The 60,948-nt window shown below is 30.6% G+C and overlaps 5 protein-coding genes across 5 annotated transcripts; 2 read left to right on the top strand and 3 right to left on the bottom strand.

Annotated features, from left to right (window-relative positions):
* Positions 1–2,853: 2,853 nt before the first annotated feature.
* On the bottom strand, positions 2,854–7,125 carry LOC123889141 (laccase-17-like). The gene is made up of 6 exons (XM_045938363.1): positions 6,936–7,125; positions 6,673–6,824; positions 6,030–6,274; positions 5,495–5,623; positions 4,031–4,987; positions 2,854–3,293 (listed from the first exon to the last, which is right to left on the bottom strand). Exons 1-6 carry the CDS (start codon positions 7,026–7,028, stop codon positions 3,163–3,165), a joined length of 1,707 nt encoding a protein of 568 aa, XP_045794319.1. The 5' UTR covers positions 7,029–7,125; the 3' UTR covers positions 2,854–3,162.
* Positions 7,126–13,350: 6,225 nt separating this feature from the next.
* Positions 13,351–13,812, top strand: LOC123889140 (cyclin-dependent protein kinase inhibitor SMR4). Its single transcript, XM_045938362.1, has one exon. The coding sequence runs from the start codon at positions 13,506–13,508 to the stop codon at positions 13,686–13,688; it is 183 nt and encodes a 60-aa protein (XP_045794318.1). The 5' UTR covers positions 13,351–13,505; the 3' UTR covers positions 13,689–13,812.
* Positions 13,813–22,434: 8,622 nt separating this feature from the next.
* On the top strand, positions 22,435–25,435 carry LOC123889138 (probable WRKY transcription factor 49). Its single transcript, XM_045938361.1, has 3 exons — positions 22,435–22,809; positions 23,048–23,191; positions 24,723–25,435. The coding sequence occupies exons 1-3, from the start codon at positions 22,514–22,516 to the stop codon at positions 25,081–25,083; spliced, it is 801 nt and encodes a 266-aa protein (XP_045794317.1). The 5' UTR covers positions 22,435–22,513; the 3' UTR covers positions 25,084–25,435.
* A 1,252-nt stretch (positions 25,436–26,687) lies between these two features.
* On the bottom strand, positions 26,688–31,171 carry LOC123889137 (uncharacterized protein At5g02240-like). Its single transcript, XM_045938360.1, has 7 exons — positions 30,688–31,171; positions 28,091–28,362; positions 27,771–27,807; positions 27,576–27,673; positions 27,421–27,482; positions 27,215–27,338; positions 26,688–26,924 (listed from the first exon to the last, which is right to left on the bottom strand). The coding sequence occupies exons 1-7, from the start codon at positions 30,965–30,967 to the stop codon at positions 26,805–26,807; spliced, it is 993 nt and encodes a 330-aa protein (XP_045794316.1). The 5' UTR covers positions 30,968–31,171; the 3' UTR covers positions 26,688–26,804.
* A 7,203-nt stretch (positions 31,172–38,374) lies between these two features.
* Positions 38,375–42,005, bottom strand: LOC123889136 (suppressor of disruption of TFIIS-like). The gene is made up of 9 exons (XM_045938359.1): positions 41,860–42,005; positions 40,891–40,965; positions 40,684–40,749; positions 40,488–40,585; positions 40,330–40,367; positions 40,119–40,206; positions 39,454–39,795; positions 38,736–38,801; positions 38,375–38,599 (listed from the first exon to the last, which is right to left on the bottom strand). The coding sequence occupies exons 2-9, from the start codon at positions 40,949–40,951 to the stop codon at positions 38,447–38,449; spliced, it is 912 nt and encodes a 303-aa protein (XP_045794315.1). The 5' UTR covers positions 40,952–40,965; positions 41,860–42,005; the 3' UTR covers positions 38,375–38,446.
* Positions 42,006–60,948: the final 18,943 nt, after the last annotated feature.

Raw genomic sequence — 60,948 nt, 5'->3', positions numbered from 1 at the left:
TTATTCTCTACTTTTTATATAAAAACGTGAAAAAATTGGAGCCTCCCTGATGCCACACGCGCCGAAGCTGCGACTGAGCGTAGCTGAATTGTAACGAATAAAACCATTTTATAATACAAATATTGATTTCAATAAACACATAAAACCAATTTATAATACAAATGGTTTCACTGTTTAACTCTCTGAAACCATTTAACCAGCATAATGGTTTCCAGAATAATTGTAACGAAAATTCATTCTTATGAACCACTCGCCGTCTCCGACGACATCCCCTCTGTTTTCCTCAACAAGAAAACTCAGCAGCCACCACCACCTCCTCCTCCTCCTGCTGCAACCACCGTAACAACCTCAAAACTTCCTAACATTTCGGAAACTCGTCGCCGGAAACCTCCACCTAAGCTTCCACACATTCTCTCCGATTCAAGTGTTTGTTCAACGCCGAGAAGTGAGTTTCCGAACTGGTTCTTCCCAACCGCACATCAAGCTCAATCTACAGCTTCCGAAACCTCTTCCGTTTGGAATCAAATCAAATCGGAGTTGATTTTTCGCGAAGATGAATCAAATCAAATCGAAATCGGAATAGATTTGATTTTTCGATTTCGATTTTCCAGATCGCGTTCGAAATTGAAAAAAGAAGAAGAAGAAGATCGCGTTTCACTGTTTCGTTTTTCGCGAAGAAGAAGATGAACAGTGATCAAGAAGAAGAAGAAGAAGAAGAAGAAGATGATGAACAGCGCGATGATGATGATGATGATGATGATGATGAACAGTACGATGAACAGTGCAATGAACAGTGTGATGATGAAGATGAATCTGATGGCTGGGATTAACTTATGTACCATCCATAAAATTTGGCTTATGGATAATAACTTTTGCCTATCAGAGCCTCTATGACTAAGTGGTCTAGAGTTCGATCCTCGCTCCCCTCACTTTCTAATTAAAAAGTGGAATTTAAGCATGGTAGGTGGGCCTATGCATTATTCACGCTTCAAGTTCAAGTAGGCTCTTACGTGATGGGGCGTGTTAGAAATAATATAAAACCATTGATATGATTTTATCGTAACAGCTTAAGCTTTTGGGATAATCGGTTATTTTACCCTTAATGTTTTATATTTCTATGATTTTTGACATATGATTTTCATTATCCCTAAGTGGCGGTAGCAGTGTAGCACAGTTGTCCTATTCCATAGACTATTAGTTTGTCATCATGCAATTCTTACAAAGAAATAAATCCATAATTAGTAAGAATTCTAGAAAGCAATTATCGTCCTGGTTAGGAAATTAATGAATTTTGACTATGCTTTCTTAAGTATCAATCTCATAAATCAGATTTCATTTTGAAGTTAATAGTAATGGTAGGGTAGATACGAGTCATTTTCTCTGTAATTAATTGGCAACAAAATTTAGACAAAAATAATGTGAAACTCCTCTCTAACATTGTTTTTAACATTGGCACCTATATCCTTTCAGTTATATTAGGGTTCAACCTGTAGTTGGTTGCATCATATCATTGCTATATATGTTGACACTAGTTCTGTGCAATTTATCCTCACCTCTTGAAATATGCGTTCGTTTGACCAAGGCAAACTTGTTATCCAGAATGCCATTATAAATATTTGGTTTAATTGCATTTTTGGTCCTTACGTTTATTTTAGGTTTTAATTTGGTCCCTTAAGTTTAAAAAGTTTCAAGTTAGTCATTTTAGTCAAATTTCAGTTTAAATCGTCCAAGTAGCTAACAAATTTGCATACATGACAACTTAGGAGGGTGTCATGTGGAAGTTTTAGACGAAATTAACTCAAACTTTAATAAAAAGGACGAACTTATGTTAATATCATTAACATAAGGGACCATATTGAAACTTTTAAAACATAGAGGACCAATTTAAAACCTAAAATAAAAATAAAAGACCAAATATGCAATTAAGCCTAAATATTTTTAACATTATTTGATTTGGCAGAAATAGTTGCAGATTTTAGGATAAAAATATATATATTGGAGAACTACTATCAATTTTATTATTTTAAATGTTTCTTTAAGTGGAAATTATACAATCTTTGTTTTTTTTTTTTGAAGAAAACAATCTTTGTTGATTCTCGTAGCTTTTCATGTAAAGATTTATCCTCCTAGGACTCCTAAAGTCAAGAGATATTGTGGCATCCTCCTTTAATATATTGGACTAAATGCAACTTATATGAAATTGTTGACGTTAGTCTTGGCAATGCAACATGTGGTGGTGTGTTTAGAGACTATCAAGTTAATTTTTTAGGCTGCTATGCTTTTAATATTGGTGTTTTCTTTGCTCTTCATGATGAATTGATGGGAGCTATTTTGGCCGTTGAAATTGCTTTTGATAAGGGGTGACATCATCTTTGCCCTAAAACTGATTCTTAGTTTTTTACCTTGGCTTTCAAGCAACCTCGCATTATTTTTTGAACTCTTCATAACAGATGAAGGAGTTGCATGCATCTTCTTTCTCAAATGTATTTTAAAATCACTCACGTTTTCAGAAGAAAAAAAATATTGTGCTGATAAAATAGATAACATTAATTAATTTATGTACCAATAACTTGGTGGAATAGTTTACCTAACTTTATTATCAACTATTTCATGTACATATTTTGCCTTCAATTGATGGGAGAAATAAGAGAAACAGAGAATGGACATAATCATTCCAAAAAGGGTTAACCATCTAAGGTAACCTTTACATTTTAATTAGTTCAAACTTTAAGAAATTATCATTTCATGTTACATTTTTTTGTGACTTTAATTTTTTCTTTTGGTAACTGGTCATTTCATTTTACAACTAATAATAGATGACTTAAGAAATTGAATAGAAGCAAATATAGAACATATGAAAGGAACCAATCAAATATTAATTATGAAATTAATTAAATCAAAAAGGTAAAACATCTTATGACTATATTACTCTTGAACTCCTCATCTCATCTCTCTTCAACTCAACCAAGCCAACCAAACATGAAAACAACATCAAGATTAAAGACAAAGACAAAATCATTTACAAGACCAAACCTTATTGTGACAAACATGTCACAACTTATTCAACACACATCAAAAGAATTTCAAATATTTGAGAATGATTGAGAAAAGGAAGTATAGGGTCCCAATGAATGAATGTTGAGAGAAAAGGGTGAGTCAAAGTCAACATTTTGGAAGATCAGAAGGTGGTGGTTGAAGCTTTTGGTTGGACTCAATTCCATCTAATACAAGCCATGCCATTCTCAAACCCCAACTTGTATGAATGTCTAGGTGACAATGCATGAACCATACCCCTGTTTTCACAAAAACTCCACATGTCATTGTTACATAAATATTAAACAACAATGATTGAGAGAGACATACATCTTTACAAACATGCTACCTTTTGACACAAATTTAATGGCTTTGATTTTATATATTCATGAATTCTGACTTTTTTATAAGGGTAATGTTAACTATATGTGTTAGGGATTGAAATAAAAATATATTACATTTTCAGAGAAAAAAAATTTTTTAAGACTTAAAAGAATCATTCCAGCTAAACTCTGATTGGTAAGGTCAAATTTTGAGCTTATAGCTTATAAGCTCACAGGACCAAAAAAGACCTACTTGGTAAATGTTTTTACAAAGAACTTATAACTTATTTTTCAAATGCTATTTTAAGTAGTTTATGAGCTTGTAGCTTATAATTTTTCTTCCAAAAGAGAATGGTGTATATATAATATAGTCATATTGTCAATTGTACCTTTTTCTTAAAAAACACTTGTTGACTTTCTATGATGATTACACACAGTTAAGAAAACATGATAGTTAAAAACCTTAATTACTTTCAAACACTTACTGTTTTAGAATTTTATAGGTTCAAATTTTGACTTTCCTTAATAACAACTTAACAATGGCATAGTCCCGTAAAAGTAGCTCATTTGATAACTACTAGGGATATTATTAAAAAAATCGAGGTTCGAACTCCGAATTCTCCACTTCTCTACACTTATTTCATTAACATATGCATGCATGTATAAGTACCAACCTGGATTATCAGCAAAAAATCTAATGGCAACCCAACCACCAGCAGGAACACCAATAGTATTCCTTTCAACAGGATCAACCAAATTAAATTTTGCAGGATCTTTATTAGGATCATAATTTCCAAAACCTTGTCCAACAACAAAGAAATCATAACCATGAAGATGCAAAGGATGACTCTCAGCACCAAGAATATTAGTATCTTGCAACACCAATTCAACACTAGTATTAAATTTCAACACAACCACCTTTGTATCATTGTTAACCATTGTGTTATTTGGTGGAGTTCCTGTATAATTAAATGGATTCAAAGGGGTTTCAGGAAAATCAGTTTTGTACACTCCATTTGATTTTCCGAAATAGTATGCTTGCATAATCGAAACGGATGGAAGAACAAATGAAAAATTGTTCACCGAAGCTGCGAATTTCGTGTTATTATTTGGACCTTGACATGTTGTGTTTTTTGGACAAGGATTAGTTCCTAATCCAACAGTGAAGAAAAATGATTTGTCGATCTTTTTCGGTACATTGATAGGGAATTTAGAATTGGCTAAGTTTTTGAATTTTTTTGTGAAGTTTGATACAAAATTTGTGTCATTTAATGATGGAAGTGTTGGTGTGAGAAAGGGAAGATTTTTAGTTGATGAGTTATGTTGCTTGTATTGCAAGAAACCTGCAGGGGTAGAATTGTCAAATGTGCCACGGCCTGTAATGTAAGGTCTAGCAATCATGAGGAGAGTGTTGTTAGGGGAATATGATTTTGTTTTGAGAAGAACATTTGTGGTTTGTCCTGGTGTTATGATGATTGTGTCTGTGTTGAATGGTTTGATGTATCTAGCATCAGCTTCAACAACAGTTAAGGTGTGATTTGCAATGGAGAAGAAGAGTTCTTCATTGAGTGCTGCATTGATTATTCTTAGTAGATATGTCTTGTTTGGCTTCACCTTTAGTTTGAATGTATCTACAAAAACCATGAATACAAAAAAAAATTCAAAAAATTAGTGGCTTATCATAGATGAATAGTCATTTATTTTATAGTGTCTAGTAAATTTAAAATACAAATTAGTGTCTAGTTAACTAGTGGCACTGCCACAGGGTCCTGGCTCCGCCATTGAATTAAACATTGATACGAGATCAATATGCAGTGTGACATGTCTAATTAACATGCCACATTACAATTTTGAAGATATATATCTGCCAATTTGAAAAAATGTGAAACTATTTTGACCAATGCTTATAATTTTGAGGACCAATTTACTTGCTCACATAAAAAATAATTAGTGATGTATTTAGCACTTTGCACTTATATTGTGTCCAAATACCTAGTCAGTTACTACTCTTACAAGATAAAGGTGAAAATTGGAAATGTCATAGTCCAACTGCAAATAATGCATTAAGTTTCCTACACACTTTCCATATGTTTGAAAAATTGTAGATACTCTGCCATATTACAAGCTTGTTTTTATACCTTTAGAGGAACAATTATAGAATGGTCCCGGAAGGCCATTGATGGTGTATGCATCTGATACATTTGGTCCCCCTCCTGTCTGCAATGCCTGATTTATAACAGCTTCTGGATCAACATTAAACCATTCACCTGAAATTTCACAACTATGCAAGTTACATCACTATATAAATATAAGTATTTGTCAAAATAGTTGCATTAACATAGTTCTAAATTGCGGTCTATGAAGCACGGACACGGACACAGACACGACACATACATTGTCGATACCAATAATAATTTGAGAAAATGACACAATTTAATGTAATTATAAGTGTCGGTGTCATGTCAGTGTCCAACACCAGGACACACTTAATCTCAAGGAGTGTTAGTGCTTCACATAATTGCAGACGCACTATAAATTTTTTAGTGGTCTTCACAACAACATTGCAACCGCAATTGTGGCTACATTGGCCACATTATGTTGCAATACTAAAGTTCACAATGTAACTGCAACCGCAATTTAGAACCGTGGACTTTAGCCATTAACTATATATACCAAGAAGGATGGGGATTTCTTTATATGGTTTTTGAAAAGGATAAGATTCATTGTGCTTAGGGAGAATGATGATAGGTCCATAAAGTGTTGCTCTTAGCCAAGATATGTGAGCATGCCAAAATAGGGTTCCTCTTTGTCCAGTTATGGTGAAGTTGTATGTGTAAGTTTGATTTGTTTGAATAGGACACTGTGTAATATATGCTGGTCCATCAGACCAACCAGTTGTTTTCTGCCTTATTCCATGCCTACAAAAATCCAACATCACCATAAATAAAATTTCCATGATAATATATAATATGAGGCGATCACTTTCGATTGTAATCTGCAACCACAATTGTGACCGCAATATAAACATTTTAGAGATCTTTGCAACAAAAAACTATATCGGTCACATTTGGCCGCAATATCGAAGTTCCCAGCATAATCGCAACTGCAATTTAGAACAATACTAAAAAGTATTATTTTAAAATGCGGTTACACTGCGAACCTTTATATTGCAATAAAATACAAAAAAGTTAAGACGATGCAATCGAAATTGCGGCTGCGATGCCAGTGGAGGCCACAAAATTTTTATTGCAGTCCTAATTGCATATTTAAAGTTGCATACTACAATTTAAAACTAAGTAGATGCATATATACATACCAATGAATGGTTACATTGTTTGAGATATGATTAACCACCTTGACCAAAACTGTATCATCTTCCCTTGCCACTAAACGAGGTCCTGGGAATTTCCCATTTACACTCAAAATAGTTCTTGTGTGACACAATCTTGTGACATTCAAATACTCAATCTGGTACATGAAAAATGCAATGCAAAGTAGAAATATTAGATGAAAATGCAAATATGATAGAAATAGTAAACTTAATATTGTATTATGCATGCATGAATTTAGATATTGTACATTAAATGTATAGTGCCTTGTTCTGCAAACTACAAGCTCAGGAAACAATGTTATAACACATAAACCAAACAAAAGAACTTTGAAAAAATTCATTTGTGTTCTTAGTTGTGGTTGGGAAAAGTTAGCTCTTAAATGTTTATATAAGAAAATGTGAGTGACATAGATTCATTTTGTGATGGTCTAATCACATTGTTTGGTGAACATGGTTTAGGTCTAATTTAATTTTAGAGTGGGTGTGAAGCAATATTCTATGAGGTTGGTTGCCATTATTTGAGTTATCATAATGACTTATGAGAGTATTTAGCCAAAAATACTATTTATCACTTTTTAAAGGTTACTAATTTTTCTCAAGGTTGATAAAGAGTCAATTTATTCAAGTTGAGTTTTTTTTTCTTTGTTCCATTAGTTACTACAATTTGGGAACTTAACTGTTCCAAGTAACTTACTTATATATGTGATGCACTTGTCTAATTTTCATTAAAGTTGCGCGCCAAATACTTTGTTTTTTTATTGCTAAACTTATATATATATATATATATATATATATATATATGGCACGATGGACGGTTTTTTATTATAGTTCAGATACATTAATTATGCAATGAACTTAAACGGTAAAATTTATTTAATAAATGTCACGGATGGAGTAGTAGTTATTTATATTAAACATATATGCACAATAAAACATTTTTTTAGTAATGCAACTCTTGATAATTTTTACAGTTGTGTTTTGTATCAATTTTCAGAATGTAAGAAACAATTTTATCATTTTTACAGTAAAATAGGCTTCATTCAAATTGCAACAAGAATGATCAACACAATCATATTGAACATAGATTTTCAATTCACATTTTGATATCAACACAAGCAGGGACGGATCCAGGAATTTCAATAAGTGGGGTCGATTTTTTTTGTCAAGTAATTTAATGACTAGAAATTCACCCTTAAGATTAATAGGTGCAGTGTCCGAAAGTCGAATTTCACTCTACATATATAATGTGATACTCCTACCAACTAAGTCAAACTTATGGGAATTAGAAGATACATTATTTACCATAAATAGTTATACAAAATTATATAAATGCATAAGCTGTAAAATTATAACATCATATTATAGCTTAGTAAAAAAAAAAATCATATTATAGCTAAGCAAAAAAATAGTAATTAAAAAAGGTGTACAATTATATAGCAAAAAGTTAAACCAGTACATAAAGTATAGAATAATGTTTTTGGACAAAATAGGAATAATTTATTCTAGTGTATAATTAAGTTTGCATTATAATTTTAATTTTTTTTTTAAGAAGTTTTCATTGCAGGTTTTTTTTTTTGGTCATTGCAGTTTTAGTTTGTCTTTATGTGGGGTCAATAATATTATACTAATGGGGTCAATATATATATAAATAGTTAATTTATTACTAATATATTAAAATATAGGCTTAATTAATAAAATGGTCCCTTAAAGACATTTTTGGTTTCATATTGGTCCCTTAAAGAAAAAAAGGTCTAAATAGGTCCCTTAAAGAAAAAAAGGTCCGAATAGGTCCCTTAAAGACATATCCGTTAATCAGTTTGGTCCTATTTAGACCTCTTTTTAGGGACCAAACTGATTAACGTAGATGTCTTTAAGGGACCTATTCGGACTTTTTTTTCTTTAAGGGACCTATTTGGACCTTTTTTTCTTTAAGGGACCAATCTGAAACCAAAAATGTCTTTAAGGGACCATTTTATTAATTAAGCCTAAAATATATTACTAATATTATTCTAAGCCACGACGGTTTAGAAGAAACGGTTGTATTCCTCACAAATAAAAATAGCGGCGACGGTTTATAGGAGCTGCTACAGGTTATCTGTCGCAAGTGAAACTTTTTTTGTAGTGAAAATTACTAATTTATCCTTATTACTTTTAACCACGTTGTAAGTTTTATATCCTTCATCGTAATTCACTGAAAAAATATTTAAAAAATATAGAAATATGGTATACTTAAAAATAGGAAAAAATTAATTATAGAAAGTTTAATCAATAAAAAAATAAATTATAGAAAGAATATATAAAAAAAAATAAGAAGAAACCGCATAAAAATATGAATATAGAAATTTAAAAAAAAAAAAAACAATACTCTATAAAAAAACATAAACAATATTTTTCATTTAAAAAAGGAAAGAAACATAATTATTTATTTTTTTTATAAATGAAACATAAACAATATTACTACAAAATTTACTACTAACCATTAATAATTATTAATAATATCATGGAGTTGATATTATTAAAGGTACCAATATCAAATATCATGTTTATGCTGTGTTGATTCAAGTCATCAAAGAGTTGATATCTCAAAGGAACATTACTCTTTGCCACACTCTCAGAGAGGGAAACAATTGTGCGGATTTCTTAGCCAAGCTTGGAGCCTCTTCAGATTCTGATCTCACGATTCATGCATCTCCCCCAGAAGGTTTCTTTGATATTCTTCGAAGCGACGCGACTGGAACTTTCTACCTTAGAGAATAGTTCCCTTTTCTTTTTTCTGTTTGTTTTTTGTTTTGTTTTGATTAGCCTTGTAACCAAAAAATAATAAAATAATTAGTATCAAACTTACTAAATTACCCTAAATATTCCTAATAAAATTTCTATTTTTTTTATTAAAAATATGGACGGGACCATTATTTGTGACTGAAACATAAAAAAATTGAATAAATAAGTTTACAATAAATAATTAACACAATAACTTCACTTATATTTTAACAATATTATATAACAAATTTTTAAATATTTAATTTTAAATAAATTTTCCACATTAATATAGTGACAAACTAAAACATCGAATAAAAGTCATTGATACGAATGCACGAGTCTTTAAAATAGTTATTAGTTAAAAAAACAACAATGATGTGGGGTTTCCTTCACAAAAAACAATGTTGTGGAGTCAATTGCCCCCAATTATCACAATGTGCATCCGTGCCTGAACAGAAGCTATGAAGCCCTGATACGTAACACAATACCGATACGATACGACACCGATACGACGATATTTAAAAATTTAATTTAAAATTAAATATATATATATATATATATATATATATATATATATATATATATATATATATAAATGCACAATATACAAACATAACTAAAATTGATAATGATAAAAAATTAACATTCAAATTACTCAAATTGAGCAAACAAGTAACAATTACATATGTTAAGTTAAATTAAGTACTACCCAAAAAGGGGAATGGAATGAGTAACTTAACTGGTTGTGCTAAGACTTAAGAGTTAGAGATCCAGGTTCAAGTCTTGACAAGGAAAAAAACTAACATAAGAATATAATATACTAACAATTTGCTTATTAAAAAAAAAAAAATACGTACTACCCAAAGACATAGTTGGTAACATCATACTCTAACATTCAATACGTAAGAGAAAACACGAATTGTATCAGTCTCCTTTCCTACGTTTCAATCATCAAAGAACATTAATTGTCCGATACTTTACCGATACGCGTATCGGAGAAGTATCCGACACGTATCGGTTATATTTTTTTAAAAAAATAATATTAATTTCCGATACTTTTCTGATGCGTGTATCGAAGAGTGTCGGACGAGTATCGGTATCGAGTATGTATCAGACACGATACTTCGCCATATCGAGTTCATGGCTTCTTTATATAGAGATCAACCTCGGATCATGGGTCAAAACCACTAAGATAAAGACAACCCAAAGGAATAAAGCATATTCTCCTCACATGGATTATACGAGGATAGTACAATTGCACATGAGAAATCTGTCAGTTGTCTTATCTTCGGATAATTGTATTCTTCATTCTTTGCATACGTGGAGGCTTTGGTTGCGCTTTAGACCCCACGCAATTCATGGTTGTACGGAAACCTTGGTCATAACTCTGATTTATAAAATATAAGCTTCGAAACCTTTTGTTGCTTGGTTCAGTGGTCTGTTTTGACACAAGTTATCACCAGAACTTCCTTTTTGAACGAAGAATTACATTTAAATCCTTTTTTAACTTCCTTTTTGTATGAATTACATTTATACTAGACTCAAAATACATCAAAATGACTCAATAACATTGATACATCACCATTTTGGGAGGCAATAATCAAAGTAAATAGGGACAACTAACGTCACATAAAGTGAGTTATCAAATACCGTTATTAATCGCTCAAGACATTGGGAGTTAATAGTATAAATGAAACTCTCATTGTACTCTGGACAGGTGAAAACATAATTGAAATTTGGAAAGTATAAAATCTATTACAATATTGTATTAGAAGAATAGTTAACGATATCTAATCGCAGCTGCTTTTTCTCTTTGTTATTTCTTCATGGATTTATGTGTTGTAAGTCTGAATTTAATCAAACACATTTTTTCTCTATACTTAAAATTATATTAATTGTTGAACGATTCTAATATCACACTGATCCCTATAAATACGATAACAAATTTATTTACTTTTTATACTACATCAATGCCGTTTATGGGTTTTTGTTTTTTGAACCAGGTTTATGGGTTTTTGTTACTCGACAGTCATCAATTAGAGTACAAGATCAGCTTATGGGTTACTATATTAGAGTCGTGTTTAATCTCCTTTATTATTGTTCTTCTCTGAAATTGTATTTTGATTATTTATTGGAATAAAGTTTGTGACCATGCTTATTTAAACCAAGTGTTTGAGCATGCTTCATCCGGCCTTATTTATAAGTAAAAATTACTTTTTAAATTTATTGAAAAATCAATAGACTAGATACATTGATTTTTCAATGAATCTAAAAAGCAACTTTTGCTTATAAATAAGGCCGGAGAAAGTAGATTCTTAAAAGAAGCATTGCATTTCGATCGATGATTTAGAAAAACCTCACTTATTTTAATTTAAAACTGATGGTGAAAGTTTATTTCAAAGTATTTTTTAAATTAAAAAAAAAACTATTTTTGGGCTTGAAAAATCGAGGTGTTACAATCAAAGTGATGCCCATGCCCTATTGAACATGTCACAATGGTGAATGGCCAAATCGGCAAAATCATAACATGTTAAAGTCTAATATGGTGACAAAGTTAATGAGAGACGAAAATCATCAGGTTAAAATATGTTATGGGCCAATTGAGAGGATAATATTTTGAGTGAAATTTATTTTAGTCCCTCACAATTATCTAACGGGTAAAAAAACTTAAGTTAATCATTTACATTTCCACATTTTGGACAAATTAATCCTTTTATTATAACAAAAATTAGGGAATGGATTCTCTCAAGTGTAATTTACACTTGAGAGAATAAAGTGTGATTTGTTACCATTGATCAAGAGAGAGAAACATATAAAAATTTAGAGAAAATGAATTTAGATGGTGTTAGATTACACTTTATTCTCTCAAGTGTAAATCACACTTGAGAGAATCCATTCCCCAAAAATTATGAACTAGTATATGTCTTCATATAAAAATGTTAAAAACTAATTAATATTTTTTTTTTTTTTGGGTTTCACCATCATTTTAATCTGATTCGAACTCAGTTATGTTATAAAGTTCTGTTATAAAGTGGTTTCAGCCCCTTTGTAATCGCAGTTACGAACAATCGAATCATGGTCCTCTCTATCAAATTTAATGTCAATCATCATTAAACTAATTAACGATTGTTCATTTAATTTTTATTTTGGTGAGAAACTGAATTCGACTATAAAAAAATTGTAAAAGATTAAACTATATCTTCATTCTAATTTTTTTAGGAATTAAAATAGAAACTATCAAACTAATCTACAAAGATGAAAAACAATACTACTAACCTATTTTCTTCTTGTACTAATTTATAACGTCACTACCTCAGGTAAAAATGTGACCCTATATTATTTGTCTTCAACTATGAAAGGTACAAATAAATAACTTGACAGATGTGATTAATCAACATTGGTTCGTGTAATTCTTCACTCCTTTTCATCTGTCAGAATAATTGAATCCAATGTACCCATTAAAAATTCATCAAAATCATCACTACACGACAAAAACAAAGCCCATACCCTCTGGACCCCACTAACCACAACATCCACCGTCCATTCTCAGTGGACCCCACCACTTCATCCAACAGTAGCAACTGACTCACAGTAACACTTTCAAAACTTTTCATTTTTCCCGCGCAAACACCGACGCCGCCTAATTTGAATCAAATGAAAAAAAAACGCGGCGAAACGTACCCTACGTTGTACCATTTCGTCCACTCATTAAACGCCACGTGTCATGTTGTTTTTAAATTGCTTAGCTGTCATCTAATCATAACGCATTTTAAATACCTTTTTCTTTTACGCCTCACCACACACGATCGCTCCACTTTTTTCCCACCAATTATTTAAAATTTAAAATTAAATAAATTATTTATTTTTCCTTTTATATATACCCTTCTAATGAAAAAAACACTTTCATTCAATTTCTTTGCTTGAAAGTTCAAAGTTCACACTTTTTTTGTGAAAAACTGATTTTCATTAGATTCCTTTTTTTTGTTGGATTTTGGGGAGAAGATTCAAAAGGGTCATTGAATATATAGTTAAGTTTTGATTTTGTTAAGTGGGTTGCAATGGAAGATGAATGTAGAACACCAAGGTTGTTGCAGAATCAGATTCCGGCTGTTTTCATTTGTCCACCGCCGCCGAGGAAGAAGCCGGTTCCTGGAATTAGACGACCGCCACCTAAGGAAGGGTATTTTCAACCACCTGATCTTGATTCGTTTTTTGTAATGAGAAAAGAAGCTTATGCTTAATAAAGATTCAATTTTTATTTTTGGGTTTTGTTTTGGGTACTTTCTGTTTGTGGGTTTTGTTTGTAGGAGTAAAAGGAGAGTGTTTGTTAGTTTTATAGATTTAATATATATAAATAATTTTGTATGGTGTTGTTTGGGTAGAGTTTTGGAATTTTAGATTATGATTTATGGATTTTGTTACACAGATAATGATAAGTGATTATGTTTAATTATCATCATATACAGAGTTTTGTCTTAATGTGAACTCCTTGTGAATGAAATGTTTGTGTATTTTGATTTTTGAGTGTTCCTTAGCTTCATTCTAAAAATCAATTTATTTGATTCATTTTGTGTCTTTGGAATTTTTAAGGTTGTTCTTTCACGTTTCCTTTGGTTATGGTTTGTTTCATACGCATGTTGTTGTGTCGAGGTTTTTGCTTCTGTGTTGATTTAAGCTATGATGTTTTCTTAATTATCTGGGGAAATGGATTCCGCCGCAACTCTGTAATGTAGTTAATTGTGTATTATGAATTTTCTAATCTTTAATTGTTTGTTCAAAATTCGAAATCAATTACCGTGCAAGACTGTGTGAATCTTTAACAACAATATTGAGGTGTTTTTGAGTTCAATTACCTTTGTTTTTGAAATTGATTTTAACCATAAGGGGCTACCAAATGCTAAGGTGACCCATTGACATTAATTGGTATTTTCATTCAAATAATAGTTGAAATTATGCGAACAAAGTAGAAGAATTTTTTATTAACCATCTAGTTCTTAAAAAAAAAGAGTTTGTTAATTTAGAGTTTGACAACGAAATAAGTAAAGTATAGCTAAAAAATATTTCTATCAAGAATCAAACTCGGATTCTTCAAACAATTTGTACTAAGAGAGTTCATTTTTTTTATTATGCAAAGAGGAGTTCATTAACAACATGAGTTTAATATTTTAGTTTTTTTTTTTTTCTTTTTATATTTTTCACTATCAGTATCAGTCTACTAGACCGTCTAATTTAGTTTGGGGGTAAGTTCTGGCATCAAGTGGTTTCCGGTTCCCGCCCATTTCCGATCGCAGTTGTGGAGGTCGAATCATGGTTTTCCCTACCAAATTCAACACCAATCATTACCAGACCAATTAACGATCGGTAGTCTAATATTTTAGTTTAGTAAAAGAAGATTTTTAATTTGACCAAAAAGACTCAGTTTATTTCATCATAATTCAATTTAGTCTCCGTCATACAATAATGGGATTAGTGAACCTCTATTAGGTGGTGTCTATTTTGGTATTTTCATCAGTATTTCGTTTATATACGGCGCCTTTATTTAGTAGTCCCTTTTACGGGTTTCTATCCATCTTGTGCAGAGACCCGATTATTAATAATAATATATTTATCGTTAAAAAAAAAATTCAATTCAGTCTCCATCATCATACAATAATACTTAAATTTATCTCTTTTATATTTGGACTAAATTAAACCTAAAACAAATTGTAAGAGATTAAATTGAATTTTTAGTCTATTTTCAAATAAACACCATGGGTTTGTTAAAAAATAATGCTAAATCATACTTTTTATCCTTAAGTTAATTTTAGTTTTTATTTTGGTCTCTTAAATTTATTTATTTTTTCATTTTGGTCTTTTAGGTTACAAACATACAATTTGGTTCTTTAAATTTTTTTGCTTCATTTTTGCCCCTTAAAATATGATTATTTAAGTTATAAAATATTAATATTCATAACTTAAGGAACCAAAACGAAATAAAAATAACTTAAGAGATCAAATCATCTAACGTTTGTAATTTAAGACCAAAATAAAACAAACAAAAAAAATTAACCTAAAAAAATAGTAAACACAATGGAAGATTTTTTTATTAACCATCTAGTACTTAGAAAAAGAGAGTCCGTTAATTTAGAGTTTAGTCACGAGATAAGTAAAGTATAGCTAAAAAATATTTCTATCAAGAATCAAACTCGATTTCTTCGAACGATTTGTACTAAGAGAGTCCATTTTTTTGATTATGCAAAGAGGAGTTCATTTACAACTTGAGTTTAATATTTTAGTTTTTTTTTCTTTTTATATTTTCACTATCAGTATCCAGCCCACTAGACCGCCTAATTTAGTTTGGGGGTAAGTTCTGGCATCAAGTGGTTTCCGGTTCCCGCTCATTTCCGATCGCAGTTGTGGGGGTCGAATCATGGTTTTCCCTACCAAATTCAACATCAATCATTACCAGACCAATTAACGATCGATAGTCTAATATTTTAGTTTAGTAAAAGAAGATTTTTAATTTGACCGGAAAAGACTCAATTTATTTCATCATAACTCAATTTAGTCTCCGTCATACAATAATGGGATTAGTGAATCTCTATTAGGTGGTGTCTATTTTGGTATTTTCATCGGTGTTCCGTTTATATACGGCGCCTTTATTTAGTAACCCCTTTTACGGGTTTCTATCCATCTTGTGCAGAGACCCGATTATTAATAATAATATATTTATCGTTAAAAAAAAATTCAATTTAGTCTCTATCATCATCATCATCATACAATAATACTTAAAACAAATTGTAAGATATTAAACTGAACCTAAAACAAATTGTAAGAGATTAAATTGAATTTTTAGTCTATTTTCAAATAAACACAATGGGTTTGTTAAAAAATAATGCTAAATCATACTTTTTATCCTTAAGTTAATTTTAGTTTTTATTTTGGTCTCTTAAATTTATTTATTTTTTCATTTTGGTCTTTTAGGTTGCAAACATACAAATACAATTTGGTCCTTTAAATTTTTTTCGCTTCATTTTTGCCTCGTAAAATATGATTCTTTAAGTTATAAAATATTCAATATTCATAACTTAAGGAACCAAATCGAAATAAAAATAACTTAAGAGATCAAATTATCTAACGTTTGTAATTTAAGTACCAAAATAAAACAAACAAAAAAAAGTTAACCTAAAAAAATAGTGAACACAAAGTCTACCATGTATTATGAATTAATTCCTACATGTATTATCCATGAGTTAAACTGAGCTTACTTACCCATTCCCAGGTGTTTCCTTCATAGCATTCATAAAGCATATAGGACTCTACAACTTTGTACCCTGCTCTACCTCATGAATCATATGAACTTCTCAGTTTTACATGGTATTAAATTTAAGGTCCTAGACCTCGTGAAAAAGGATCCAAAGATACACTTGTGATTTTTTCTGACTACTATAACATGTTTAGCATTTTGTTTTTAATTTTGTGATCATTATTTCAAAGGCACACAACACATTTTTGAGTTTTGAATTTCCACCCTCTTTCACTCTTGCAAGATCCTTAAGATGCAACCACAATAGACATGTTAGCTAAATATTGAAGACCCATTTTAATCCCTTATAAATTTATGATGGATCACCATTTCTGATGAAAATAAAAATAAAATTAATCTTTAATATTTTTATATTGGAAATAAATTAGTCTCTGATTCATTATAACAGAGTAACTAATTTATTTTGTATGAAAATGTTAGAGATAAATTTAAATTTTATTAAGGACTGAATTGTTTGATAAAAAAAAGTTGTGCGGGACAAAAATGAATTTTCACTCTACACTATAATTATATTACACTCTTGCTATAATTTTTTTTATTTTTTTTTTAATTTGCATCCAGTAAATGTGACCATATTCTGTTAAATTCTCTACGAGACGTTAACTAATAATGGGCTCTTTGTCAATGGACTGGATCTATACTAGAAGCCCCATTGAACTCTACCTTTTTTAATTTTTGTATGACTTCTTCTTTTCACACCCCTGAGTCTTGCACGCACCCTCAACCTTTCAATTATACCTCCTCGCAACGTAGGACGCGAGTGTCTAAAATTTGATGTAACTTAAGTAGTGAGAGAGTATTTTTGAAATTTCCAGGATGAACGAGAACTTCCAGGGAGCGCAAAAAGAAGAAGCCTTTTTGTATTAACCTCTAGAGTCCTATGAGTTTGGATGCGAGGTAACTAAAGTCTAAAAAAAAAAATCTGCCATATTTTTTATAGAAAACAAAATATGCATTTATGGAATGAATTAGAAAACAAATTGCATTTCTATACATTATCGGTATAAATTTTATTACACTACCAACAAATTACAATAAATCAAATGCGTATTATGGGTGGAATGGGGTAGCTCAATTGTGTTGAAGTAGTTGAGCTAAAAGTTAAAAGAATTGAGGTCTAGAGTTCAAGTCTTGATAAAATGTGAAAAACTAACATAACAATTAACATAATCTAACAAAAAAAATGTTAATAGAAACTTCATTTCAAATTATTCGATACTAATATGGTGCGATCGGTTTACACCAAAAAAAAATATGAATTGTGTACCTTGTGACATTAGAGAAAAATATTTTTTATAGTAGAGGTGATAGTGTATTTGGAGCATTGATGTGCAGTCGTCAGGCCCGGCCACATCACATGTAGAGGTTGTGCGACGGTATCAAGTCTCAATATAATCTAGTAGAACTTATATATATATATAGGCCAAATTACACTGAAGGTCCTTTATCTTATTTATTTGTAACACTTTAGTCCTTTATCTTTATTTTGTAACAATTCGATCCTTTATCTTTTGTAAAGCGCACATATACATCCTTTTTTTTATTTTTTATTAAAAAATGCTGAGATGGCATTCCACGTAGATAGTTTTTTTTTTCTAAAATATTATTTTATTGAAATTAAAAAAAAATCTGGAAAAATGGATGAAGATATTCAATATCACCTTCATATCTTCATCTTCCTCATGTATTCTTTCTTAAATCAAATAACATAAATCTTTATAATTAATAGGAACTGCATGAATTTGGAAATCAATTTTATGTTGCAGAGATTCCAAAGTGGTTTGAACACCAATTTTTGCATAGATCATCATTTCATATTGGTAGTTCCTGTCCTTTTACTAGTTCTTTCCAGTGAAGAACAATACCTGTGAGTATGAATATGATGACAACAACCATAAAATTGAATCTAATTCAGCCTATGATTATATGTCCCTGCAGCAACGTCCCATTCGCACCATCCTCCTCCGTACCATAACTCACCACCAACAACACGCCTCTTCTTTTTCTTCATCAATAATTGGTCACACTACTTGTACCCATTCACATTCTCATCCATTTCCAGAACCAGACGACGACCAACAATAAGTGATACTATGCAGTGGTTGACTTTGTACTTTTAATAATCCCCAATTTGGAATTTTTAGGTTATTGAAAATTTGGGGATTTTAATTTGAGTTTAGAAATTTTTGTTTGAGTTTAGAAAGAGATGGAGGAAAATTTAAAATAAAGATTTATGTTATTTGGAAGTGTATTTGAGTGAAAATTAATTTTAATTTAAAGAAAAATATGATGAGGAAGATGAAGATATGGAGGTGATATTGAATCTTCATACATTTTTTCATTTTTTTTTTAATTTCAATAAAACAATATTTTAGTAAAATATTATCTATGTGGAATGCCATCTCAGTATTTTTTTAATAAAAAATAAAAAAAAGGATGTATATGTGTGCTTTACAAAAGATAAAGGATCGAATTGTTACAAAATAAAGATAAAGGACTAAAGTGTTACAAATAAATAAGATAAAGGATATTTAGTGTAATTTGGCCATATATATATATATAGTATTTTAATTGGAATATGCTCTATTATAGTCTTGTTTGGATTCAACAAGTCAAAGCCACATAAGAACAAATACTTTCCCTAACTTCGAAGTAATCCAACAGCAGATTGAGATAAAGAAATCACGATACTTTGTACCTTCTAGAGATGAAAATGCAGCAGGAATAGCCATATCCATATGAATGGTTGATTTATATGCAGAGTTGATAGTGCTAATTAAGAGGGGTTCATCTTTGTTGTCTTGTCTCCTTGTGGATATAAAAATCAGCAACATTGTTCCTTCAAATAATATTTTTGTTTTATTTGTTCCTACAATTGTTGACTTTTATTTTTTCATGAAAAAGTATACTACTTGCGAAAATTCACCTCAAATCCCTCATATTTTATAGTGATAGAAGTTGGTAAAAATATATGGATGGTCTTGGTAGGAAATTCAAAACACCTTAAATAAAAACTCACTTGCTTTTCTCTTAAGATCCCATGTTTGATTCCTTCTAGCGTCAATTTCAGTAGGTTAATTCATACAAAATAAAAAACTTTAAATTTAAAAGGGCCTTCAAAATGGGGGATGTGATTGCGGTTTCCTCGGATTAGTCGGTCCCGACGGATATCGGATTTATTTTTTTAAAAAAAAAAACCTTAAATAAGTAGTAAGAAGTTTGAATTATGGCTTTTCTACGTACAAGAAATCTTTTTTTTGGTTACCACGTACAAGAAATCTATTTGAATTAGAATTTATTTATGTGATAATAATAGTCTTTTGATGCTGGATAAACGACGGTAAATGTTTCATAATTTTTTTTTTGGTGAATAAATGTTTCATAAAATTATTGTGTCAAAAAGTGAAATCAAGTCCAACAATATGTAATAATAGGTGAACTTTGATATTTTCTGTGGTATATAATTTAACATATATTAGTCCAATTAAAAAGAAATTAAGGGCGTACAAATACAATAAATAATAAATTAGCTTATAACTTATAGTTTATAAGCTCGTATGATTAAAAATGATCGGTTTAATAACTGTCATTCACTCATTCTTTCACAAACAATAATTCAGCTTAAGTAGTTTATCAACCAGTAGGAAATTATGGTGTAAGATCATCCAACCTTAATCAACCAGTAGGAAATTATGGTGTAAGATCATCATTCCTCTACTACTCAAGTTACTAGTTTTCTATAAACTTTGTGTCCATTTCTTCACATTTTTAGAGGAATGAATGCCAAGCACAATTCTAAGCTATACATTCTAGCTAGAGGAATATCTGAATATGCCTTCTTAAGATTTGGCTAAACATATATATGAATAAACCAAAACATAACAATTAATGCTAACTTTTTTAGGATTAATGTTCATATTTCAAAATTGATCCAATTGATTTGAGTTGCTACAAAAAATTTCATAACTCATTATCTTTACTAAAGAATTTACTACTAATGTTCATCTAATTATCCTACTTACTATAATTATTTCAATTAACAGCTAGGATGGACTGAAAAGTCTATCAAGTATTAGCTTTCACTTTCACCCTACATCTTGCTATGTATACATAGTTAATACTAAATAGAAAATGCATGTTCTCTCTATTAAATATTATGTTTCTAATTAAAAACTCTATGATATTTATTTAAATTATAGGACTATATAGTTCCAATAACTTTCTTAATATTACTTTTGATATGGAGAATCCTACTTTAGTAAGTAACCTACCGTTTCATCTATAGTTGTAAATAATGCAAACTCAACTAATCTTATAATAAATATTTCTCCTTAAAATAAGTTACAAGGGTCAAAGAGCATCTTAAAAAATATTTCAACTTATATAAATAATTTAGTAATTCTTTAAGGTTGACTCTAATTTCCTTGGTTGAAATGGCGTTGTCAAGTAAGTTTTGTCACATTGTGATGCATCAATCTCATCACATTACAAGACAATATAAAAATTTAAAAGAAAACAGATGTGTAGTACAAATGTTTTGAAAATATCAACGCCTCCCTCCATAATGCCTCATCACCTTATCTTTGTTTATTTGGATTTTAAAATTTTCAATTCCAAAAACTGATCTAAAACCATAGTCATACATAGTGTGATTTAATTAAATAATGTATAAAAAAGTTTTACACTATTGGTACATTGCAATTATTTTCTTCAACACAATTGAAATCGATTAATGTATGTTGGAACATGATGTGAAATTGAAGGAAGAAACTTGGTAGAGTATAAACACAAACTATGAACTAAGTGGAGTGTGAATTTGAAATAGCAGCCTTGTTCCATTGTTATTCGTCAGTTCATACAACGCGACTCAGCTGATAATATATTACAGTAGTAGCTTTTTCGAAATTTTTAAAATCAAAAACAACAATGTATCAATTTTTTTTATATCTTAATGACTTCAACACAACTAAAATTAGGGCATCGCATAAAAACTTTGTGTGATCATGCAATTAGGGCATCAATGATTATTGGATAAAGATAAGGTGCAGAAAACATGCATTTTTTTTATAAAAAAATTAAATATCAAACTTAAAATTTAAATCGTCCAACTTTGATCCATTAGTAATGTTCTAATTGTGTGAATGCTCAGGATTTTGATTGCATACAATCCAAATTACTATTAAGTCTATGTTTAGTATCATGGTGGTATGTCAGAATTAAGGTGATCTATTGTAATTTTTCACAAGTTACACTTTAGCTTCTATAAAATCACGATGGATCACCGTAATTTTGACATATTTACCGTAGTATTATTTTTTAGATCGCGTCACATGCTTTTCAACAAATTTTTTTTTTATGAAATTTACCCTTGTTCCACTTGCTTGTTTACAGCCAAAAAAGGGGAAAAAACAAAGAAACTTCATGCAATTGGATGCTTAGATAAGTTCGATTCAACATAGTAAGTTGTATGAATAGTAGTAAAAAGGCCCCATTTCAAATTATGAGGCAGTGAAAGATGACACAATTTGCAGTTAACCGACAATATTACAACATTGTTTGGAATAGAAATCTCCAAAAAATGTCAACCTAGAATACATCCAAAAATAAAACATAGCACATTGTTTGGTTTTCTTTTAAAAGTCAACAAGATAGAAGAAACACATACAATACAACAACCACCACCTCATCTATCTGCTCCACTCTTTTTCCATTCTCATTAGCCTTTTATCCTCACTTTCCTCTGTTTAAAGCCTAATAAATATGATTGAGTACTCATCTATGTCAAAGACAATGATGGAGAAAATAATGACTTCTAATTGGTCAGAAGGGTCAGAACTTTTAAGAGACCTTTTAGTTGATGAGTCTAATTCTCTTCTTATGTTGCCACAAGGGATAGTAAATGAAGTAACCAACACAAGTCATGATGATTTTTCAAAAGACCAAGACTTTAATAGGTTCATTTCAAATATTTATTCAGGTCCTACCATTTCAGATATTGAAAATGCTTTGTTAGTTACTAACCATAGTAACCACTTTCAACAAATTTCATCAACAAGGTAATACTAGCACTACAACATTTTTTTTTGTTAAATTTCATGGTAATTTTTTATAAGGTTGAGTTTCATGAATTGGACCAATTTGATCTTCTGAAGTCGTTGAGATCGTTAGATTTAGAGAAAGTTTTTTTATCTCTAAATTTAATGGTTCTTACGACTTCTGCACTATAAAGCATATGTAGATGATTTAGTTCGAGTTGGACACGAAATTGATGTGTGTAATTGTGTTTGATTTCAGAGTTTCAATATTGGAAAGTAGTTTGAGTAAGATTGAGAATAAGTATACTTTGAAAATCAAATGCTTTGGCAATGGGATGAGTGATGATGGATATAGGTGGAGGAAGTATGGTCAAAAATCCATTAAAAATAGCCCAAATCCTAGGTAAACTCTTGACTTTCTTCTATATGAAATGTAATGTGGCTTTTACTTTTGGATTTCTCTGTTTTGCACATTTGCTTGTGAAAAAGATTTAAAGATTTTCTTAAACCAATCCTTTTAATGCATATATATATAAAGTACTTTGGAAATAATTTTTGAATATCCTTCTCAAACAAAGCTCATTTAGTGTACACTTCGAATAGTTCTATAAAACATAGAACTTTTTTTTTGGGTCTATTGTCTAAGTGGAGTGTCCAAAGTTCAAACTCCGGCTCTGCATAATATATGCGATGTAAAATTTAGAGTAAAATTTAATAAACTTGTAGACATGTGATAAGTTATATTTATAAAAGCTCTCAAATGAAATGGAATTTGTTGTAGTAGTAACACGCCAAAAATAATGCATCGCGCCATATGATAGAAAAACTAACATTTTGAAGTCTAATTTTGAATCCTATTTCGTCATCTTATAAGTTGTTAGATCGTGATCAAACAACTTAAATTGCACAACTAATATGCTTTTGCTACTACCTACTACAAACAATCCACGTCCTTCCAAAACAAGTGGTTTTTCCTAAGTAACTTCTTTTTTTACAAGTCCACATATATTGTAATAAGTTTGTAAAAAAAAAAAATTCTAAGGCTTCTTTGCCATGACATGTATCAAGTCAGGTAATAAAGATTTTCAATATCCTCAAACCGAATATAACATTAAATTTGGTGATTTTTTCTCTCCATAACAATGAGAAATCAATGAGTAAGCCCCACACAAGTTAATAGGCTTATAGGTTTGCTAAATATACTAACATGCTTAAGCTTAGTAATACATATTAATAACTAGTGGGATTTTCACAATCAAACAAGTGGTACTCTTTGTTATTATGTCCAACAATAGCATATCCTGTTGTTTGCTTGATGTATGATAGAGATCATGATACAAAAGATGGCATTCTTCGTCAACAAGTATCCTACATTATTCATTTTATAGCCATAATAGATATCAATGTCCCCAATGGAATTCTAACCAATTGTAATCAAGCTATCAAATCGGGCCAACCGACCTAGCACTGTGGGCCAAATTGATAAAATTGACGGAGTCAATCCACCAATAGCGGAAACCTAAATACATGTGACCAAATAGATCTTAGAAGAGGCTCTGATATCATCTTAAAATTTGAGATTGTGCATAATTCAGTCCTACAAAATTGGATTTTAAGGTGAGATGGTCTCTACTTATAAATCTATATATGTTCAGACCATCTACATCTGATGTACAATTCTTAACAAATTTGGTAGCCTAGTCGAGCCTAAACTACACTTGGCCAGGTTGGATCTAGTCGAGCCTTAAACTAATGGTCAGTTTTGTATATCCTTAAAAATAAGAGTACAAAATGAATCAATGAGAAATATACAACAGGATAATGAAAATTCGTCTATCATGATATGTTTGATTGAGAACAATGAAACAATTATGCCCTTAATTAACTTGAGTAGATTTTGATTTTAACAAATTTTGATGCCATGGAACAAACAGGAGTTACTATAGGTGCACCAACCCTAGGTGTGGTGCTAAGAAGCAAGTTGAGAGATCCATTGAAGACCCTGACACTCTTATAATCACTTATGAAGGACTCCACTTACATTTTACTTATCCATATTTCTTAGTGGGCCAATCACATCAATCTACTGCTCATCCACCAATCAAGAAGTCCAAGCCCACTTCTTCACAAGAAGCCCATGAAGCCCAAACTAGTGCTTCTTTGGGACTCATATCACCAAATTTATTGGACTCTACACAAGATAAGGCCCAAGAAAATTTGGGCCGGCAAGGATTGCTCGAAGACATGGTACCATTCATGGTTAGGAACCCCACAAACAATGTTGATAGTGATTGATTACTCAAAACTTTAATTTTCCTCACCTTTTCCTCCAACTTCATGGACTTCTGGTTGTTCTACTTCCAACTCTTGTTTTGTTGCTGATTTAAATCCTAGCATTTAGATAAGAAATATGTATATGTAAAGATTTAGAAACTCAATAAATTTTAAGAGATTGTGACAATTTTTATGCTTATGTGTGTGTGTATTTTTTATTTTTTGAGGCAATATATATATCATGTAATAGTATAGTTTAAATTTCCCATGGATGAAGGAAAATATAGGTTATGTATTTTACTATTTAATTTTTAGGATTAAATATATTTGTTGTTAGTATAAAGTGAGTAAATATTGTGGTTTGATCTTTTTAAATATTGGGTTTTGATCTTTCCAAATTCATTCATTTGTTTGCGTAATTTTTTTCCTCCCACTTTCTATCCATCGTACCAAACGGAGTGTTAGGTTTTCATCACTCTAACTTATAAAAGAATGGGTCTTGTTAACATGTGCCCTTAGGGCACATGATAAGATATACCAAAATAGAAATTCATCATTTAATGATACAAGAAATTTAATGCTTCAAAAGTCAAAATGCACAAATTAGCATTTAATAATTTCTATTTTTGTTTCCTTAATATGTGCCTTAAGGGCACAAGTTAACATTCTCCTATATTATTGTTGGTGCCTGCCTTCATGTGACACACTCACATCCATCAACTGATAAGTTTTATGAAATGTCATGTGACATCAATGACGTATATGATCATGCTATTATGGAGTTTAATTTTTTGTTGACAAGTTTAGTATGGAGTTTCAAATATTAATTGGTGTTCTTTTGTGTGTGTGTCACTTACAAATTTTTGAATGTTAATTTTTTTCTGACAACTTTATGATGATTTTCAATAGTATTTCATGTTTATGGTTGATATGCTGTTATCCTGAATTTTTAATGAAAAATGTGGCGCTGAAAATGCATTTAATAAGGTGGACACATCTATTAAAGAGTATATCAACCCCCCAAGAGCGCTTAAATGGGATGTTGTGATCAACGAAAACGTTGAGGTTTTGTTCAGTAATCAAATGACATAAATTGAAGAAAAATCTCGATTAAACAAAATCAATTTAATAGTAATAGAAACATAATGAGAAAATTAATTACTATATTGAAGCATATCCAGAAATTAATTTTGAAAAAACATGAGACTGTCATTCGATGTTGCTCTGCTTAACTATTGAAGTATGCCAAGAAAATAATCTTGAAAGAAACTCCAATTAAAATCTTTGGAAAAACTAAATCAGAAAATGATCTAAAAAAACTCGAATAAAAGTGAAACTCGTATCGAAAGTTAACAAAAGGTACAAAGAGGAAACCCGTATCGAATACAATTCCCAGAGCTTGCAGTTACATTCATAAAAAAAAAATTAAAAAAAACTTTTACCAACCGGTATAGCAGATTACTAAGAAAATTCTCTACTGGTAATTCAAAAGGCACAAACCAAGTAAACATGTCACATGATGCAGACAACTTTTAGTGAACAATTAAAATGAAGATAATAGATGTGTTTCTCTCAAGGATTAGAGAACTAGGGAAGTCTATAATTTGCTTTAGACACAATCTTTTTCTAAATTACCAAGCACATTGTAAATTTGCATTAGATAGAACTAATAATAGATTTTTGGTTCCATTCCAAATGTAAATATGAAATATTTTAAGATAATGAAAACAACATTCGAAAAATCAAAAGCGAGTAGTGATCTGGGAAAATAAAGCCTTAAAGTCCTTTGTTGGTGAACCAGTCCCCTCAGGTTTTGATGCCAAGTCAAATGCCTTAAACTGAGCCTCCTCAAAATTTAGTGCCTGTAATGAAGGAACATTAAAATCACATAGCAGAGTCAATGTGGTCAAATAGCAGCTATAAAAGTGCTATAGCACTATAGCATAGCAGAATTAAAACAAATCACTATTGTTCTGCAATACACTATTCAGTACAAAGTTTTTTTTTTTAAATAACGGTTATAGCGGCGCAATAGAGTAGCATAGATGAATTTGATTTTGAACAAACTACTAATTTCTGCGATCTGCCATTGACAACACTAGAGAGAGCTTATTTGTTTCCATATACATATAGAATAAGAATGAAGGGATACCTGAATACAGACTTCTGCAACATCAGGTCTAGCTATTGTTCTAATATCAGTCTTGAGAAGCTCGTCATCCTTTCCTATGACGAGTTCCCGGATACCTCCCTCTTTGTCTTGCAAGCCACCAGCCCTGACTCAGAACAAAAAGTGAGAAAGGAGCGAAAATTTCATATGTATACAATTCAGTGTGGATAGAAACTGTTATATCGTACCTTATAATAGTATACGGAATACCAGAATCAGCCAGATATTGCTCGGCCTTTCTTTTCCAAACCTAGAACCAATACAAAAACAATGTTACCGAACTTTCATTTTTTTCACAAAAGTTAGGCCAGAATGATGTTGAAGGATACATTATATTACATACCAATATATTTCCATCACCCAAGCTGTTCAAAGGATGGTTAAGGTCTGTTCCGCCCATAGATCCTACTAACACAATCTGCTTTACTCCTGCAGCCTTAGCTGTTCATGCAGATAAAACTTAATTTCATTATAACAAACATGAATAAGTTTATATTATGATTAATTAGTAATGCATAAAAGGTATAGATTCTCTCACCAGCGTCGATTTGGTTTTTCTGTCCAATCCAGTCAACCTAGTATGAAAAAAATTACCAAAACATGAATTGACTTTTTTGAACTTATCTACTGGCATAAGCACTTGTGAGACTCTGGGAGAATTTATGAAAACAAGTTATGATATCGCTATAAGCTGTTTTCAGCTTATTCCCATAAGCTCTCTAGGATAACTTATGAAAACAATTTGACTTTATTTATTTTTTGTTATAGAACTAATATTGTACATAAGAACTTGTATGATAAGCGTTTATGCTATAAGCTCTCAAATAAACTGTTTATCCAAAGATAGTCTAATAGTACCTGTTCAGGGTATGCGCCATCATCAAAATAGAACTCGGGTCTTTTTCCTGCGGTTGGATCAAACCCGGGTTTCATCAGTGGTACTGCACTTGTGAGGATAATGAGAGCATCTATACCTTGAATTGCAGGAACAAGACTTTCAGTATCTCTTATATCACCAATAAAGACACCATCTGCAGCACCAATTTTCTGCTTGCTTTCTTCTGTTCTAACCAGCCCTCTAGCGACATATTCTTCTGACCTCTCTTTTAATTTTTGATAAACTATTTGTCCTGAAAAGTAACACCAATTAAACCATATTAAGAATTTTCAGAAAGTGACAAAAAGAATTCAATTAAGACATGTAGTCGTCAACTGAATTTACTTCAACTTTATAATGTAAATCGACTGGACGTAGAATTTTTTAGCTATGAAGTAAAAATATCATCATACTATACTATAATTGTTTTTTCTATTTATACTTTTGAATCATAATCTAACTTTCATGTAAGATAGTAAGTAAAGTTAAGTGACAATTATATGTTGCAATCCTTGAATTTACAAATCCTAGCAATGTGAATGACAAATCAAGAGAATGTTTGGAATCTTATATGCAATATGCCAAAAAATATGAATCATATATAATTGAAGAATGGTTTTATCGATAAGCCAACAACTATAGACAAGTTTAACCCCTTAAAACAAATATGACTATGAAGAATCCATGCCATAAATGTGTTCAAAATTCTTCCAACCAATGTCAATTCTACATCAAAACTAAACTCAAAATAACTGTAACCCCCTTCCTTCTATAATTTCTTTGAAAAGGAAAATAAAAATTGATTAAAATAACTTCCGAAGCTGGGAGTCAAACCCAGAAATTCAAACTCAGAATTTTACCAGGTATGCTACTTCGGAAGACATTTAATCCCCTGTAGACAATATAGAGGTTCTTAGGATAGTAACATATATTTCCAATTGTAAACAAAAAGCTAAGTCTTTGAAAAGTCTTATACAACATTGTATCATTGTGTCTTTGTCGATTTCAAAGGCGAGGAATAATAGTATTTTTAATTTGGACGGGTTTCGTTGGTAAAGAGTGATGGAGGAGTCTAAGATCCTAGCTTGGAGAACTATTAAATCAAGAGAAAAAGGTTTTAACTTCTCTTTAAACCAGTGGCTGTCGGATCCAAAATCATGTTTGGGTTGGGTTAGGACTTTATAAGTCTGATTCCCTGGCCTTTTTCGTTTCTTACATTATGCCAGAGCTGTTGGTGCTGTTTTTCACTATATAAAGGTTCAGTTTTTTGGGACTGGATTTCTGCATTCTTTTCTGCAGGTGTGGCGCTTCTGCACTACGTATCAGCATCGGGTCCTATTCCGAGAGCTGCAGGATGGCCAATACTGCTAGCAATCAGCAGGTTTTTACCAAATTTGTTTCGGGAGACATTGGTGCCATTTGCGCTTCTATTTAGTTGTGATGGTGTATCTCATAAGGCCTTATCTGATTTTCTCGGGTCGGAGCTTGCCAAAGTTCTACGTATCTTGAGTCGCGAGCGATAAGGCGAGAGATCGCATCTACTGCATTTATGAGTTTCCAGCCCATCTGGGGCGGAGCAGCTCATCGTGTTCCATTAGTTTTCTAGCTATTGAGGATTATCCTTAGTGCTGGTTTGTATCTGGTTTTCCTTTGCATTGGAGTAGTAATTTTCTGCAGAATGGTCTTGTTGAGGGGATTTGCTGCCATGCAGCTTGGATTTGATTTTTTTATCCATTTGTTTTCTAATTGTCCAATCCTATTATTGATGTTAATATTAGCTAAGTTGTGGCTTTGGTGAGGAGGTCATGTCTGTAATGCCTCAAATCTCAACTGTTTGATCTGGTGTAATTTGGCTTGTTTGTACTCCTTGAACAATGAGCTCTTGCTCTTTCAAAAAAAAACAAACAAACAAACTGTTGAGTATGGCTTATATGTATCGGGAAGAGGCTGGGGGCGGCCGAGGAATGGCTTATCTGGACCGTAATATTATTATTATTATTATTATTATTATTATTATTATTATTATTATTATTATTATTATTATTATAAATATCGCTTGTAACACTGAAACCCTAATTCATTCATTCATCATTATAAATACGGGAACTCCTTTATCAAACTTCTAGTGTTCATCGTTTGCTTTTGTTATTATTTCCTTTTGTTACTAGTTGTGCACAACAAAAACAATCATAAGATTTGGGTTGAACCTAACTATACCCTACAAAACTGGGTTGTAGAGTGAAGGGTTTTCCCACTATAAACTAATTTGCACCCCTTATTTGATGCGAGACTCTTAACATTATATTTGCAGCACCAAGTCACTAACACAGAACCCATAGTTAGTTACATTAGCATTAACCCCCAATTCAAAAACCTCAATTAAAATTCATATAACTCCCATGAAATCCACAAACCCTGCATTTAAATTACACAGCTTTCACATATTTCAACACCAAAATCAATAAAAACAAAACAAAAACAAAACATGAAATGCAGTTTTCTAATTAAACTCTCCAGAACAAGAAAACAAAAAAAATTTGATGACAACCCATCAAAACAAACAACAAAAAGAACAAACCTGTACGACCAGCAGCACCAGTAACAAGCACAGTACTCTTTGAAGATTCAGCCATAGCAACAACAACACTACTTCTGTTTCCAACTCTTTTCACACCCTTAAGATTCTTTTGTGTTGAAAGTGAAAGCAAAGAAGAAGAATAAGAAGAAGAACAACAAAGCTTTAATGAGGAAGAAGAAACTGGTAGAGTTATTGACTTTGCCACTAAGCAAAATTTATGGCATTGGTTGTGAAAAGATGTGGTAGCGGAAACAAAAGGAACACGTGTAGTTGTAGCCATATCAATCAAAGTAGTTCACACAGTTCTTCCATTAATATTACTATGGAAAAATTGGAAATTTTTTGAGGTGAGTGAAGAATGAAAAGCTTTCAATTCAACAATATCATACAGCAATGTTGTTGGTGTTATTAATATTCAATAGTGCATTGTTGTTAATATGGTTATTGTTTCTTTTTATGTTTACTTTCACATTTTAGATTTTCTTATCCCTACCTTATCTTAGTGCATCACATTATGCGACAAATGTAACTTTCTGCTATTTTGTTTTTCAAATTTTAATTAAATCATTTATATTATGGACAAATATGTTGGAAAAAAAAAAGGTAAGAAATCCAATTACTCCAATTACTCCGCTTGTCTTACGATTAGGGATGACAATTGCACTCATATTTAATGGATATGCCTCAGAATTAAAATTTGCTCACTAATAAAGAATTTTATCTAGTAGTGGGAGCTGGCTCATTGGTTAGAGAGATCTAAACGTGCGATGAAGAATTTTTTCAATTGATTTTTTTTATTTTCATTCTCATGAATTAAATATGATTATAGTCATGTATTTCAATAACAAATAACACCAACAACTATATATTCATCAATAAATCCCTTAAAGAATAATATTTCTCGCATTTTTTATGTATTGAATCATGCATGTCATATGAGAATGACTATTACATATGATTGAAATAACATAGATCGTAAATTTTAAATCCTATTATTTTATTATATTTTTATGAAACCCTTATTACACTCATGTATCTATTATTTATCAAATAACGTATTATACTTAAATAATCATATAAACTTTATATTATTTTATCAAAATATAATTTTTTTTGACAAAATATAATTAAAATATAATTATTTTTTTTTGACAAATGGCAAAATATAATTAATTACCGTTTGTTTTGTCTTTCACTTGTTTTCATTTATTTTCTTGTATTGTTTTCTTTTTCTTTTTTTCTTTTTGCACACATGCAAAGAAATAAGAGGCATTGTTGGGAACGCGAGAGTACCAAAAATTATTATCTATCTAATTATTAATGTACTCCCTTTGTTCCTTTGTCCCCTATTATAAGCCAAAAAATCATTTTTTTAGGATAATTGAATAATTTATGTACTTGATCGATAATATAGACCATATACATCAGTTATTCAACCTAAAATATGAATTCTAAATAAAAGACATTTCTAATTGTGCTATAGAAGTATTTGCCTATAAGAAGGAACAAAGGAGTATACTATTATAAAAAATAGACGTAAGTGCTAAAAATTGTTATGAAGTGTCGTCTCTCTACTCTAAATATTTAATTGCATGATATTGTATATTAATATGATATAAAATATATTATATAGTAAATTACATTCTAATCAGTCCCATAAATCATAGCTCAACCGGTAAAAATGCCGAAATTGTTAGGCCGGATATCGTGACCCGGGTTTGAACCCAGGATCTCACAATTATCTGTGAGTTTAATTTTAGTGGATTACCAAAATATAGATACTCACCGTGAAGACCAAACTTTTTTAAGAACAAAACAAGATGATATAAAAATCTTTTGTTCTTATTTCAACACATATTGCCATTTTTCATCGTTTCAATAAACAAATCATTTATTGTGTTCCAAATCTATCGTCTTAAAAAAGGTTTCATTGTTGCGTTTTTTTTTTTTTTTTTGTGAAATTGGAAGAAAGAAGGTTGTCGGGTTTTTAGTATTCCCTCAATATGAATTTCCTTGGCGAGAAGCGTCGAGAAATGAGATATCATCAATCTAATCAGCTTCCATTGAACTTTCAAAAATATTTTCGAGCTTGAGAGAAGATTCTCCATTTGAACATCACATGTGGGGGAGAGAACATTTGGCTTCATCACTTTAATTCTTCCACCAAATACATTGACAAATGACAATAGAACCAAATTTATGTAGAATTTCATAGTATTCAGAACTAGGTGCTTCAAGCAGGACAAACTATTAGATTAACTTTTGCCTCTATGTAAATACCCTCAAGATTGAGTTGTATATATCGACTAAATCAAGCATAACTGTCACAAGCACTTATTAAGCTCACAATCGGATATCATGCTATAGCCATCATCACTCATAGTTATAAATGATACTATTTCCTATTAATTGTATAGCAAGTAGCCGTTTTACATTTATAATCATATTATGTACCTTTACTTATATATACTCAATTGTTGTAAAGTCATAATCAATCACCTTGAATACAAATATACTTGTCTTATATGTATAAGAGCAAAAAGAAACATAAACATTTTTACCAAAATTGTTGATAAATTGAGATGTCATATAATTAATTAAAGAGTTAGAACTAAAACAATATAACAGATACTCCCTCTGTCCTAAAATATAAGACCTAGTTGACCACATCATGTATGACAATGCACAACTTTGATCACTAATATCTTTAATTGTCTATTTGTAAAAATTATAAAAATTTGATATTTTGAAAATACTTATCAAAACAAATCAAACAAAATCTCATATGCTAATATTTACGTTTATATGTTATTAGAAAAATATGGTCAGAACAAGATGAATGAATAGTACATTTAGTCAAAACAGCTCTTATATATCGAGACGGAGAGAGTATTTCACACACCTCAAATTAATTAAAGAGTTATGGTGCATCACTTACCAATAACTCTATAACAATTACGAATTTTACAAAATCCGCCGTGTGATTAAAAGTTTATATGATATAGATTACATACAAATTTTTAAAGAAATTGAAAATCACTTGATATGTTAATATATGCCATGTGTATGCCACTAATCAAGCCCATTCATTAAAAACGGGCATGTCAGCATGCCACATCAGCGTCTGTTAACCAAACTTAACGGCATGAACCATTTTTCGAAACAGAAAATTTTAGGGGGATTATTATTGGAAGAAGTTTTTTTTGAGTGACTAAAAACAAAACTTTGAATATTTATGAGGACAATATATATATATATATATATATATATATATATATATATATATATATATATATATATATATATATATATATATATATATATATATATATATATTGGTACATTGAGGACAAAAAATATATTTATTCCTTTACTTTATATTTTTTTTGAACAAGCCAAAATGCTATATATATAGTCTTCTCGGCACAAGACGTGTCAAGAGAGACTAAGAAAGGTTACAATATAAAGTCAAAGTACAAGAACCAAAAGAAACTAATAAACAAGTTCAAAGCTAAAGTACTACTCATTGCTTTCAACCACCTGTAGGAAAAAGTCTTGATCTTGTCCAACATATGATGCACTGAGTTTGCTGAGCCTCTAAACAAGCAAGTCAAATGAGCTGCATGAAATAACGTCGTGCTCGAAGACCACCTGCTGGTGCTGTAAACTGGACAAAATGATCGAAAGGATTTTGAGCAGTCACCAAAGGAGAGCCAATCCTGGAGCTGACAAGGGACCAAAGGGCACCAAAAGTACTACAAGAAAGGAACAAGTGCTGAACGACTAAACCTCTCCGCAACCAGAAACACAATGGTGAGACGCCGTAGATAAAATCCCTTGAGTAACCAGATTTGCTTTGGTAGGTAACCTGTCTCGCAAGAGTCGCCAAGCACATATTGAAACCTTCAAAGGAACCTGACGGTGCCAAAGAAGACCTGACGCAGCATCCAAAGTAACTGCATCCTGTGTCGTCAAAAGCTGATAAGCACCACGAACAGTATAACCATCATCCAGGTCAAACTGTCACTGCCACCTATTTGAAACATGATCCTGCAAAGTATAGCCATCATCCAGGTCCCACCACCACATACTCTTCTTTTGCACCATAGCACGTGAATATGATATTGTATCCATAGCGAAAAATGATGGATTAATTTAAGTGATGAATTTCAAACCTTAAATCTTATGTCGATGTTTGATCTGTCAACTAGATTGCCTAACACCGGGGTTCAACAACCGCTCGACATTGTCTTTGAAAGGCTCCATGGTCCTTCTTGGCACCACAAAAGTTGAATTTTGACTTGAATGTGTGTGATTTCTTCTTTTTTTTCAAGTCATATATGTTAGCGTCGCTTTCCATCTGAAAAGGTTACCCATCATCCTAGTCTAATACAGTTATGGTGATGAGATATAGTTTTTCATTATGAATTATGAAGTGAAGAAAATTGTTTTGATGAATAGGCGGGAAGAGGGGAAAGGAAAATTGAAGGATTATATGTCCATTGGATTGAAATTGCAAGTGATAAAAATTGAAGGAAACTGTTTTTTATGAAGTGAAGAATTATATAACTTATATGTTGATTAATATCTGTTTTTTCATTAATGTTAAATTTCTAACATACACTTGACAAATCCATCTTTAGGATTGATTATCGGTTATATGTTAGAAACAGTGAGAATAAATTATTTAGATGAAAAATTAGTAATAACCTTTTTAGTGAGGCATACATTACCCATTTAAAAATTATGGGTAATTTAACCAACAATTAATGAAAATTAACCATCAGGGCCGAAATTTTCTCATCTCACACACTCACTTTCTCGCCTACTCTCCTAGCGTGCAAAAAAAATCGGAAAATACGTTCCGAACTGTTTTTCTAGTGTAAAATTTACACTATAAAAAATTCGAAAAACGTTTTCCGAATTGCTAGGGGTAGGGGAGAAAGTAAGTGAGTTGGATGAGAAAATTTCATAAGGGCCACTTTAAAGGCCAAATGACTGAAACAAAAACTTTAGGCCTCAAAATTTTGGATTAAAAAAATACCCCAAAAAATTTAGTTTATATATGTACATGATATGACAATATATTAATAATTGGCTTTTATATTTGATAGCATAATCTCTACATCTATATATGCACCGTTCAGAAAATTGAAGTAATCTAGCCACACAGTGTGGCAAAATTCAATAAAAGAATATAAAAAAAAAACCGTCAAACCTACCAAAATTGCCTGCACTGTTCAAAACAAAAAAGTAACAAAAACAAAAAAACAAAAGAGAAAAAAATGGAATTCAATAGAATTCAGCCACTGTATATGGCGGCAATATATAAGGAAAAATAAGACCGGTGAAAGTGTGGTATTTGGGAAATAATTTTTAAAAGGTGACAGGTTGATAATATTGATTTTAAAAGGTAGGGCACTTGGGTTAAAAAGCCAAGATGAGAGTTTGATCTTTCTTAGACATAAATTCAAATTTCATATACTAAACAAATTTAATTTAATTATTAAGTTTAGTATTAATTTTTCGAAAACCTCATTATAAAATTTACTTTATGCTCCAAAACTTGTCAAGCAGATCCTGTTCCACATAAGTCAAATTTATTCATGAAGAAGTAACTTTTATTGTGCTTACAAATTTATTTTTGTAGTTGATTTTGATTATTTATTAGATAAATTATCCACAATTTTCATATTTTCCCTGAATTTACATTTTTTGCCCATGTCAAAATGTTTGGAACGTCTTTTTCGAACTTTTTTACCGTTAAAAATAATATTTGAACTAAGAAAAGTCTGTAAATATGTTTTGAACTTTTTTTACATGGACAAAAATGTAAATTCAGGAGTCTTGAGGGAAAGATAATTTTTTTTTTTTTTTTACATAGGGAAAGATAATTTTTCTTTAATTTCAAAGAAAAAAACTTTATCATCACCAGTGCGGAAATGTTTCACTCCCTTTGTTTAATAATATCTTATATTATAATTTATATCATCCTAGATTAACTTAGGGACAATTATTCACCTATAAGCTTCCAAATTACAATTTTAACTTCTTGGACCTCTTTAAGTAGAATATTATTTATTTATTTTAACGTTGAGATTAGCTAGTTAGACTGCTAAACTGCGTTGTTAAACTAATTAATTAGAAATTATACTACTTTGTGGAGGTTTGATGAAGACTAGTATATTAGTTTATTATCTAAGCAACTTGCGTTTCAACTAGTACTCTTCATGAATTGATGTATGTTATTATGCATATAAAACACGTTATAATTAACCTACTTATAATTAACTTAATGCTTTGTTTCAAACAAATTCAATAGCGTGGCAAGAATGTCAATGACCATTTCATCATCTTCTATGATTGCTATGAATCATTCATAAAATTAATCATTTGTGGGACAATTTATTCATCATGATTCATGTGGAAAGATTTATTGTTAATTTATTCATTCTTGATTGAATCATAACTTACTATGACAAATACAAAATCGAAAGGAGTTGCACACAACTACGATATTTTAAATTCGAACTCGGATGAAGATGTCAAGTCTAAATATCGACATTTGCCACTTAAATTAGACCTTATAAGTAACTGAGAAAAAAAAATGAATTTAGTTACACATTTTTGAATTCGAGAGATTTTAGTCCAAATGATACTCTTGGACAAGTAAATTCTCACCCTCTTGCAATATGATAACTTATTAAATCTTGCAAGTGAAACTCAAATGTTAAAAATTTGCATGAACCTTTGGTATGTTGATGCGTGAACCTGAACCAATTATACCTTTCTTAATCAATGTGTGTATATTTCACTGTTAAATTCATTGAAACAATAGAAAATTGGTGAGGCTTACTCTACTCTTTCATTATTATAGATGTTACATATGTAAGATGTAAGATTTCACCAATCTATAATCATATACAATATTGTTTATTTTTTTAATAATAAAAAAGTTAATTTGAATTCTTTTTTTTTTTATATATATAAAAGAGAGGCAAAGCCCCAATTTGAAAAATCTATTTATATTATATAATTCTTCGCAATGTGAGGCTCAAATTTTTTGGTTCCAATGCCCATTTTGTTGATATTGACATCTGTAGTACATATATATATATATATATATATATATATATATATATATATATATATATATATATATATATATGAGCAAAAAGTTATAAGATTAGTGCTACCAGATGTCTTTCTTTGATGTCTATTTGTCTCTATGATGTCTGTTACTATTCTTAATTTACCTAAAAAAAATCATATCAATCACCAATTTGTTTTAGCTTAAATTAACTCTTGTGTAAACAGCATTTGTATATATATTGAACAATGCAAATATATTTGGATTCCATTTTTTGTTTTTGTTTCAATATGATTAATTAACTATTTTACATCATAATTAACTAGTATAGTATTAGAGTATACTTTGAATTTTCATTTTCATTTACTTTTACACTGTTTGTTTCTTAAACTTAGTCCTTCCCCTCTGGAGGCATGTAAGAAATTATTGGTTCATTACATAAGCACAAGTACACAAGGCCCAAAAAGGAAATTTAATATTTAATAATATGATGAAACTTGAAAGCATATACATAAACTTTATTTACTTTATTATAACAACAACATCAAAGCATGTACATCGACTACATCTCAACAAAGGGTGACAAAAAAAAAAAAATTTCATATTTTTTTTTGCCACCCATGATTGATTAAGGAGCTTCCTTGTAATTAAATAATTAATTAGTCCTAATTAAGCAGTCACAGATGTCTCCACAGCAAGGTTGCTAGGATAAGCAACTTCTGATTTAATGTCAAATTCCCATAATTCTGGCACTGCCTCCCTAAGGTTGTGGATGCTTTCTAAGGCATAATCTGCACCTTTAATTCTTTGTGATTTACCAACCTATAAGAATATGAAGATGATGTGTAACAATCAATAATTAGAAGCTCATAGTTGTTTGGGATGTAACACAATATCAATAATTTGGCAATATTAGTTCATATACTATACAACAACAAAAATTAGCAATATGACTTACCAGCACTGTGTCAAGTCCCACACGTTTTCCAGCTTGTATGTTTCGAGCACTATCCTCAAAGAATAACTGAAAGGCACATAATAACAACAACAAAAAATTAGAATTTGTGTTTAGAAAATTAGTATCAAATTTAGAAAAATTTTGAAACTTTTTTTTTTTTTTTTGAAAAAAAAAAACATCTAGAACTTATTTTTTTCTGATAAAAACTTCGGTACTTTTTTCGAGAAATTTTTTAAACTATTTTCATTTAGCTTTTGTATATTTTGAGTCCCTTTTTATGGGCATTGAGCCTAAATGTCTTTAAACTAACGAATTGATACTTTTATCCACAACCTCAATCAAGGCTGCGACATTATATTTTTTATGTCGCTGTAAATATATCACCAACATTGGATTATTATGAGGCTGCATCAACTATTTTTAACTATAATTCTCTATAATAGTAAAGATCTTGTGATGCCGTCTCAATTATATGACTACAATTTAGAATCTATAATTCATTTTTTATTTTTTTTTAAAGTCACTTATTTAGGAATTTTCAATCGATTTTACAACCGAATTTTTTTATCAATAACTTTTGCTTCTTTTATTTATTTTTGTTAATAAAATATCTAAAGTGTGATCTCTAAATTATTGAATATTAAAATAATTTTTTCATATAATGTTAAAACCTTATTATTGAATTTTATGATTGAGTTCAATAGGATGGTTGTCTTACTGTTCTTTGTGGGTCAAGATTGGCTATTTTGAGAGCCAACTCAATGGCATATTCTGAAGGTTTGCAAATAATTGGTGTCTTTGGCAAAACTTCACTTGGATTGGGTTTTGCAAAATGACCAATAATGTCAAATATTTGGAAGTTAGTAGCACTAGTAGTACTTGTTGTATGATTGGTTTTGCTTGAACCAAAAAATTCCATGTCATTTTCATCATGATCAGAAACAGTGTTCTTGTGGATTGGATTAAGTGTCTCAAAGCATATTATTCCTTCAAAACAATCTTCTAATCCAAGCCTGCTTAGTGCCTTAATTGCATGAACTTTGTCTGCATTTGTGAAGATCTATAGGGAAAAGAAAATAAAGAGTTTCATTAGATTCCATTCAATTTTGAATAAACCATGATTTAGTCATAAAGTATTACTTTCATTTTATAATCTAGTCCTTAAATTATATAAAAATAATAAATAGTCACTAAAATATGTCAATTTAATTTTTAAAGTATATGAAAATTTGTCAATTTAGTCAATAACATCTTAATAACAGTGACTATATTGACGGATTTTATATACATTAGCGATTAAATTAGAGAGATCGAGTGGTATTCAATTTTTATGGATTGATTCAAATGCTTCAATTTGGTTATTAGAAAAAAAAAAAAACTTACTAGTTTCCTATAGGGTAGGCTTTGCAAGAGGTTCCTTAGAATTGGGTCTGGTTTCAAATTCTCATATGGTAATCTTCCATGAACAAAACTGTAACAAAAAAATCAAATATGAATTTCACAAATAAAAAAATAATAAAAAATAAGTATATTAACTAATTACAAGTGATGAAATATTAACAAAACAATTGAAGAAAAATAAAGGGTTATGTACCTGTGATATTCATCATAGTCAAAGTCATATCCAATTGCCTAAATTGACAAGAAAATAAAACAACTATAAGTTAACAATTTGGTGTCAATTCACCTAATTATAATTTCCATTTTTCACTATAGAATATAAAATTAGGAAAATAAGGGAATCATACATACCCTTAAACCAGCCATAGTTGTTCCATAGTTTTTGTAAAGATGGTTGGACAAGTCATCAATTATGTTTTTGTCTATGCCAAGCTTCTCAACCATATAGTCTACAAATCAATATCAATAGTAAATACAAAAAAACATTGGTCAACACCAACAAAATATAAACACATACTAAGAGCACTATTTGCAAAGAAATTCTTACCTTTAATATTTTGTCCACATGCTTTTGCAATACCACAACTTATTGGATATAAAGTATCATCTAAATCTGCAACATCAAATCATTAAAGTTACAATCATAACTATTTCACGTTCAAAATATAAAGAAAAATTGATCAAAAATGTCAATTTTCTTTGACCAGTTGTCAATTATGCAAATAATGCACGATTGTTTAACTAATAGACTCACCAAAAAGAAGACAATCATATTTTTGTCTCTGAGCTTGTCGAAATCGGTTTTCGTACTCCATTTCAAGCAGAAAACCTTAACAAACAACACAAAAAGAAATCAACACTATGTTACATGACATGAACCAACCAAATATTGTCTTGGATTAACAGCAAATGAAGCATAATTATTATCATCAAGGGAAAAAATCAAGATTGATGATGCTAATCCAATCCATTAGGGATAAAGTTTTTTTTTTTATGATTTTGAGTGGACAATACACAATTATTGAAAGAGAATGAATTTAAAATCTGATACAAAAGTACCCTTTTGATGAAACATGAACTAAAGAAACATAAGAGAGTTCAAAAGTTGCCTTCAATTTTTATAACTAAGTAACCAAAAGAAAAGCATATAAATATGGACCCTTTAAACCATAAAGGAAATAATGAAAAGCCAAAATCCTCATTATTATAATAATTTGAATAAAGTTCATGGGACATATAGTTTCTTGATTGAACTATGTATATATAGTACTAGGATGAGGTGGATAGTTAAACTGGTTTAAACTAAGGTTTAAAGGTATTATGGAGTTAAAAATTTAGAGTTTAAGTCCTGACAAAGCTGAAAAATATTAACACTAATAATTACTTACTAATTTTGACTTTTAAAAAAAGAAGTATATATCTAAGGCATATAATCACTAAATATTTAAAATAAAGCCTCATTGTATAAAAATTAAATAAATAAAAAAAAACTTCAAAGATATGTCTAGTATCACCAAAGTAAACTTGATTGCTCTCTTAAAAACAGAGGTACGGTTCTCAAAGATATGTCTAGAATTAAAAAAGCACATAATATATAGTGTATATTTCTCTTAGAATTCTAAACATTTATTCACTCCTTAATAGTGTATTTTTTTCTTTTAAATGAGTCATCATTAAGAATAAGAGCATATAATAATAAGAGTAGTTGAAGTAATTTGCTTACCAGAAACAAAAGAATGAAGTGATGAGAGGATTAAGGAAGAGGAGGGTATGAAGAAGCAAAAGTTAGAGAGCAATATAGTTCAATGAAAGGGTGCAAGGTGAAGGGGGAGGAAAAATGAGAAGCAAGAAAGAGTATTTATAGATGGAAGAATTATTGGTTTTGTGGTAGAGATATTGAGTTAAAATATTACATTAAATTATTATTTAATGTGACCAATGATGTTCACACAATGATTATTTTGATTTTTTATTTAGCTAAGATAGTGACAGCAAATTTACATTCGTCACAAGTTTTTTATTTTATTATTTTGTTTTCTTTTCACATTGGATACATCATACAAAGAACCAAAGTCTAGTTCACACATTAGAGAGTATTAATTGTAAAATGCAAGGTTATCAAAACCGGACCGGACCGGACCGGCCGGTCGGACCGTGAACCGGTCATGAAAACGGTTCGGTCTTGAGCAAAAAACGGATAGGAAACCGACCGGCAAAAAAACGTGTGAACCGGGGTTAGACCGGGTCGAACCGGCGAACCGGTCGGGCGGTTCAAGCGGTTTTCAGATTTTTTTTAAAAAAAAAGGCCAAAACGATGTCGTTTTAATTTTTTTTAAAAAAATAAAAAATCGACGTCGTAGGAATAGGAAATGTTTTTGTTTTTCATCTATTTTTCATTTGGTTTGAATTATAAATTTTATTTTATTTTGACTTGTGATATTTTGTCTTTTAATGTGTGAAATTATGAAATATTGAGCAATTATTCATGTATATTTATTTATATATTAATTAAAATATATATTTAATTAAAAACGGTTCGACCCCGATTGAACCCGGTCCGACCAATTGAACCTTGAACCGGTGAGCTCGCCGGTTCGATGACCGGTCCGGTTCTGACAACCTTGGTAAAATGTACTATCTCTACTGTGTAGTTGGCAAAAATAATACATAAATAAACGGATTTGAATCTCTTCAATTTTTTCTCATTTTGCCTTTTTTTATTTTAATATGAAGAGAAACATAATAACTATCTAGTTTAGTGAAAAAACAAATGTGTATAATAAATAAACGGATTTGAATCTCTTCAATTTTTTCTCATTTTATCGTCTTTTATTTTAATGTTTGGTAAATCATAAAGAACAAATAAACATGTAAAAGAAAGAAAAATAAATGACTAAGATTACTATAATATGACCAACATAAAAGAAAATAAGAGAATCCAAATTGATAGTGTTGTCCTGCATTTGGTGTTTAGCCTATTAGTCATGTAATCAGTTGATTAGCCATTATTTGTTTAATATGTTATTTGTTCAACTGATAAAATGATATCTATGTATGATTCGTCAAAAAAAAATAAAAAATTATGTATGTTAATTTACATAAGACAACCCTCTTTTGATTGAGCGATTATATTGAAAAAATCTTTATTTTTTAGTTGGGATTTTCTAGACTATTCAAAGAGTGCATTGAAGGGCGAATCACCATGTAAAAAGACATAAAAATTTAAAGAAATGGGTAGAGGAAAGATAAATATATGTGTAAAAACTTGTTTGATTGATTGAGTGTCTTGAATAGATGTTTATAATGAGATATTTACACTAACATTGCTTGTCACATTTTTTAGCCACTAACTACTATATTACACTATATAATTATGCATCTAACACCACTTCTATAGGTATAGGGGAATGGATTCTCTCCCATGACTTTTTTCTAGTGAAATCTCAACCCTTTCTTTTTTTCACCAATTACAATTTTAATTATTAAAAAATAGAATTAAAGGTGGATAGATCACACTTGAGGAAATCCAATGAAAAGTTCACGGGAGACAATCCTCACCCTCTATAAATGACTATATCTCGTAGGCTGAGATGAGAAAGGGTAAAGTGGTTTGAGTTTAGTTGCTTAGCAAAATTCATTATAAAAATTATAAAAAATTAAATATAAACCATTTGAGTCCAATAATGGCGGATGCTAAGACGTGTTAAATATTTTGGTTTTGTTTTGCTTCGCGTTAAAGTCAGCTTGAATGGATGCTATATTTAATGGATATTTTAAAATTAAAATTAGATGGAAAAAAACACTTGCGTCCATTCAACCGCCATAACTGTGACGCTAATAGCGTCAGTGTCGTGGCCGACGCTAAATTTTTGACGCTACAAACACACTTTTTTTTAGTGATCCATAACGATATTATTAAGGGAATATATTCATGCACAACCTCGAAACCCACATAAACTTGGTTGCAAAGTTTATCCGTCAACCAACAACTAATTTAGTTGTCAGCCGATTTGCATCAGATGATTGGATCATCAGTTATAATGCAACTGATAGTCAAATAACAATAAGGTTTATAGCACCCTCCAAATCTATTTAGATTTGGTGACCATGTTCCACACCAATCTATTGTGATGCAATCTTGTTCCACACCAATCTTGGGAACAATACATGATTTGACTTTCTTTTTTTTGTTTAAACTTTGAAATTAACAATAATTTTACAAAGATTAGACAAAGATTATGAGATACTGTTATCCAACATATGATTTTAACGTAAATTCTTTATAACAACAATAATTAGACAATAATTTCCTAATAATAATAATTTTAACGTAAATTCTTTATAACAACATATGACATTACATTAAAATTAGACAAAGATTATGAGATACTGTTATCCAACTAAATGCTATAGTACCGGGATGTTTATGGAATTTTAATAATTTTTTGGAAAAAAGTATCTTGGCGAGGTTTCTTAATAAAATTGCGTACAGGTATTATCAAAACTTCAATGCACAGTCTTCTGATATTTAAAATTGATTGTTATTGTTACACGTTGCATTTAGTGGAAGTGGCTGTTTTAGGTGCCACGTGTAAGAATAATATTTTTTTAAAAAATTTATAATAGAGTTGATTATGGAACTCAACTCAAGCCTATAATATACTCAAACATTAAAGTGGGTAATATCTCTTTCCTTTATTTGGGCCTTCTCATTGGGGATGATCCGAGGCGTTTGAATTTTTGGGAACCGGTGGTGGATCGTTTGAAGCATCGTCTATCTGGTTGGAGAAGTCGCTTTCTTTCTTTTGGCGGTCGACTAGTTTTGCTTAAATTCGTTTTGACCTCTCTGCCTGTCTATGCTCCTTCCTTCTTCAATGCTCCCTCAGGTACTATTTCTTCTATTTAATCTATTTTGATTAAATTTTTTTGGGGGGATGTGAGGACTTTAGGAAAACATCTTGGATCAACTGGAAAACTGTTTGTTTACGAAAGAAGTGTGAGGGTTAGGCAGTTGAGAGAGTTTAACTTGGCTTTGTTAGGCAAGTGGTGTTGGAGGATGTTGGTGGATAGAGAGGGTTTGTGGTTTCACGTTTTGGCAGCCCGTTATGGAGTGGAGAGAGGCAGATTGTGAGAGGGAGGGTCTAGAGGGTCATCGTGGTGGAGGGAGATAGTACGTATTCGAGATTGGGTAGGTGAGGTAAGGGGAGGGTGGTTTGGGGAGAACATTTCGAAACAGGTGGGGGATGGGTCTGATACTTTCTTCTGGATTGATCCCTGAGTGGATGGGAGACCTTTGTGTGAGCGGTTTAGGAGGTTGTTTGATTTGGCGGAGAACAAATCGGCTTCAGTGGCTGGAATGTTCTCGTTAGGGTGTGGGGCAGGTGTGGAAGCGTGGGCGTGGCGGCGTCAGTTGAGGGCATGGGAGGAGGAGATGTTGGGGGAGTGTCAGACTTTACTTCTTAATATCTCCTTGTAGGATCATCTTCAGGATAGGTGGCACTGGCGGCCTGATCCGGATATAGGCTATACTGTTCGTGGTGCATACCAGCTCTTGACAGCTCAAGATACAGTTTCTTTGGATGCTGCGGCAGGTCTCATTTGGCATTCTCAGGTTCCTCTGAAGGTTTTCACCTTTGCTTTGCGACTTTTTGCGAGACAGGTTACCCACCAGATCAAATTTGATCTCTTGACGTATTTTATCCTCGGCGGCTCATTTTTGCGTATCAGATTGTGGAGAGGTTGAATCGGCTCAACACTTGTTCCTTTCTTGTAGTACTTTTGGTGGTATTTGGTCTCTTATTAGCTCTTGGATTGACTCCTCACCGGTGACAGCTCAGACCCTTTTCAGATCATTTTGTTCAGTTCACTACATCAGCGGATGGTCTCCGTGCTCGACGTTCCTTCATGCAACTCATATGGCTTGCTTGTGTGTGGGTTGTGTGGAATGAACGTAATCACAAATTGTTTAGCGGCTCAACAAATTCTATATATCAGATGTTGGACAAGATCAAGACTTTTTCTTATAGGTGGTTGAAAGCGACGAGTAACACTTTAGCTTTAAACTGCCATAGTTGGTGGTCTAGTCCTATGTTTTGTTTGGGTCTTGTATGATTTTTTTGTTTTCGTATTGTGACTCATGTAACATTCTTTAGTCTCTTTTAGCACATCTTGTGCTAACGAAATTTTTATATATTTATCTCATTTTGGTTTTTTCAAAAAAAAAATTCTTATTGTTTGAATCATTTGATTATTGACAGGTAGTAATAAAAACAAGAAAATTTTATTTAAAATTTGTATATTCAATAATCTAAAAATATAAAAAAAAAATTACATTTTTAATTAATTTTATCTTTAACTTCATTTTTCGCTATGCTTATCAAATGCTCATGTGCGTGGTATTCATTAACTTCCCACAGTTGCAATAAAATCACATTCTTATTAATAATGTTGCATCATCTACCATTATAAACCACAAAATAATAATGTTGCATCATGGATCTCAACTTTTGTCCACAAATTTTCTAGCCTAAAAACCAAAATAACACTTGGTCAAAATCAAATCTCAACATTTTTTGATCATCAATGAAAAGGGCATTTACCCTTTAACGTGTAGGACTCTTTTTTACCTAAGTACATGTTGATGACAACATTTTGTACACCCTAAGTTGTATACAGCTTGATTTTAACACCGATAACAACAAAACCTTACTAATTTAGGGTGGTGAATTTGAATGAACTTTGTTAAAAGAAGCATTTGAGCTAAGATATTTTGGGGTATTTTGGTCACTATGGTATAGATAGTGCTTGTTTGTTGCATGACCATTCATCTGGACTTTTCTGGATTCTCTTGGTGTACGTAAGAGGACATAAGTTGTAACAAGTACCTTACAGCTAATAAGGCCTTCTCTTTTAAATTAAGGACAAAAGTTACGGTTTTGGCAATTATTTTACCAATGATGATTAAACTTTTGTTTTCTTTTTCTCTCTTGCATGCGAAAGATGTACTTTTTTTTTCTTTTTTTTTTATTAAAATAAAATATATTCATTCAAATTGGTAAAATATATCATATTCAAGTACAAATTCAATACTGCTAAGAACGAAAAGGATGAATCTGCGAACAAACTCACAGCATCCAAGTTAATAGAATAAAACGGCATATTCATGCCTACAAATAATGTGATAAAATTAAAGTAACCGAAATACCTATACCTCCGGATCTGCATCGTTGACGAACTTAATCACCGTGTGAATCAGTAGTTGACCGAGGTTGATCTACCAATTCAATCAAAATCAAACGAACACCGCAACAAGACGGGAATACAAACACCGCACAAAGACGGGACGACGAAATCACAAAAAAATACACACAAAAAAAAAAGTGAAAACCACTTATTTAGATTAAAGCAAATAGAAAAAAAATGCAAAAGGGTGATTTTGAGTCGAAAAAGACCCAAAATCACTCCCTTTTTGATGAAAGAAGAAGAAAACTTAGAGAGAAAGATGAGATTTTCTCTCTAGAAAATTAGGGCCGGCCTATATTTCTTCCATAAGTTACTTCATCTAGATATAATTTTATTCTAGACATGTTAAATTCTAATTGCGAACAAATCTTTAATTTATGATTTTAACTTTTATTAACTATGTATAGAGTTTTTATTTCAAAAAAAAAAAACTGCGTATAGAAGTTTAATCTATTTTTTTTTATTTTGTTTATAATGAGCTGATAATCGAACCCAGAACTTATAACATACTACCCAAACCCCCCACCATCAGAACCAAACCTAGTGACTTGAAGTTTAATCTATTTTGTTAGACACAACTCACTTATTGTTCGCTTGAACTAAACTAATTTGATATCATTGTTTGAGCCGTGAGGAGAGAGTCTTATTTTGTTGGATAGGCACATTGATCACTGAACAACCACGCAAGTGACTTTTGATACCATGCTCCAAAACCTTAAGACATTAGGTTTATCGATCCGTCTTCTTACTTATATGTTTAACATTTACTCTTCCAATCAATATAAAACTTAACTCGTACTTAATATATATCGCATGTAAATATTTCACCTCTATGTATGTTTAGGCAAAATATGTGTTCCTATGCAACATGCCTCTAAATTTTTAGGGTGAGAGGAGCGGATGTCACAATTCAATGCCAGAAATACCTTAAGACTTAAAAAAATACTTAACAAAATATTTACCTCTTCTAAAATACTAGGAAGACTCCCACTCAAACTCAGTTGAATAATTAGCGCTAGCTTGAATTAACTTATTTTTTAATTTAGGTAAACAACTTATACAGCTTTTATGTATTATTATAAATTTGTCAATGTAGTTTATGATAAAATAGCTTATAAAAATACAATTTTCACTAGTGTGAACTTATAAAATAGCATAAAACCTAATTTATATTGCATAAGCTATTTGCATAAATTCAAAAATAAGTTAATCCAAACGAGACCTTAATCTGTGTTTTTACCACCAGTTGTATTAGGGATCTGTTTGAATTTAGTTTATTTTTGAACTTATAAAAATAAAGTTTTATGTTAATTTATAAGTTTTTACTAAATTTTTTTTTATCTTTATAAATTATTTTCTTATAAACTATATATCTTAAAAAAATTTATACTAATATATAAAAACTTATTTATTTATATAAGTTAGTATTTCTTATTAACTCAAAAATAAACTTCAAACAGACGACCTCATGTAGATTTTGCATATGGCCGGTGGCCGGTGGTGGGTAAATGATTTGGGTTAAATGCTTGAAAAGTAATGATGATTCATGAGCCACACACGGGTTTATTTCCTTTACCATCACGAGAAAATCATTGTCTAGCTCTAATGGTCCCTAGCTATATACAATGTTACATGTTGTTTTCTTGCCTTGAACTAGTTTTTATTTTTTGTATAGTTAAATAATTTTCCTCCAAATGGTCTTTGTAATATATATTTTAAAATTTATTAACAATAGAATGATGCTGGAAGAGATCGAACCCAGAACCTTGATTAAGCTGGAAGAGACTCGTGTCATGTAAGTGAGTTGGACTTCTTAAATAAGTGGTCATGTGCTGATTTTTAACTGATGTATATGAAAAAATATTGGTTGGAAGGATAAAACACACCTTGTATGTCCCATATATTGTATGAAAAAAATTAGTCATCGCAAAACGGCGGTGTAAACTTTATATATATTTCTATAATATGGTAAGAAAAAATAATAATTGCACGGTTTCAATGGAGTGTGACAATATTTTGGACTAATTAAATTGGTGTTCTTAAGTTTGAGAGCTTTAGGGTCCAAAAATTTGACTGAAATTAAAGTATTCTCTTACTATTTATAGACAACTTAATTGGGACTGCTTTGTGCCTTCAAAGATCACAACACTTCTTTTTTTCTTGCGTAAATTAGATATCATTTGCGCGCAATTATAAAGATTAATTCCTCGAATTTGGTGAGATTCAAATGAGTGACGAACTCTCCCTAATAAAACACATGTTTTATGCTAGCTAAAAAATTGGATCAAATACACCTCTTTGTTTAGTAGATGAAGATAAAAAAAATAAAAATATAATCGTTTACTTGCTATGAATTGGGTATGTAAATGTAATTAGCAATTTATCAATGTGGATTTTGAGTTGGATAAAGTGTTTCAACCATCTGCATCAAGATTTCTCTAATTTTTGTGCTATTTTATGTTATTGAAGACATTTGACTCTTCTTGTTTAAAGGCTCATTATATCATTCAAAGTGAATTGGAAAAATCATTGTCGTTGGTTGAAAATCCATATTTTTCTCATCGAAGAAAATCTCAAGTGGCATTCTCTTAATAAACAAAACTTTTATTAATCTAATATTAGGGCATATGTCTCCGTCTTCTCTCTACTTTAAGTTTATGGATCTCAACTTCTACGATTGTATTTTTCCTCGAGTCTTGTGGGGTTTAAATGGATGATAAATTTTTTCCGAGAATTTTAACACTGTTGCATGCCCATTGCCCAAGTAAAAGATCAAACCCAAAACATTGATTAAGTTAGAAGAAACCCGCGTCATTTAAATACTCTTGGGTAGATGTGTTTTTTCTTTTCGAGCAAATATTCTCTATACATAAAATATAAAAATCGAACTATTAGTTACTTATTTAAGGAGTTCAAATATCTTATCACAAACCATTGCACTATGGATCATTTCATTATATTTTTTTTTTGTCAAGTCATTATATTCTAATTGACATAAAAAATATCTTAGTAATCCATCCATTAGTTATAAGTCATCAATTTCAACATCTCATATAATACACCTCATGAAATGCCGCCCCTTACTTACCGGACCTCACCTTCTGCTGTTGCATCACTATCACCTAAAAAGGTCAACTAAATTAAATTGCCAAAGAACTCATCAACCTTGCAAACGTGAAAATATCAAATTTCTAAGGAGAGTGATGGAGTACAATAATTTTTGGATCTAGACAGCTGGTTCACATTTACCTTCTAACTTTTTAAATAATTATTTAATTAATTCAGATATTATTATTTTCCTAACAAATTCAATTTTCTTTTGCCACATTGTCAAAAATGCCTTATATAAGTGTTGATCAAGGTACGACTCAAGGTCTTCTCTTCTAACCCTAGTTGTCACTACCTTTTTTTTTTCTTTGGTCTATCGGAGAGGGGTGATGTAAGGTTAATTTTGGTCTGGAATCACTCCTCTAAATCATTTTTTTTCTTTTTTATTATAATAAATAAGTGTGATTTTCGCTTAGCGAGATGTGTCCCGCGTCATTTTTCGGTTAAGCCCATATCCCGAACGGTTGGAATTGAAATCCCACGCACACAATGAGTCCACATAAAAAGAGTGGTTTGTACTATTTATTTTTCTAAGGTCTATATTTATTTTTCTCTCATCCGAATTTTATATGATCCAAATCATATAAATTTCTTTTAATCATTAATTTTTTGTGTGGTAGCTAGCTAGGAATTAAAAGTACAACTAATAATGGATTGTAATATGTAAGTTAGTTAGTGATATTATTAAAATCTGCCAAAATCTAACGTAATCTAACATGTTTGTAATATGGTGATTATAATACTGCTTGCAATTATATATGAAACATGAGTCCTACAATGAAAGGTACACATGTTATAACCTACAAAAGCCATCATTATTATTTATAAGGAAAAAAAAAATTATATAGTAACTATGCAACGAAATTTGATCAAAAGTTGTTTTTTATCAGCAATTGCTTTTTAGATTCATTGAAAAACTAATATATCTAACTTATATTTAAGCTAGATACAATGTCGTATTTGAGGGGGCGACGACCCTAGGCCCCAAATATTAGGGCCCCCAATTTTTTTTAGGGGTATATATATTATATAGGTCAATAATATAAAATAAATAAGGGTCTTGCTAACATGTCCTAAAGGCACATGTTAAAAATCCAAGAGTAAAAATATTCTCTTAAATTTTGTGTAATTAATTTGTGATCAAATTTAAAAAGTAAAGTAAATACATTAATTATGATAAAATATTTTCTTTTTTGGGCACAGTTTAGTTTTTTCCAATAAATAAATATCAAAATTCTTGTGAAAATTTAAAATAATATGTCTAAATATCTTGTGAAGATTTTAAATTTAAATATATGTTACAATTATATTTACAATAATAAATTATTAGAAAGTTATTTTTTATATTTTTGTTTTGTATGTGTCAAAAACATATTTTTGTTTAGAATCTTTTATAAGATTTGCTTCTTTTATAAATATATATGATTTAGAAATATATATATTTATTACAATTTAGCTCTATAAATAGAGCAACAGAGTCATGAATAAAAATACAAAAAATATGAGAGTATTCTTCATATAAAAAGTATGAGAACGTATAGAAACAATTATTAGTGAATTTGTATCTAAAAATGTTCGTAGGAATTGTATCACTGCTTAGCTACTTTTTTGAACGACATCAGACAACTATTAATCTTTTCTTTAATTTTTTTTGGTTACAAAATGAAAATTTTGATAATCTTTTCTTTAATTTGTAATTACATAATTAGATTGACAATAAGTGATATTAATCTTTTCTTTAATTTGTAATTACATAATTAGATTGACATAATGTAACTCTGCTTAGCTACTTTTTTTTTTGGTTGATACTCTGCCTAGCTACTTATTTTGGTCTTAACCAAACACCGTCCTTATATGCTGCAATAAAGCAACCTAAACTCTTTTACTAAGTTTGGTGTGTGAACGCTTGGATCATTTGACAGCTATACTCATGTTTTGAATTATGTCATGTGATTTGATATTTCTATTATTAACTTGTATTTAGTTTTTATTCGATAAAAATATCAAAATTATTAAATTTGAAGTTGTGATTAGGATATGAATCCAAATTCATTCACTTGTGTGTTTGTGTAAATTTTTAGCGACTCTTGTCATTTTATCTATTTGTCAAAAAATCTTGTATTTCATTTTTTTTATCAAATTAATCTCTAAATTGTACAGCTTACAAACAAGTTAGTTCAGGAATTATATCACTTACACTATTGAATTAATTTCTAAATTATATCACTTATTGTCAATCTAATTATGTAATTACAAATTAAAGAAAAAATTAATAGTTGTCTGATGTCGTTCAAAATAATATTTTTCTATTTACAAATTTTAAGAGAGTAAATTTAGGACCCCTATAATTTGAGGAGATGAATTATTTATTTACTCAATATTTAATTAATTGAAAAAAATAGTCAACAAAAATATAATTGAAAAAAATATCATCCCAATGCAAAATCTGCCATGTCTTTTTTTTTTGTCAGGTAGCCTAATAACTTGAAATTGCACATTTAAAGATTGATAAGTGGAGTGTTCGAGATTTTAACCCCGATGTCTGCATATAAAATGTTGATATCCCTATCAATTAAGCTAAGCTAACAGGGACAATCTGCCATGTCTTTTAATCCTTGTTATTTATTTTACTTTTTTGAATATTTAATATTCATTGGAAGCGAATAATCAGAAAGCCGAGTTTATATAACTAAATATAGTTACAGTAAAAGAAAAACTATAGTCCATAGGTGAAAAAAGCTATCTATATGAAATGATAAAAATTAAGATCTAAAAAGGAAAACAAGAAATATATATAAGTACTATATGTTAGCAATTTTTATATTGATTATTATTATTTATATTAATTACTACATTTGTTCCTCATACTCTTTTTCACCTAATACTCCCTCCGGTCCTATATATAAGATAAAATTTACTTCTTAGATTCATTATAAAATTGATATATTTAGACTAAAATGTTGTCTAGATACATTATCAACTTTACAATGAATCAAAAAAATAATCTTTTCTTATATATATTACCTCAATGTTTGCTAAGAACTCTCTTCACTTGCCAAATTAATAACTTTAAATATTGATACAACTTGTGCCTACTATTTAAAACTACAATTGATCTCTAATATAACAATTGAAAAAATTGGCCCATGCATGGACCAATACATCAATTGATATTCCAAACTATACACGGACCCTCCTATCTATGATTTGAATGAATTATGCATTCGAATACAATGTTTGCACGCGATATCAAATAGTCATTTTGGTGACATGATGTTGTTGGATTATTTCAACTAGAAAATTTTGGTTGGACATAATCTCACACATAATTCATAAAAAGTAGAAAAAAAATATAATTAAGTAGTTTATATTTTTTGAATAATTAAAGTATGTGTATTTTTACGTGATGGTGACCAAATATAGTAGTAATTAAACACTTATGAGCATATAAATATTTTTCTCTTTTAATGGGGGTGTGTGTTATGTGGTTCTCAAAGACCATTAGGCACAAAATCGGATTGAGAGCGAATATAAGTTTTTGGCATCATAGTTGTATTGCAAATAATGATGTATTGAAATATTTCTATCCACATATATAGTTAGGGGTATATACGTTCGACTAAAAACAAAACCTAGTTAGACCAATAATTTGTGATGCTTTTTTGTCATTGATAAATCCATAAAATGTTTAGAGAAGATACTTTTGTTTTTTATATATCTGTGAGCATAATTTACTTGGTATAAACATTATAATATATAGGGATCAAAATTCAAACCCTGAACTTACAAACTTGTTCATTTTCTGGCGAAAGATTACTCGACAGAAAAGAAGAAGATAGTTTTGTTTTTATCAATATATATACTGTGGTGGGATGTGTGCTTGCTCATTTTGAGGCTGTTTGAAAGCTTCATTGCCATATTTCGTTCCTTTAATTATTCTATCCACTTGGGTTGGCTCTCATCATGGCAATTACTTAATCTAAGCTTTTTATATAATACATTAATTTCTCTACCATATTATCATCAAGAGGGGTATGAGAAAGAACGGACGAGAAAGAGATAGATCGGGAATCATAGGATTATTGTTACTACTCAACTTTTTGTCATCATGGATGAAGGTATGTCATTTAAAGTCTTTATCATGTGAGAATCATATATTCCAAGATCCTTATGAACAGATAGTTTTCTAGTAAGTAAACATGAATGTGAAAACTATAACTTACAGTATGGACATTTTACAATTGGAGTTGAGTGTACTGGAAGGAAATAAACTCATACATTATGACGAATTAAAGTTTGAATTCTAAATATTAAAAATAATCATATTTAAATCTGACATATCTCGATTTTAATTATCATAAATTGAGAGAATCTATAAAAACAAAAAGAAAAAAACTACAAAACTATTGTAGGAAAAAAAGTTACCATGTCTAATATACAAGTGATTCGTGTACATAGTATATGAGTGTTGTAAACTTTAAAATACCGAATTTGATTCTTGGTCATGAAAAATACCAAAAAAAACAAGAACTACTAAAAGTTAAAACTCATTGGGTTGTAGACTAGATCACCATTGATCAAGACAATGGAACGTTTACTTTGTTTCATTATGAAGACTTTTAATTTTTATGTAGTCTCTTCATTTTGTATATTTGATTTTATAAAACTTGATTTGACAAAACATTATAAATATCATTTGGTATTATCTTTGCATATGTACAAAATAGTTGATATGTCACCTTCAATTCATTTGATTCTATTTTTGGTTTCATTTGAAGGATTTTTTTTTATTAAAAAAACATTAACATATAAAAATGCCATTAATATATAGCTCTATATGCTTCTTTTTGGAAAAATTTACCCCTTATTGCTTGGGAAAAAGGAAAAGTTGATTAACTCAGAAAGCTACAACAAAGAAGGATACAAAGTGTGATGTAGAAAGCAATTAAATATAATCACAAAAAATGCCATGACAAAACAACTAATATTTTACTTTCACATTGACCTTGAGCATCTAGTAAGCTCCTAGATTTCCAAGTTTACACATCATGTAATTGATATAGCTTTTGTTTTTTATTTTCTTGTGCAAAGTTCAGAAACTAATTTTGACTAAAAAATGTTGATTAATGTACAATTTGGGCAAGGAGATGAAATTTTTAATGTGAAAATGTAAAGTCTTCAATGTGAGAGCGAAACGTGGCAAATGATGGCAGGGTATATGTCCCTATTTGCACTGAAAAAACCAATAATAGAGAACCCAAGACACAAAGTAAAACAAAACACTAATCATGATCCATGAGAGCATATAGTGCATGTCTTTGTATGTAAATAATTTTTGTTTCTAACAAAGATCCAAGAATTCCCTTGAAGGCCGGGGGTTTAGTACACTTGTATTTTTTTTTATTATAATAAGTAGTGATATTTTATTTTAAAAGTTTGTTCCTGCTTGATTTGGATCCTTGGGTCACGCGGTTTTTTGGGTTCTTGGTGGTTCTGCTCGTGACAGCGTATGTGGTTGTTGCTCGCCAGTCACATCATCGTCGGTGAAGTCATCATCGTTGGTGCTCTTTACATTTATGGGTTTTTGGTTCGTGGTTGTGTTGTTGGCTCCAAAGAGTCGTATGTTTGCTGCGATTCGTTGTAGGGGGTGGGTAAGTGAATTGGTCCTTGTTGGTAGTCAGTTCATTCCCGGCCTTAAGAGGTCAAAGTTTTTGTGGCTTGCTGTTTTGCAGGGAGTTTATGCCTTTTGGTTCGCTTCTGTGTTGGCATATGTTTCCGTAGACTGTAGGTTTGGTGGGCATTCTCATCCTCTGAGTTTTCAAATCTGTTGAGATTTGCAGGTTTCGAGGTTTGAGATTGCCTCCAACACGTAGATGGTGCCACTGAATATCCATATCAATACTCTACATTGATTTTGGACTACTCATGGTATCCCCGTCATCGCTCTCTTTAAAAATAGTAAAAGACCCGTGCATTCACATGGGTCGGGTAACATTATTATATAATCATTAATTCCAAATCAAAATTAAAGATATCAATTTGAACAATATTAATAACAAAATTTAGAAATTTCATCCGAAATGACACACAAATTACTAGTCGTTAATTGATAAAATAACTTGAAATGATATCGTAAATGTTATACAAAGATTAAAAACTTTGTGGCGGCTTTGGCCGCCGGTAATGAAAAAGCTGCACTCGTACATCTTTGTAGCATGCCGTCAGTAAGTTGGAGAATCCTTTTTTCGCGTTGTGGTGGTTCAGGCCGCCAGTAAATGGTCTACTTTTTGTTTCAGGGAGTTTTGGGCCGCCACTAAATTTATCAACGAGAGCTATTATTTTGTGCACTTTGGCTGAGGGTTTTTGTCCCATCACAAAGTCTTGTTTTCTTGTAGTGAGCCTGTTAGAAACATTATTATGGATGATAATGAAGTTGCATGGTATAAATTGGGATTGATGTTGTAATAGACTTTACTAGGCAAGCTCTTTCTATTTTATTCAATAGATTACCTTTCCATGAAGCTATCTTCTTTAACACTTTGTCAACAATATCATTATAGATATTTTGAGAAACCTCGACCTTTAGGGGAGGAAAACCCCAGGATAATGTCCTAGGTCCGCCAAAAATCTAACAGCTAAAATGTCTTGTATTTGACGCTTTCTCTTCCCATGAACCATCCTAGAGCACATAGCTTTAAACTTCAAGGTATTCATCATTAAGCCTGAAGAATTACAAAACTCCTCCAAAGTATCCATAACAACTTTGACCTATTCAACACTAGCTTCGCAAAATAAAAGAACTTCATAAGCAAATAAAATATGAGAGAGGTGTGGGCCACCCTTCTGGAAAGGTTTCCATATCTCATTTAAGACTTTCTATTGAATATCAAGTGAGAGTTTCTCCATATACAAAGAACAAATATGTAAGGGGATATCAAATCTCCTTGGCGTAAATCTCTAGAAGGAGTAAATAGTCAGTTCTAGTCCAATTGCAAAGCACAACCAAATTGATAGATTAGATACAACTCATGATGAGAGATATAGATATCTGAGGGAAACAAAAATCATGAAGCGTGAGCTCCAAGAAGTCTCAATTAAACCTATCATACGCCTTTTTCAGGTCAATTTTAAACGTAATATAAATAGAACCCTACTTGGCTTGAGAGTGATGTATGAAACAAACAATCTCGTGGGCTAGGATGTCATTACCATTGATACCTCAACCTGGGACAAAACTGCTCCGAAGAGGGCTAACCAAGTCATCAAGAAAAGTCTTAATCAGTTAACCAAAACATTTGTGATCATCTTGAAATGATATTATAGAGGATAATTGGTCTGAAATTATTTAATCTATGGGGATTGCTCTCTTTGGTAATGAGGACGATTAATGTCTCCACAATCGAAGCTAAGAAGGTTTGCCTTAAAATCAAGATTCAACATCGATAATGCACTAGTGAATGATAATGTTAGAAGAGGTCAGAGGAAAAGATGCATCAGTGTAGCTTGTAGTTGATCCGATGCAAGATCGCAAAATCTGGAACTCGAGGAAAAGATCAACTCGTGCATGTGCATATTTTTGGCCAAAATATGTGCAATATTCTGTTTTGTTTTAAACCAAATTTGTTCCTATTTGTAAGGCTTGTAATTTTCTATAAATAGAAGTTGTTATATGCATAGAAAATAAGAGAGTAAGAGTGAGATTTGGATTTGTCACTAGCAATAAAGCTAGGGTTTTAGAGATAGAACAAATGAGTTTTCTCTTGATATAATTGTAGAGTTGGGGAAACGGCTATTGAATCCACCTTGGGAATAGTAAATTGTTGAGTCTCTTAGCCACATGTGGACACTAGAAAAAGGGTAGAATTAGGATTGAAGATTAATTCATATAATTGTTTTTGGAATCTCTTTGCATCAAAATTCTTTGAATTAGTGAAACTAATGGTCTCTCTCCCTCCTTCCCTCCCTCCCTCCCTCCATACATCGGTCATTGTTGGACCAAACTAGGTATACAATATTGTGTGTTTCTTTTGTCTTATATATCGTTCATCGTGTTGCTATGTTTTATTGTTTGTGATTATTATTCTCGTTCCTTGTTAATTGATTGCCGTTAATTTTGTTTCACATACACATCAAAGTAGGTTTCATTTTTCCTTCAAATTCATAACAAAAGCCTTGATACCGCCGGTGGTTAAAGCCGTGAGGACAAGATTCCACACATCATCACCAATTTTCTCTCAAAAATGTTTAAAAAATATGGGTTGTAAACCCATCATGTCCCAACACTTTAGAAAGAGAGGAGTTTGTAGGTTCATATTCCCTCCGTCCCAAAATATAAGAAAAAATTGGTCAACCAAAATTGATGTATTTAGTCCAAATTCTTAACCAAATTCATCAACTTTCTTTGACAAATTTTCCCTGATATTTTGGGACGGATGGAGTATTTCTTTAGAATACAAAAATCACCTAATTAATTTAATGGAACTCAAAAATTGCATGGAAGGAAGATTTTGGAGAATTTATATATATTTTCAAATTCAATCCATGATATTATAATATTCTCAAAATAAAAAATATATTAATCATAAACACACACACATATCATTTTCTATTAAACACACACATCATTTTCTATAAAACACTTGCTTAAAAAATGTTAAAAAAAAATTTCCCTATTTTTCTCTCTCCAAAAACTTCAAACTCAGTAAACAAATTGTTAAAAATATTTAGTTGATTCTTGAATATTCTTCATAATTACTTGAATAATAGTTTTTTTTTTTTTTTTTACAATACTTGAATAATAGTTGTAAATATTTACACCACTCATGTAATTCGATCTCCTAATCTTAACTATGTGATGCAAAATGATTGCGAGAGCTATGATTTACACATCACTATCCAAGATATGAAACATGTGAACTCAAGGACACCAGCTTCACCTGGCTAACGTACGTTCAACCATATTATTAATTACAAAAAGTTAGAAATTTAAATTGGGGGAAATAAAGATAGTGATAGATAGGTATGTAATAGAAAAAAGAGATAGTGATAGGTAAGATGATGATGATGATGATGATGAGGACAATATATATGAATGATATATACCACCGTTGGATTATACAGATAATTCATATTAATTGTTTAAAAAATTTAAAATAATTTGATATATTATCGAGACCTGTTAAAACTAATAGTTTATGCATTTTATTAAACACCGTTAAAAAATCGGAATGTGTTGTCTGACATGAAAATTCACACTAGAATTTTTTATTTTTTTTTAATATGCAAAATCCACACTTGAAATTGTTTTATTGAAAAGAATTTTGGTTGTTAATTTATTGTTTTTTATCAATTAAATTCTAAGGTTAATTTTGAAAATAAGTTAACTTTATGGGTCATTAAATGAAAATATAGTTACGTACCAACAATAAATTAATCCACATGTAATTTTTTTTTTACTTACCACATGTAAGATTTTTGTGCCCCTTAAAAATATGCTATTGGTACCTTAAACATATTTACCAAATCTATTCCATTTGGTCCTAAAATCCCTAACATCTCTTCCCTAACTAAAAGTTGGATCGATGATTAGTACATAGAGGATTGGGTGAGACTCGTGAGGATCCACTACAGTTGAAATTTCCTACGGTCCCAAACTCATGTACAATTATTACAAAGTGTCAAAGTTAGTCTTTTTTATTTATTTTTTAAAACTTTGTCTTCTAAACTGTATGGAAATTCAACTTTAGGAAATCCAATTTCCACGTGAGAGTGACAATTCAACAAATAACTAAAATTATTGTCCAAGTGAGCTAAGCCACATAATGTGAATTTTTGAGTTATTTATAGCTACGTTTTTTTCTTCTTCTAAAGATAAATGAATCTAGTCAAAAAAGACACAATTTTTTTAGCAGGAAAAATCTTTTATTAACAAATTTATCATAACATAAGACATATTTTTTTTACATAAGTTAGACACGAACGTGTCTGTCTGGCCCGCTAGTATGGTTTAAAAAGGATAATAATAAATTATACTCCACCCGTTTCAAATTCCTTGACGTTTTACAAAAAAAAAACAAGAAATTAAGAAAGTGTATTTTTGCACTTTATTTTCCTATTATACCCTTATTTTAATTCAGCAATTTTTTTTGGCACACACTTTCTATTTACAATAAATTTAATATGTTATGTACCAAAAAAAATTAATATGTTATGTACCAAAAAAATTAATATCTTATGTAGCAAAAAAAATAAAAGAATAAAAAACTTTAGTTTTTCAAATATATATTAAATCTTTTTCGGTTTCAAAAACTACTCCTAAATATTTGGAATTTACATGAGAGTATAATAGACAAAATATAACCTTAAATTATCAAAACGACAAGTAATTTGAATTTTTTTTTCTAAAACGTCAAGTAATTTGAATTGAAACGGAGGGAGTATGAATTATACATAAAATAAAGGT

The sequence above is a fragment of the Trifolium pratense genome, linkage group LG6 (genome assembly GCF_020283565.1).
Source record: "Trifolium pratense cultivar HEN17-A07 linkage group LG6, ARS_RC_1.1, whole genome shotgun sequence".
NCBI lineage: Eukaryota > Viridiplantae > Streptophyta > Magnoliopsida > Fabales > Fabaceae > Trifolium > Trifolium pratense.
Note: the sequence above shows the minus strand (reverse complement) of the source record. Positions and strands in the feature narration are given on the sequence as shown.

Coding starts and splice junctions, on each gene's coding strand:
- LOC123889141 (XM_045938363.1), bottom strand. CDS start 7,028: ATGAATTTTTTCAAAGTTCTTTTGTTTGGTTTATGTGTTATAACATTG. Junction 6,825..6,935: donor CAAGGCACTATACATTTAAT/GTACAATATCTA, acceptor TTCATGTACCAG/ATTGAGTATTTGAATGTCAC. Junction 3,294..4,030: donor ATTTTTTGCTGATAATCCAG/GTTGGTACTTAT, acceptor TTGTGAAAACAG/GGGTATGGTTCATGCATTGT.
- LOC123889140 (XM_045938362.1), top strand. CDS start 13,506: ATGGAAGATGAATGTAGAACACCAAGGTTGTTGCAGAATCAGATTCCG.
- LOC123889138 (XM_045938361.1), top strand. CDS start 22,514: ATGATTGAGTACTCATCTATGTCAAAGACAATGATGGAGAAAATAATG. Junction 22,810..23,047: donor CAACAAATTTCATCAACAAG/GTAATACTAGCA, acceptor GTTTGATTTCAG/AGTTTCAATATTGGAAAGTA. Junction 23,192..24,722: donor AAAAATAGCCCAAATCCTAG/GTAAACTCTTGA, acceptor TGGAACAAACAG/GAGTTACTATAGGTGCACCA.
- LOC123889137 (XM_045938360.1), bottom strand. CDS start 30,967: ATGGCTACAACTACACGTGTTCCTTTTGTTTCCGCTACCACATCTTTT. Junction 27,674..27,770: donor GAAAAACCAAATCGACGCTG/GTGAGAGAATCT, acceptor CTGCATGAACAG/CTAAGGCTGCAGGAGTAAAG. Junction 26,925..27,214: donor TTGCAGAAGTCTGTATTCAG/GTATCCCTTCAT, acceptor CCTTCATTACAG/GCACTAAATTTTGAGGAGGC.
- LOC123889136 (XM_045938359.1), bottom strand. CDS start 40,951: ATGGAGTACGAAAACCGATTTCGACAAGCTCAGAGACAAAAATATGAT. Junction 40,586..40,683: donor ATGTGGACAAAATATTAAAG/GTAAGAATTTCT, acceptor ATTGATTTGTAG/ACTATATGGTTGAGAAGCTT. Junction 38,600..38,735: donor TGGGACTTGACACAGTGCTG/GTAAGTCATATT, acceptor ATATTCTTATAG/GTTGGTAAATCACAAAGAAT.